Source organism: Echiichthys vipera (genome assembly GCF_963691815.1).
Source record: "Echiichthys vipera genome assembly, chromosome: 7".
NCBI lineage: Eukaryota > Metazoa > Chordata > Actinopteri > Perciformes > Trachinidae > Echiichthys > Echiichthys vipera.
In genome coordinates this window covers 24394058-24447631 of record NC_139832.1, presented here as the reverse complement: position 1 = coordinate 24447631, position 53574 = coordinate 24394058, and the positions used below count along the sequence as shown (strand labels likewise).

At 40.5% G+C, this 53574-nt stretch overlaps 2 protein-coding genes across 2 annotated transcripts; both read left to right on the top strand.

Annotated features, from left to right (window-relative positions):
- The first annotated feature begins 4142 nt into the window (after positions 1 to 4142).
- On the top strand, positions 4143 to 14866 carry meak7 (MTOR associated protein, eak-7 homolog). Its single transcript, XM_083917399.1, has 9 exons — positions 4143 to 4210; positions 4950 to 5126; positions 5650 to 5913; positions 6071 to 6215; positions 7317 to 7528; positions 9794 to 9980; positions 11262 to 11380; positions 12629 to 12808; positions 14032 to 14866. The coding sequence occupies exons 2-9, from the start codon at positions 4956 to 4958 to the stop codon at positions 14155 to 14157; spliced, it is 1404 nt and encodes a 467-aa protein (XP_083773525.1). The 5' UTR covers positions 4143 to 4210; positions 4950 to 4955; the 3' UTR covers positions 14158 to 14866.
- Positions 14867 to 19725: 4859 nt separating this feature from the next.
- plcg2 (phospholipase C, gamma 2) lies at positions 19726 to 50503 on the top strand. Its single transcript, XM_083917400.1, has 33 exons — positions 19726 to 19865; positions 27101 to 27292; positions 27871 to 28020; positions 29405 to 29498; positions 29652 to 29699; positions 29932 to 30016; positions 30280 to 30360; positions 30460 to 30503; positions 30632 to 30704; positions 32845 to 32946; positions 33879 to 33997; positions 36044 to 36129; positions 36345 to 36462; positions 36692 to 36860; positions 36968 to 37063; positions 37783 to 37869; positions 38603 to 38772; positions 38997 to 39197; positions 41094 to 41216; positions 41291 to 41471; positions 42337 to 42405; positions 42520 to 42629; positions 42880 to 42976; positions 43073 to 43145; positions 43871 to 44043; positions 44313 to 44415; positions 46416 to 46619; positions 47630 to 47769; positions 48036 to 48144; positions 48228 to 48395; positions 49189 to 49277; positions 49399 to 49565; positions 49669 to 50503. The coding sequence occupies exons 2-33, from the start codon at positions 27109 to 27111 to the stop codon at positions 49709 to 49711; spliced, it is 3756 nt and encodes a 1251-aa protein (XP_083773526.1). The 5' UTR covers positions 19726 to 19865; positions 27101 to 27108; the 3' UTR covers positions 49712 to 50503.
- The last annotated feature ends 3071 nt before the right edge of the window (positions 50504 to 53574 follow it).

The window sequence follows — 53574 nt, the reverse complement described above, 5'->3', positions numbered from 1 at the left end:
CAAGAGACACTTTCTTACTTTAAGCAACATTATCCTGAAATAACAATAGGTAAGCATGTACTCCTGTTACATGAGTGATAAATAGAAACATGTCAAAGCGGACAGGCAGCTTTTCACAGCAGGAGTAGCCTTCTTTAAGTAAATGTACTTGATTGATGCCACTTTCATATTTGTTCGTTCAGTATTACGCTATAGTTAGCTAAGCTTATTAGAAGCAGAAACAGCTAGCCTAGCTCTGTCCAAAGGTAACAAAATACCACCTGCTTGTCTTAAACTCTTCTTTGTTCAATTTGTATAAAAGCCAAAGTGTAAAATCAATAATTGGTCACTTTACAGGGGGGTTATATGCTGGCCTACTTTATGTCTATGAGTAGTTGCCTGTAAAACCCCAACATGTTGTTTTACGATTCAGTTTACAATTCAGATATACTGTGTTAATTAATTGGTTAGCTTTAGAGGTGCTGGTCGGTGTATTTTGTTTGGACATAGCCAAGCTAGCCGTTTCCCAATGTTTCCTGTCCATATGCTAAGCTAAGCTTAGTCTGGCTCAACAGATGTACAGGCTTTGTCCTTCCCTTGCTCCCTTTCGTCTATCTTTGTGTTCCTGGTATCGAAATCCCTTCACTACAGAAAACAATGACATTAACTCCCGAGCGAGCAACCTACATGCTGAAAATGGCAAGTTTCGATAAAGATTTGAATTGTGCAATAGGCCAGGCCTGCTTTGTTCTTTCAGTAAATGGTTGCAAATATATACAAAGAATAAGTTTACAACATTACTGTTTTACAAAAACAAGAACTTTCAGGCACTGCACTTGTTTAAGTTTGTTTGTCACAATGTTGGTACCTCCAGATTTTAAAAGGCTGAACAAATGTCAGATAAATTCATTTTCTGATTAATGAAGCATCTATAAGCTCCCGCCTCTACGTCATGGGTGTGCTGGGGCTTCCTCTGTAACAGATCTGTTTTACACGGTTGCACTTAACAGCCAAACTGGCGAGCTGAAGTCCTAACACCCACATGAAAGCTGTGATGACATCCTGGATTATTTCAGCAGATGAATCAGCTGCTGTCACACAGACCAGAATGAGGATGTTGTCTTCCACTTCAGCTGACAGAAAGAGATAATGTTCTTAATAAATGTCTTTGCATGTACAATATGTGTGTTTGCTTGTTTGTGTTAGGTTAAGTGTATGGTTGGTCATACCAGTATTTCCACTTGCCTTGTACAGTTGTAAATGGTCTCAGTTTAAAGGATGATTCCATATGTAGTCAGTAATTCTCCCACCATGTCATCAGAAGCCAGAACACACAAAGAAACATTTACCTACTTGTCATCTACCAAGGAACCACGTTTTTCTTTCTTTCAGGATTTCATTGATGGTGAAGCTCATCTACAGCCTGAGGTGGTACCTTATGGAAAACCTTCTTACTGAAACCCTCCAGTACACACATGCAAAGTACTCGGGCATACTACACAAATGTGCTCATTGTCTTTGTTGTTTTACTGAGACCTGTGAAACACAGTTCCCCTTGTCACAAGCCTCATATGCCCTTTATGTTAAGACCTCAACAGAATGCTTTAGGTTTGGATTGTTTTTACTGCATGTCATGCGTGTGTTTCTTTTGCAGAAGCTCTTTTAAAAAGTGAATGGAAATGTCATGTGATCGTGTTCATGATCTTTGCCTCTGGACTGAGAACACAGACAAATCCCAGAGAGTACGAGCGGCTACAATTACATGAGTCAATCCAGCGCAGAATAGCTTTTCTTGAAATGAATATGCAAAAACGCTTTGAAGTCTGGTGACAATTCAAGTCTATCAAAGTGTATGTGGGGTGTGTGGCTTTTTTTCTTTTTTGAACCTGGTATTCAAATAGTGGATTTCCTGTGCAGTCAGTCAGCAGCAAGACTTTTACCATATAGGGATGCAACTTAGTCAAAGGGAAAAGAAAAGCAGAACTAACACGACTCACTTCTCAAGTCTTGACTTGCTGACAGCTGAATCAGTATAGAAGCATGAACACAGTTCAGTTCATAGTAATCAAGCCAAGTCTGTCTTTTATTGGAACGTGTGCATATATAGTATACGAAATCTCAAATCAGTGAACCGTGTGTATCGCCTGGTTCTGTCTGTACCTGCTTGAAACACAAATGAGGAAACAGAGTAAGAGAGAATAAAGGCGCAAAGAGAAGCAGCTAAATACAGACTGCTGATTATACCTGTAGGTTTTCCAACTGATAACCCAGAGAGGCCATATTGTTTTTGTGATTGAATTTACAAATTAACCTCAACAGTCATGTACCTTTTTAAAACTCCACAGCTACAGTAGCTAAACTGTAAATTTATGTTCAGCACTTTTACTGTTACTATTATTTTTACATTTACTTTTACTGTTACTTTTCAGATACATTTCTTAGTTTCAACAGCTTGTAATAGAATAAAAAAGTGGTGTTTAAAAGTCTAATTTCTCCATCAGCTGATTTTGTTAAATCAAAATGTTATTTTAAATTTATGTTTCCTACTATTGCCAACACTGTAGGTCCCTGCATCAAAGGGTGTTTTTTCCACTTTGCGCTCTTGTTACGAGACAAACCTCTGTTAGAATTTGCCAAAAGTATAACACACTGAACCTTGCACATCTTGCATAGTGTTGATATATTTGGCCTTATATACACTGAATAGTATCAGCACAGATGTGTTTTAATTAGTTACCTATATCCTGTGTGTTTACATGACGACCTGAATTTATAAAAGAAAGAATTTAAAAGAAAAGAAAGAAGAAATGAAAGGCTTCAGTGCTTGTAGAGGTGACAAGTTACAGATAGGTATCAGCATGGTTATTACCAAATACAGTACATACAGTAGGAAGAGGGCACAACTGTATAATGTTGGTGATTTAGCACTGATATGGTAGAACTATTATATTTGGCTCACAATAGGATGTTCCTTTATGTAGGGGTAAAAAAAAAAAATCAATCTAACTACCCTCCATGCTAAATTCAAAGGATACTTGTTTGTAAAGTAAATGCACTCCAGACTTACATTCACAAAAGATTTTCTAACTCTGCGGTTCATCTTGCAGCACACACTGATTCATCATTGATATCCTGTTTACACCAGTCTGTTTACTTGGCACGGACAGATGGTTGCACGTCACCTTCATATTCTGCTGTACCAGCGTGGGTGCATCCACTGTCCTACAAGACCTCATTACAATGAGACACACCCAGCTCAGTGCACTCATAGTAAAGCTCATGCCCTTAAAAGGCACTTTTCAACTGCCTGCTGTTTCTGCAAAGGGCTCAGCCGCTCTTTGGTTACTCCGGTGCAGACTCTACTGGTGAAAGATGGAATAGGACTGAAAGTACAGTTCCTCCTAATGATACTGAATTACTAGGTTTTTGTGTTGACCTCTATGTGGTTTTTGGGCACATAGTGTTATTGTTGATGTCAATCGGGTAAGGGAACATCAGTGATGTCATCAACTGATTTGGAGTTACTATTAATTTCCTGGAAAAAATATTGATGGCTAAAGGATGGACAGTAAATGAAGGAGTGACTAACACTTCCCTACAGTATGATTCATGTGATTTTACCAGCCACGTTTTCACCTTGTCAGTCTGTGTGTGTGTGTGTGTGTGTGTGTGTGTGTGTGTGTGTCATCATAGCAAAATGTGTTCCTGGAGACACCTACTGTAGCAAGAATTAATAATATCCATTATTTACACCTTTAACTTTTAACACAAAACAATTGTTTTTAGAAATATTGTGAAGCAGCCTAACAGTGCCTGTACTTGAGTAACACAAGAGAGTAAAGTTGCAAGTTATCGCTGACTTTAATAAGCTTGTAAGTGACATGCATTTCATCTCTATGACCATGTAGTCACTGTGTGTGTCTTTATAAAGATGGATGACTGTCTAACTGCACTTTGAAGATACAGACGATATTGATTGGCAGTCAAGTTTACAAACCGTTGCAAAAAACAAAACAGAACATAACCCCACTGTGTTTCTGAACACACCCCTGCTAAACAACGGCCAATTCTCCCCGCCTCCCGACACCATGGACCAATCACAATGAAGCAGGAGAACGTTTGGCTCATTTGATTGGCTACAACAGTGGTCTCGTGGCAGACCCCGGAAGTTTACATTTGTTGCTAGAAGGCCAGTATCAGTATGGAAAGCTTAGCTGCTGTTCTTTAAAAGGTTAGCGACACATTTAGCGTTGATTTTGAAGTTCCTAACGTTAGGCTTTGAGGACATTATGAACGTTATATTTACATTACACCTAAAGCTTATTGCGTCGGGAATACAGTGAAGCGACGCTAATGTCGTGCTTTGCTACCTGGCGTTAGCTAACTTAATCATCCAAGGTCCAAAATAAGAAGTTATGTTATTGACCATGGAGACAACCGTAGGCTAGCTGTATTATCAAACACTGCTTTTAAATGAAACGTGACTTCCGATTGTTAAATGTATATGGGATAATATAATGACCCCCTGAAGGGTCCAATCATCTAAGGGGTCATGTGGAGCCCTTTTTAGGAGCCCTACATACTGAATTATTAACTAACAACCTTAATTAGGACAACAGCAGCCATGATGGTTTTGCTGGGATATTGGTGACATTTTGCAACTGGCTGATAACAACAAATTGTTCAATTCAGTTGGGACTAATATATATATGGAATATGAGCTTACTAAGTCAGCTGAGTGTCACAATATCATTCATTTAAGTCCTGACAATGTGATTGTCAATATCAGCAGCTGGCTCTGTGTTAATTAGATGTATACAGTTATGAAATATGACTACACTAAAATCAATATTGCACAAGATGCATTATGTTTTAGAGTTGATTTTGGGTTAATTGTACCCGTCTGTGTGTTCACATAATGACATAATGACTGATGTGTGTGTTCTGCCATACGCTGTGTTTGAATGCAGAGTACCATGGGAAACACAGAGAGCGTGGTGGTACAGAAGCGGATGGCCCGCTTTCGCCCTGATGAGCGGCCTGTAGTTGAGGGGGTCTTCGACAGGCTGCAGAGCGGTGCTGGGGACCCTCCAGGAGCCCCAGGGAAACCACCAGTAGGGAAGACACTTACGCTTCAGATGCTGCAGGTGTGAAAATAAATAGACTGTGTAAATAGTGCTCACAGGTGTCATTTCAACATCTGAGCATGATTGAAACTCAGCCCATTATCAGATGAAACTATTCTCAGGTAAAGACAAGATGTGTTTATTTATAAAATAGTTTCAAGTCTTCATTATGTCTGAAAATGACCAGATGAAATATGTCATGAATTCAGTATTTCATCTCCATAAAATTACTCCTTGTTATCTGATAAGTGCATGTTTACGCAGATATATATATATATATATATATATATATATATATACAATATTTGGTCCTCATTTCCCTTCGCATTTACTTTGCAGTTATTGTTCTTTCTAATTCAATGCAGTTTTACAGATTCCTTAGTAGGTATACACACTCATAAACATGGTTTGTCACTTTGACTATATGCTCTTGTTCCACTGCACAAATGTCAACATATCCAATGTATTCTATCAGTATATCTATCAGAGAAAGGTAGTTGCCAGCCTGTTATGTAAAATCAACCCTTGCTTTTGTCTGTGCCAGTCCTCAATGGGCAGCCTGGCTCCAGACTCCATGGTGAGGAGGGTCTACCAGTGCATGTGTAGTATCGACCCTGGCCTGGCAGCACCCGCAGCTTCTGGGAAGACTAGCACCTCTGCTTCCTCTGGAGTAGGTCGAGAGCAATTGATCATCTTCCTAGCAGACACCCTGCGAGGCACTGCAGAAGAACGGGCTCCTCTCGTCATGGCTATGTCCAAAGGTGGAGCAGGGCCAGAAATGGCTGTCACATGTGAGCAGGTATCCGAGGTGAGCAGAGGGGAAAATGGAGTAGGAAATAAATTCCTGTAGTATTTGTCTACTTCTCTCCTTTTTCTTTTGTCAAAACCCTCCATTCTCACTCTGATACCTCCATCCTTCTCTGCTGACACCTTAGTCTGGCTCTTTTCCCTTTCTAAATACGCAGTTCCTCCAGGACCTGATTTCTGCTGTAGTTCAGATTCTGATCCACAGAGGGCGCCTGCAGGCCTGGAAGCCAGAGAGAATGGGTGATTGCTCCCTAGGTGTCAGACTCCTGGCAGAGCATCTGTGTTCTGAACTCAAACCCTCAGGTAATTTAAAAATGAAAGGTTTTTGAACATAATTAGGGGATGTGACTCCTCTCCACCTTAAGTACTGTTAAGTTGTTTAGTCAAGAAAGATTTAAGAGTGTATTGCTCAAAACATAGCTGCCAGATTTGCTCTCCATTATTTAATGAGCACAAATGTTGTTCAAATGCAGCATGATCTCTCATGGCCTTTTGTAGGGAACAGATTCAAATCCAGACTTCTAATCTTCTTCAGGAATGTCTTACATGACAATACATCGCACTGTGAAAGTAGTGTACATCAGTAGAGAATGAAACTATCTGACAAGTCGGATCAGTTTAGGGTACCTCTTACCACCTACACAGAGGACAGATCTCCTCCAATCTACTGGGATTCACATTTCAATTCAATTCAATTTTATTTACAGGGCCAATTCATAACAAAAGTTATCTCAGGACACTTTACATAAGGAGTAGGTAAAGACCACACTCTATGACTTATTTATGATTTACATAGACTCAACGAAAACCTTCCCTATAACAGGCAGGAACATGGAACAGACCCAGCTCTGTGGAGGACGGTCATCTGTCTGCTCCGTTTGGAGAGAAAGAAGGGAGAGAGAAAGAGTGAAAAGACAGACAGATGTACAGAGAGAGACAAAGACAGACACAAAGATAGAGAAACACTTCCAGAGATCCAAGCAACCAGAAAAGTAACAGTAACTATAATAATATCTATAGTAATGTTAATATGACTTATACAGTATGTTTTAGCAGTTGATATAGTAGAATGGAAAAATTCAAAGAGCCATTACAGAATGGAAGCCTTTACCAAATCACATTAATAAAATAAATATCAGAGCCACTTTCAAGAAAACGTTAAAGGAGCACTTAATGCAGTTACGTATATAAACAAATATTAAATAATTCATCTTGCTTGTTGATTGTTTTTTGTGTGTGGTGTCTAATGGTTGATGATGGCTTTTTTGTACGTAATGTACCGTATATGATTGTTTTTAAACCATTCTGTGCCGGACTCCAGGAAGACTAGCAGACTTAAAAACTAAACTAAACTAAACCCTCTTCTCTCCCCTTCTCTCCTCTCCTCTCCTCTACTTTACTCAGATCAGGGAGGTTATGATGTTTCCTGTCTGGAGGACTGGATCTTCAGGGTCTCCCAGGTATCGTTGTATCTGGAGATGCTGGTAGCCGAGGGCCTAAATGTGTCCCTGAGTGGCCGGCCGTCCCCCACTCTGCTGCCTCCCTGCAGGGAGACACCTTGGAAAGAGCTGAGGTGTTTGCTGGACCTTCCCACCCTCATGTTTCTGGCACCACAGGTCAGTATACAGATATATTTGGCATTATTACCAGCTGTGATTGCTGGTATTGTTTTACACCTTGTGAGTCAGTATGTGCGTGTCATCATGACAAAATATGATGCTGGATGCAAGATACAGGCCCAAAACCTCACAGTTGAGTAGTTGAGTTCAAAATGACTTCATGTCCCCGGTGGTCTACAGTACTGTTTTTTTCTTACCAGAATTTCTCACTCTTTCTTTGCCTCGAGTAAATTTTTGGTGAAAGCTTGATAACAACAGTGGAACGGAATTCTTAATAAATTTTAAAAATTGGGACATTTTGATTTCTCCCCACCTGGAGAACTGTCCCCATTATTTGTGGATAGAAAATTGAAAGACATAATAACAACCAGCAGGTGTTATATACGAGCATGTGGTATATGTGTGGTGTGGCACTGCCGTCGCTGTTTTACTGATTCACAGCATTTATAAACGACATGTCAGTCATGTTCTACTGACATCTATCAATTCTTATCACCATATACTGATAATATGCCGCTTTCATAGTCATATGTTGCTGCTGTTCAACTGACATACGGTACAGCACATGATAACTGTCACTTGTGTTCTAGAGGGATAAACCACTTCCCTCCATCATTTGATGATATTTTTGACGTATTTTGGCTGCTGAGAGCTACATAAAACCTGCATGCCACTTATGTGCCACTGACAGAATTTCACCAGCAGACACCAAACTGGCAGCTTTCACCGTAACATTGCAGTGGAAGGTGCAGTTAAGGAGGTTTGATAGTGTTTGATACTGACTTGAGCCCTGCATGAATAAAGGCAGCCTGGTTATTTATTTAAATTTGTCCCACCTGCTGGCGCAGTGGGGGTGCCAAGGCGCTGTGTTGGCCAATCACATACATCCAAGTTTACTTTGTAACATTAACGTTGTATTTCTGCTGCATACTTTGTGATGTTGTAACCAAAGATTAAATAACTGCAGCTGTGTTGGATTCAAGACTTGTAAATTCAGTGTAATACAGTATATAAGTCATCCAAGTCAAAATGTAGGTAGTTTTAGATCCATTTCTAAAAGTACATTTTAAACATTTAACCTCTTTATAGCTGGGTTTAGGCAGTCAAAGTTCCCGGTTAGTTTAATATTCAAAATGTTAGCAGTGACTTGAAGCACATGACCGGGCATGGTGTCAAAACCAATATAATTCCCTAATCATTCAATTCAATTTTTTTTCATTTATTGTCCGCTTAGGGAAACTTTTCTTTTTCTTTCTGACTGACTAACTAGCAGTGAGCCACTTCAAGATTTCTTTTCTATAACACTACTGGACTAGAAAACAGCTTAATCCTCTCTTATGTAGTTCATACGCAATGATGCACTGTTGCATTTAGTTTTTTTGCATTGTGGTGTTTTGTAATTTCTGTGTATTTATTTTGCTCAAGCAAAACATTTCTCTTGTCAGTATATCCTATCATCAAACATCACTATCCTGCCGACAACACAGTGACCTCATAAACAGTAAACATTTGGCTTTGCACATAATTAATTAAGTCATAATATAAATGTTTCTCCCATGACTAACCACTTCGCCTGCGCCACTCACACCATTATTGGATGGTAAACCAGTATTACTGTTAATAGTTTTGACCTCTTCTCAAAATTCACACCAGCTGTTACTTTGTAACCTCCTAGCACACAAATCGGCCCCTATGGTTTTCTAATTGTCTTTAGTTAAATCTAGAATTGGTACATTTTTTAAACTTAAACAAAGGTCCACGCTTAATGTTTCCAGAATTTGCTTTTACATTTATAGAAGGAACCCCTTGTCACCATACTGTATATTTCACAATAATGCTACTGGCAAAGTTTGATAGTCTCAACATAGTTCAAGCTCAGTTACTTTGGCAATTAATGCTGACAAACTGGTTAAATTTCCTTTATGGAACCAAATCAAATGAAAAGTCAGACTAACCCAAATGCTGTCAAGTAATACATCTTCATGTCATGCAGGGCAGCATATGATACAGTGTCTCAGGTTCACTTTATCATATCTTTTATCATATTTAGTTTTGGCACCTTTAAAACCAAATAAATGCTGGGTAGTATGCATAATTCATAATTTTGGTTTGCAGTTGATTAATGTATTTAATTAATGACAAGGTATATGTCATGCAAAAGATCACATGAAAATATAATTATTCATTCATTCAATAATATGCCTGGGTTGAAGAATGGTATTAACACACTCTGTCATTGCACATCTGTGTTAATCTCTCCAGTTGCCAGACCGGTACAGTGCCCCCTGGAGACTTGTGTTTTCGACACAGCTGCATGGAGAGAGCTTCACCAGGATGGTGGCCAGTCTGACCAAATGTGGGCCCACTCTGCTGCTTATCAAAGACACAAAGGGACACGTTTTTGGGGGCTTCGCCTCCCACGCCTGGGAGATCAAACCTCAGTTCCAGGGTGAGAAAGAGACTAGCTCCGTCTGAGCTCACAGCACTTGAATGACTGTTGTATGACACAGAAGTCATTTGCTGTTTGATTAAAACAATCTCTAGTTTATCAGATGCCCTCAGGAATTTTATAGAGAACACATTAACATTAGCCCACATGACTTTCTCTCTCATGTTAGCAAATCATCCAGTGCTACAATGGTGAGATTTTTGAGACCAATGCCGATACAGACCTTAGAAGGGGAAAATTCCCAGATTATTAATAATGAATTTTTGATCTGGAATAAAAAAAAAACAGACCTTTTCTATGTGGATTTGGCACCTGTATAACAACAATACCTTTGCAAGGGTACCCAGGTGGATTCTTTCTTAAACAAACATCTTAATTGATGGATATTTCACATGATTATATTTTATACATACAATGTATTTCACTGTCAACCAATTCTAGAAATTAACTCTGAGAAAATAAAGAAAAAACAAATAGCTAAATAAACATTCATGTTCAGTACTAGCCAATTACTGACCCTTTAAATAAAGCGTCAATAATACGTGCTGAGGCCAGCAATGCTTTGAGCTCTAATTACAGCGTTAAATGTTTCCATGTTTTTACTAATTTTACAATGATGGGAACAACTATTGTACGACAAAACAACTAAATGTACACCCCAGCGTGCTGTGGTACCCGCTTTGGGAACTACTGCCTTAGGTATTAAGATTTATGGCTGAATGAAAATTTTAACAGCAGTTTAATGGTTTATGAAATTGTTGAGTTTGTACTGCTGCTAAAGAACTGACGTGACTGTGCAAATGACTGATGAGCTTCGTAGAACTCACTCCACGCCGGAGTGTCGTGACAAGTTTCAGAATCAACTTTATTGCCACGTATGTAATCAGATTACATTCTAGGAATCTGGTGTTGTGTGCATAACTGAAAATATGAAAACATACACAAAGAATACGCTAAATGTAGAGTTACAAACAGAAATTAGGACAATACAAATATATAGAATTAGAAGAATGAGCACGTTATAAATATAAAATGCTCATGTACATAATGTATACATATGTTTCTGACAGATTTCTTTCAGAATTTAGTCTAAATCCATTGTGCTGTGTAGAAACATTACTATCATGTTGGTGTGGACCAGACCCCAGATCAGGACTGATGTTAAAGCACTGATAAAAGGACATATTGAGGAAGTAATACTACTTGTTTGAATACTGTGGGCTGTCACTTGAATTTTCTCTTAGATCTTAATAATTTGTATATATGTGGGTGTGTGTGCAGGTGACTCCAGATGCTTCCTGTTCACTGTGTTCCCCAGACTGAGAGTTTATACAGCGACAGGATACAACCAACACTTCATGTACCTCAACCAGAATCAGCAGACCATGCCCAACGGACTGGTAAGACTGCCGTAGAGGGTAACTTCTGTTGCTTGTGGCCTGCAATTATAATAATATGTAGCCTAACTTTATTCGAGCGAGCTAGAGAATGAATGAAGAAAGGGAGCGGCGTTTGGTGAGGACAAAGCAGTGAATCAGAGGTACAGAAAGTTGTTCGTCACATTCAAACCACAAATAAAGACACAAACTCCTCTGCACAACCCTGCTGGAAGGTGTCACTTTGTCAGATTATGAGTGAATGCAGAATATCTGCAGAACAACGTTCGCAAACACCCTTGCTAGCTAACTAAGTTTCTCAATGCTAAATATGGCTGTTAGCTGTGTAAATATCTAATGTTAGCAAAAGGAAATATATAAACACATTATGCAAACATAACCTTTCATTCATCCACCTGACATTCACAGTACTTCCAAATGAGGCCACGCCCACTTGGGAGACAGGAAGTGTATAGCATTTCATTCCATTGGTGCAGCTTGTAATGCCCCATCTTTTGTTGTAGAGCCTTTTTGATAGTATACCTTTAATTCAGCCAGTCAATCAGACATCGCCTGATAAGGTAGCATCCGTATACAAGTTTTCTGATTTAGGGGACTAAATCTTTATTAAAACTGCATAACTAACGGTTCTCTGACCTTTCGTGTGGTGGATACGATACTGTGTTGTTTATTACATACGGTATTTATGGTGAAACACAAATTGGTAGAACAGTGGCCATAATAGCAAGTAAACAGGACTGAACTAATCAATATTTATTAACGACGGATCAACTGTGTCTGTGTCTAATGTTAAAGTGGCATTAGATTGTGTACAGAATCATGTCGTCATCAGGCAGCTCTGATAAACCCACTGTGTGCCACCTGTACTCACCTAAAAGAAGAGTGAATGTTGAACACAATGCAATTTGTATATTTTATGTTTTCAGCTTATTCGGCTCATTCCACCAGTGGCCAAAAAATAATAATAAAATAAATGAATGCAGCTTTAAAAAGGGGTTGGTAACATTCAGAAAATGTAAATTTTTTCTGATGTGATAGTACTTTTGGTATTATTTGTATCATCATAATGAGCTTCAATTCTAGTGTAAAAAATACTACATCTTTTGGCATCAGAGTGGTCTCATTTTAATTTAAGTTTTATTTACCAAAATATTGGTGGTTGATTTTCAGAAATATTTAGGATAGATTCTTTTTAAGTACTTTAAATACTCTTCGCTCTGTCTCTTGTGGTGTTTTTGGATGCTTTATCAGGGTATGGGTGGTCAGCAGTTCTACTTTGGCCTGTGGCTGGACAGCGACTTTGGCCGTGGTCATAGCCGCGCACGGCCCAAGTGCACCACCTACGGCAGCCCTCAGCTCTCTGAAGAGGAGGACTTCACCCTGGACTCAGTGGAAGTGTGGGCTGTCGGAAAACCCCCAGAACCAGAGGAGGTCAGAGTACTTTTGTTTTTCTTTTTGGCCTTTATTTGACAGCAGATTCAATAGAGACAGGCAGGAAACAAGGGGAGAGCGAGGGTACGGCATGCAACAGAGATCTCTGGCGGCAGTTGAACCAGGGACGTAGTGGTTCTGTGTTTTGCTAACCGTCCTGCAAATGTCAAGGATGATCCATGCTCTTTTCCAAGGAGATCTTGCTTGACATATTTCCACACAGTTACACTGGGCCTAACTCATGCACCACCCTACAGTTGCAGGCTCACAGCAGAGGTGGAGTTTGTCCACAAAGGTCACAGTAGGGTCAAGGTTACTGCTGCTGCCGTGGGGGGAGACATATGGACGAAACAGCAGGGCCATCTGCTGGGTAATGAGGAGCTCACGGGAAAGATGTGGGAATCAAAGAGGGAGGCAGACAGGTGGAGGTGGAGCTAGTGTAGCATTTTCATGCCTTTTTTTTGTCATTTTCAGTCAGTCTTTACACATTTGTTTTTTTCAGGTGTACAATTTGTCACTCACTGATATCCATATTCTGAAAAAATATAACTACCGTCCCATTCTTGTGAGTACGATATCTCACGAACCCTGGAGGGATTTCCTTTAAATTTGGCACAAACGTCATATATACTCAAGGATGAACTGATAATGTTTTGGAGGTCAATTGTCAACCTCACAAAAGGCATAACTTAAGAATTTTTACATTAATTTTTCTCAACATTTCACACAAATGTTTAATAAGATAAAATTATGAACCTACAACATTTTATATCCAAAAGGTCAAAGGTCAACTTCACTGTGACGTCATAATGTTTCTGTCCATTATTCAACACCGTAACTCTGTAACAGAAGGCGAGACGTTTGGTCGGATTGGTGATACTAATTGTAAAGTGTAGTGATTGTATACAGTAGATCTTAAATGTGTTTGTGTCCCATCCACATCCAAAAATACACTTAATACCATTTATTTCCTTCAAAGTCTTCACTACAAATATATTTAAAGTCTAGACAGTATGGATTTAAACTGCCATTTGACTGACTGTCGGAGGCATACAACCAACACAAGGTGGTAATTCAAGTTTTTTAGAAGGCAGGCAGAGGAGAACACACACATCAGGCATTTAATTACTGTACCACAAATAGAGAACCTAATTTACATTACAGCTGTTTCCTTTAGAATATGAAGAATTAAACCAATGGTTTCCGTACGTTTTGTGTTTAAGGGTGAGGAGGGGCCAAGCAAGAAGAGTGTCCTGGATGTGGATCTAGAGGTCCAGGCCATGATGGCGATGACAGGGAAGACTCTACACAGTCAAGGCCTCAGGGAGCCAGAGGAAGACCAGGACTAGTGAGGGGCAAGGTGCTCCCGGTCCACCTGGTACTGACACAAGTTGCGATTTTATCATCTGACATATCTGGATAACAATCACACCAGACTTTAAGACCTTTCTCCAGTACACAATATAGTGATGTCAGATTTCTCTCTCCCTGCCTACGAAAGACGTCTTCACAGTATAAACCAGGCTAACAGGTTATCATCCACCAAGGTCCAAAGGCAACTAAATGTGGTCTGTGTAGTCTGATCTCGCTCCTTCACACACAAGTGGAAGCTACCAGTGTGCAGGCTTCAAGCCAGCGGTGTGAAAGGGACCAATGTGTCAGGGGTGTGTTAACTCTTATTTCCACCAGTGTTTGATAGAAGCAGACCTTTTTGAGAAGAGGCAGTGGAAACAGTAGCTTCAGTCAACCAGAACACAACAAATCCACATCATATTAGGTTGAGAAAGGCAAGCACAACAAAACAGTAAGTTACACCATTGATAGTTATGAATAACAGTAAAGTAATATATGTAATTATCCTGAAGGTCTGGGTTCAAAGAAGCTAATGATCCTGTTAAGCCCATTTTAAGAGAAGCTGGGTGCCCACTAGCTCACCTGGTAAAGCAGGCGCCTCATATATAGAGTCCTCACAGAAGCAACTCTGGTTCAACTCCAACCTTCAGTCTTTGGTGAAATATTTTGTGAAAATATCAGTGAGCAAAATTAGAGAACACTTTCAGATACCTTATTGGTGTCTGGCTCCTGGTGACAATTAACTTAATTATCGGACACACCCTATTTATCTGGCAGCTCTCCTGCTTACTTGCAAGATGGCGAGCCGCTCTAAGGTGACTGAAACCCTGCGACAGCAGGTTGTCCAGATGAAGGCCAAAGGGACGACCCTCTCAGCCATCAGAGAGAGGTTGGGCGTTTCAAGTCTTTGATTTTAAGAATATTGAAACTTTACAAGGACACAGCTTAATTTAATTCCCTCAAAAAGGCCAGTCGTCCACGTAAAACGAGTGCACGAGAGGACAGGATTATGTAAACACTCTCACTAGGGAATCAGTTCAATACTGCAGCTGGAGTTGCTCGCCAGTTCAGTGCTGAACAGGGCAAAGATCTGTCTCTGCACACAGTGTCTCATTGATTAAGACTTTTTAGACTAAAAGCCCACTCTGCAGTGACCAAACGTCTCATCAGCAGAAAGAATAAAAAGGCGAGACTTGTCTTTGCTGAGGAGCATGTTGTGTGGACAGAGGAGAACTGGTCCAGAGTGACTTCAGTGATGAGAGCAAATTAAATTTATTTGGTTCTGATGGGAAACATTATGTTCGTCGTAGGACTGGGGAAAGACTGAACCCAAAGTGTGTGAAAAAGTCAGTTGAATTTGGAGGAGGAAGTGTCATGGTTTGGGGGATGTTTTCTGCAGCAGGAGTTGGGCCTCTTGTACAGCTACATGGCAGGGTGAATGCAAATGCTGATGTGAACCTCCTTCAACAATGTGCAATACTTTCACTGCAATTGTCTCCAATCAGCTGCAATTTTCCTCCAAGGCAATGTCCCCTATCACACTGCAAAACAGGTGAAGCAGTTCCTTGAAGCTAAAAATATTGAAACAATGAAATGGCCAGCCCAGAGTCCAGATCTAAACCCCATAGAGAATCTCTGGAAAATCCTTGGCAACAAGGTAATGTTTAAGAAACCCACTACAGTTACTGAACTGTGGAAGAGACTGAGTCAGAATGGACCAAGATCAAACCAGAGCAGTGTGAGAAACTAGTGATGTCCTGTGGGTGCAGATGTGCTGAAGTCATTCAAAGCTGTGGCCTCTACACTACCTATTCATTTTTTAATCCTATAGCCCGAAGAAAACACTGTTGAAATCTTCTCTTCTGTCACAATGGTTACTGTTGTCTAATTTTGCTCACTGCCTTTTTTTCACAAAATAAAAGTTTTTCGGTTAGGTGCCTTGGTTATTTAAAAAATAAAAACATGCTAGTACAGCAGTGGTATAGCCACAGCGGATATTCTATTAAATTAGGAACAATAAAAAATAACAGAATTTCAGAATAAATCAAGAATTAATATATTGTTCTCTAATTTTGATCTCCAGTGTATGTGTGTAAACATGTGATTCATGAAAAATTAGTTATTCAGGGAATTCCGCAACAACGAGAGGACAAATCCAGGACAAATGATCACTTAGGGCGTGATCACACTGTCCTCCCGGACCACGACCCGGACTTTAGGGTACTTGTCCCCCCTCCCTCTCCCCCCCGCGCCCCAGCCCCGTTTGTACTCACACTACCTGGGCCTCGGCCAATGCTTCTTGCTGTCCATACGCCTTCAAGCCGTAACACGTCACACGCATTGATCGCGTGTGTGTGGCTTTGTTTACAAATCTTTCCATAGACCTCGGAGTTTTTGTGCGTCTTGTCGACTGTTTTTGAATATTTTCATCCGACCAAATCTGCAGTAAACACAACGTGAACCTTTCACCACCATTGTTGTTGTTGTTAAATGTCCGCGCATGGTCCCTCCTTCTATTTACATGTCCGAACAGGCGGACATAACGCTACTGCCGTAGGGCTCGTGCTCGTGCTTGTACACGTGCGCACGCTCGTGCTCGTACATGTGCAAACGGCTCCGCTAAAGCCCACCTCTTTCAAGCGGGCCGCGGCGGCCCAGCTGGCCCCAGTTGAGCGCGGAGCGGGTGCGCTCACACTACTTAGGGCGTGATCACACTGTCCTCCCGGACCACGACCCGGACTTTAGGGTACTTGTCCCCCCTCCCTCTCCCCCCGCGCCCCAGCCCCGTTTGTACTCACACTACCTGGGCCTCGGCCAATGCTTCTTGCTGTCCATACGCCTTCAAGCCGTAACACGTCACACGCATTGATCGCGTGTGTGTGGCTTTGTTTACAAATCTTTCTGTAGACCTCGGAGTTTTTGTGCGTCTTGTCGACTGTTTTTGAATATTTTCATCCGACCAAATCTGCAGTAAACACAACGTGAACCTTTCACCACCATTGTTGTTGTTGTTAAATGTCCGCGCATGGTCCCTCCTTCTATTTACATGTCCGAACAGGCGGACATAACGCTACTGCCGTAGGGCTCATGCTCGTGCTCGTGCTCGTGCTCGTACACGTGCGCACGCTCGTGATCGTACATGTGCAAACGGCTCCGCTAAAGCCCACCTCTTTCAAGCGGGCCGTGGCGGCCCAGCTGGCCCCAGTTGAGCGCGGAGCGGGTGCGCTCACACTACTTAAAGGTACTAGACTTTAGCTGAAAAAACGGTTTTGGCCGCGGCCAAAAGGACAGTGTGATCACGCTCTTAAAGGTACTAGACTTTAGCTGAAAAACCGGTTTTGGCCGCGGCCAAAAGGATAGTGTGATCACGCTCTTAGTCATTGGAACCACAACTTTTAACAGTGCGGTTTGAAACATGCCTATTGTCTCTTAAAAATAATTTAAATTGTCATCGAATATAGTGTATGAAGTTGATAGGGGATTTTCTGTGTGTGTGTAGTGAATACAGTATTGCAGTGTTTGTTGTATTAAAATAAGAGGGGGCCTGGATGGTGCAACTACTTTCACATGCGTTTCTCAGTCGAAGGAACTGTGACAATTTGTTTGCCTTGATAATAAGTCAGTGTTCATTTGATCATGTCTGTCTTTGCTGTGAAAGGTTGGCATCAACATATATGACCAGATCTCCACTTTGACACCATAAATGTACCAATACACATACCTGCTCAGAGACTGAAAGGCAACTCTGTATTCATCTCCCTCCTCCTCTTCTGGTCTGCTATCATGCAAATTACTGAAGCAAGTTACTCATGCAAATCTCTTATGTAATCTTACAGCAGGTCACACAGTGACACGGTGGACATGGTTCCATAAAGAATACTTACAGGTCTTTATATGTGTGTATGGAAATTAATTTATTCTTTTATTCCCGGAAATGTGAATATATTTTGAACCTCATTATATGCTCTTGATTATACTTGTATACTTACACTTGTGTCATACAGGTGAGGACATTTCAGAGTTCTTTATCGGCTCATGACATATGATGCAGAAATATGCTGTACTCAGTAATACGATGGAAGGCCAGTGCATTGATGTCTTGCTTAACATTTTTTATTTTTTTGTTGTTGTAATAAAACAAAACAAAATGCTTGTTTCTCTTGTTTTAGTGAGAACTTCTCCTTTGCCAAGACGATGCTGACAAGTGTGGCAATGATGCTGATTTAACAGCAGGATTATTATCACTCAGGTGTGCCTCGGGCTGGTCACAACCCAGATCACATGTAAGCCACGCTGATGCAACAGTTTGCACAACCAAAGAATTTCTGCACAAATTGTTAGAAACCGTCTCAGGGAAGCTCATCTGCATGCTCACTGTCCTCCAGAGTCTTCACCTGACTGTGGTCCGTCGGTGTAACCGACTTGAGGACAAAAGCTCACCTTCGATGGTGTCTGGCACTTTGGGGAAGTGTTCTCTTCACAGATGGATCCCATGTGACCAAGAGGTGTATCTGTAGTCCCAGTTCTGAGTGACTAATAAATATCTTTTTTCAAGATAAAACTGCACATTTCAGAGTGGCCTTGTATTGTGACCAAGCCCAAGGCACACCTGCGTAATAATCCTGCTGTTTAATGATATGCCACACCTGTTGGATGGATGGATTATCTGGGCACTTAACACTTTTGCGCACACAAAAAAAAATTGTGTGAGTAAAACCAGGTCTTGAATCTTTTATTTCAACTTGTAAGAATTTGGGACAAAAACCTTTTTTTAAGCGTTTATGTTTTGGTTCAGTGTACATGACAGCGGTGAAATGTAACTAGGCAGGCTACAGTTACTTTAAGTATTGTACCTAAGTACAATTTTGAAGTACGTGTACTTTAAGTATTTCATTAATGACATATTTTCATGTAATATATATTTCAGATGGAAATATTGTTTTATATGTTTACTATAATGTATAGATTAACCTACCCAGCAGTGTGTGTCATGTTATGCTGATACAATTTTTGTTCAAAATAAGGATCAATTGAACTATAGTGGGTTATTTTTGAACTGTGGTAGTAGTCTAATTTCTTCCACCACTGATAAGAATTAAGAATATGATTCATCTTTTCCTTCCTCACGTTTTTAAATTACCCCGCGACCCCGACCCCGGGATAAGCGGTTGAAGATGAATGAATGAATGAATGGGATTGTTTCAAGTTAATGACATAATGAGTCGTGTGAGGACCCTGTGGACCACCTCGGGAGTCTTGTCAAACACACGCTGATGGATCGGCTTTAAAATGGCGCAGCTTTCTCTGCTGCGCCAGAAACAGCGGACTGTGCGCAGGTCCAACGTACAGTCAAATAACACATAAAGCTGCAAAACACTGATTCAGAAAATAAACCTGAGGGTTCATCCTGACAGGGCGCAGCGGCAGCTCAAATGCCCTCCTCCCTTCTGATGCCACTTGTTCACTGTAGTTTGCATACCGTCCTTGCTTCCGGTCCTTTTTTTTTTTTTTTTTTTTTATAACTTGGAGCCTATAATGCAAGTTAACTTTTACTTCCTTGTACACACACATAGAGGAACTGACCGTTTTGCGGCTGGCCTTTTTGTCAACACTCTACATCCTCCCCAGCTTCGTTTCATGACTTTCAAACCATGAACGGGTAGAAAAGAAGCGGAAACTTCGTGGAGCTGAAAAGAAAAGAAAGGTATAGGTCTTTTACTTTCTTTAAATCTTATTATGGGGACGTGTTAAACGGCCTGTGGTGTGACAGTTGAGTTAGGAGAGGGGAAATCCGCTTTTTGGCGGCGGCATACAGCCTGTACTGGGCTTCAGATGGTGTGTGTGTGTGTGTGTGCGTGTGTGTGTGTGTGTGTGTCCTCCGCTGTCTCAACGGCTGCATTCACCATCACCATCATATCTGCTCTCATACATTTAAAAATACATTTTGCTATTAATGTTATTATTTCGCAGTTCCTGCCTGTTAAAGTTAAGGTTTCCATCCCCACTGTGTGCACAAGATTGCTTTATTAATACTGTATCTAATTACTATAATAATAATAATTATTATTATTTGTATTAAAGATAGTGCAACTTGCTGCTGCTCATGGGGAAATCGTTGGGTAAATCATGAATAAGTCATAGAGGGTGGTCTAGTGAAGTGTCTTTTGTTATGATTTGGTACTATAAATGAAATTGAATTGAACTGTATTATTAGGCTATTATTATTCATGTTTCTTCTATTAAATCCCTTTTAAAAAGGGCTTTGTATGAAGCCAGAGTTACAGTTGGACCGAGGCCCTTTAATGGGTCCAGAACCTTGCTTGATTTTGAATCAAACTTCTCAGTTCTGGTCTATACTGCATTCAGTTGTTCATTTAGTAGGTCCACTCTGCTAAAATGCAGTCTAATACAAGTAAATCAATCATATCTTTACCAAGGTTATAATGTTGAAACTGTTTTTTCTTTAATAGAGTCTTTTGCCTCTATTGTATACTGGGTGTATACTGTATATTGTACTGTATGTTAGGGGTGTGTTTGGCACGTTTCTGGAAGTTTATTTGATTCCTCCCATTGTCTGTCTAGAATTATTTTAGAAAGGTTCTTCACCCAGAAAAACTGCCTCTGCTCCAAGTAGCAAGAGCTTTTTTCTGATAAAGCAGCTACGGTGCTATGTTGTATTGTTGACGAAACTGGGGGGAATCTGTAGTTAGGTAAAAATGAACAGGATTTATTTCTAAATGTCTACATGCCGTTGACAAACAATGATACACTTTGGATTTGGAGTTACAGTGTATGTCCACAAACAGTAGAGCGATCAAGAGTCGCAGGTTTGCTGGGCACACATTTGTGCAAAACGCCTGGCCATGGTGTGTGAGGACCAAAATATTTACCTCAAAGCCTTGTGCGGATTTTTGTGGACACAGACATGTTTAGATACTCTCAGCTTGTGTCTTTTTAACTTGGAATGAGCTTGTAGAGTTCGCCCGCAGTAAGCTGTTTGGTGATGCTGGAGGAAGTGTTACCTCTGCTTAACTTTTTCACAGGTGAACTTAGCACCGAAGCCCTGACGTTTATCGCCCTCATTAGACGCTATTAGTGCTCAATCTGATCATGTTTCTGCCCAATATTCCCTCTTTTTTTATGCTCTGTTTTGGTCTCCACCAACCTCGGAGAAATATATATGTACAGCTGCTAATTGGTTTTGTCTGTGAGGCGACGTGAGGCAATGCAACAGTCGGCCTTCGTCCATTCGTTCTTTGATATCGGGGTTGGTGTGTCTGGGCCTTTAGTGTGTCCGTTAAAAGGTTCTTTTGGTGCATGTGTGTGTGTGTGTGTGTGTGTGTGTGTGTGTGTGTGTGTGTGTGTGTGTGTGTGTGTGTGTGTGTGTGTGTGTGTGTGTGTGTGTGTGTGTGTGTGTGTGTGTGTGTGTGTGTGTGTGGGACAGAAAGAATATTCTGACACATTTGTGTAGGCCCAACTGATAGGGATTTTTTTAGACTTTTAGAACTTCCCCAGTTATCAATATGGCGGCCAATATAGGGAATTTTTGAGCTGCAACAAAAATGGAGCTTTTCCATGTGGAGACATGTGGCGCACTGATATGACTCTGCAAAGGTATTTAGAAGGCTGCTTTCCTTAGCGTATAGCTTAATCTATGACTATTTAACCTCATTATACATACAGTGTATTGCATTCAAGGGTTAAAGCAAGAATCAGTTTGTGAGCCTGAAAAGTTGGGGAGGAAATGTGAACTACTGAAGTATTATATGTATTTTAAACTGCTCTATTCCTGAAATCAGACATGGTGCCTGACATCTTTAAGCCCTGTACATATTCATACATCATGTTCAGTATCAGTACAATTTCTGATCATTTAAATGAAGAATAAACAAAAATAAAATAAATATCTAAATTACCCCAAGCATTGTTTTCTGCATTATATATTGTGTAAAAAAGGTGATACGGATATGTCTGTGATAGCCCAATATAGGTTGTTAATAATACTGTATAACAGTCTGGCTCTACATGTGTGAAAACTCTTGTACTTGCTGGACTTGATGACTAGTTACAGGTAACCAATCTCTCTTTTTGTCATTACCTTTTATTATTTTTGTATGATTAACATATAACTTTAAGCTTCATTAAAACGTTTTAATGAACTGGTTACAGCTGTTTTGATTAGTACATATTGATAATTGATAATGCGTATGGATATCTTAAACCTGTGTTAAACACAAAGCTTACTTTCCACTTTAATCTAAAACCACATGGAAAACTGGGTTTGTAGTCAGTGAACTGTGGTGAACCTAACTTTGAACTCAGCCTGCAAAATATAAAAAGTAACTTTTGGATGACTCTGTTGTCACTTGAACTACTGTTTCACTTGTTCCTCTGACCTTTTCACAATTTCATTTAATCAATATTGTAGGAAATTCTGTCTCTTGCCATGTTTGTTATTTTATTTTATGCAATTAGTCCAGTTTTGACCTGGTGTTTGTGCCATTTTATCAAAAGCAAATAAATTTAATCTCAGCTCAACCATAGTGTAACTCTTAGAGTAACCTGACAGTTTGTAGGTGTTTGTAGTTTCTGTGTATACACATGCATTCCTTCGGTGTGTATGGGTTGAGTGTCCCTGTGCGTATCTAAGGAATGAGACCGCAAACATGTTCAAATCCAGCACAGCGGATCATCACATCCTCGTTTCATATAAACACTGGTTTTCCTGAAGCGGGCGTATTTGTGCATGCGTGACTTGAAAACACATGGCTGTATTGACACAGTATTTGTGTTTTGTATTTCTTCAGCATCAGTATGAGGAAATGTGTTCGCCTAAATAAGTAATTCTGACAGGGACAGTCCCTTCACAGGGGTTAAGGTTTCAGCAGGGAAAGCAGGGGAATAATAATGAATCATTAATTTCTCTTTAAAACACTGAAGAAAACTTTTTAATTTTTATGTATCATGATTTAAAATATATATTTGTTATATTGCGTTTAATATTGAATTTAATATTTAGTTTCCACAATAAACTCAGTGATTTCACATTGATATTAAGCAAGGAATTCACCCGCACAAAGATATGCTATGCTATACCTTTTTATAATGAAAAACATCAAAGCATTTTTTCTGACTTCTTTCTGGACCTAAGGTATATATAGTGCATGTCTTTTCATACACTAGAAAACTCTCCACACTACCTTTTTATTGATATTTCATAACATAGTGTAGTTCATCAGAACTGCTGTAGCACTGTTTTGTTATATGCCTTTGGTCATTTGCAAGTTAAATCTAAGTTGTTGTAACGTACCAGGTTGACCTTCAACACCAACCTTAACTTCACAAGTATTTGCCCACGATTTTCTAACAGTTTTATCTTACTCTGCCACTGCTGCACTATATAATCCTGTTCCGTTTGAGCCAAAAGTGTCAAGGGAGGGCGAATTGTCATCCAATCAGTGACACACATTTGTGGTGAGAAGGTGGACACTGCAACTGCAGAGCTGTGCTTCTTTATTTAACTGTTTTGCCCAACTTCAATAAAAAACACCACATCCTCATGACCACCAACACCTATATTACTTCCACCCTCAAAATTATGAAACAATATACTAATACAGTGTACTGTAGGTATAAAATAAATGATTGACATAGAAAAAGAGTGACTGTATTGAAACGAAGGCAAGGGACTGATAATAATAAAATGAACCGAGGGAGAGAGAGAGCACGGTCACACTAAGATATATATCTGAGCTCGAAGATTTGCATGTGGTATTATTACTGATGTCGTATGTGACGCAAACTGGTTGACAACCCAGAGGACCGACAGCTGGAGAGGACGAACAGAAACACAGGGCTATTAAGTATATGTCTTTAATTTATGTTTTTAAAGGGGATAACCACCATTTTTCAGTACCCTTCCTTGTCAAAAAGAAGTATTATATTTTTTAATTCGGTATATTCTGTGGCCTTGAGGGGAACTTGCCAAAGTTTTTAAAAAAACATGTCACCGTAGGGAGGAGGTCGGTATGGCCGCAGTTTGTGTCCCGCGAGTCACTTTACAGACATATTTATTCTTTTCCTAACCAAGTTACTTTGTTGCCTTAACATAACCAAGTAGCTTTGTTTTAATTTTCAATGTTCCTTGTGTTTGAAACGGCGACCGTAGTGGAGCATCACAGATCGATGCACAGGGCTACCCAGTGCGTTGAGTAACAGAAGGGGATGAGTTGGGATGAGGGGGTTGGCTTGACTCATAGAAACCATAAATGTCCCTGTTAGTTTTGTTTGGTCAATCTTTATAAATTTGAGTCTTTAATATTGGATGTATGTGCTGATTTTAATGCTGAACTTATATTTACCTAAATGTTGATTAAACATGTTTCTAACACATTGAAATAACAGCTTTCTAAATTAAGTTTCTTGATCCAAATACCAAGGGTCCCAGTTCAAAATGATAAAGTTGATCAGCCTGTATTTGCTATTATCTAGATAAAGTTGAATTGGGAGAATAAGTTAGTAGTAGACTATATATTAGAGATGCAGGATCCAGTTTTTTTCGGGTCCAACCCGATAACGATACCTGGGCTGAGCGTATCGGCCGTTACCCGATACCGATCTGATCCTACTGTTGAATGAATGAAGCGTATACGTGTCCATATGAGTGAAGGCATCAGGCTTGACATAAACATTTAGCCTTGTTTGAAAAAAGGTAACAAATTAACACGGATATAAATGTACTTAATATTATTTATTAACAAATAACAAAGTGCAACAAAAATAAAAAAAATAACACTTCCATGTAAAGTGCACTGCGGGCGGCTGTGGCTTGGTGACAGAGTGGGTCGTCCTCTGTTCGAGAGATTGGTGGTTCGATCCCCATCTCCCCCCGGTCCACATGTCGAAGTGTCCTTGGGCAAGACACTGAACCCCGAATTGCTCCCCGTGCTGCGCATGGGTGTGTAAATGTGGTGTGAGTGATTAGATCAGATTAGATGGTCTGTAGATGTCCACTGCCATCAGTGTGAATGTCTGTGTGAATGGGTGAATGTGACAAACACTGTGAAGCGCCTTGAGTAGTCAGAAGACTAGAAAGGCGCTATATAAGTACAAGTCCATTTACCATTTACTGCAGACAGATATTGCAAAATGTGATATAAAACCCTGACTGTTGTTGCAAAAATAGGATTAAAGGGATAAGATTAGTGTAACTGTATTGCTGTGTATGATATTAATAAAACAAAATTGACTGGATCAGAATGCTGGATCGGCCTCATTTATTCGATATCCAACCCAGCTAATTAGTCAATATTGGAGCCGTTATCCCGGATTGGTGCACCTCTACTACATATGAGCTCGAGCTATAACAGGCTCGGATTGGCTCTGCAAGCACTTCTTTGACACTTTCAAGTGGACGTTCTGTGGAGGCAGTGTGATTTGAGGTAATGTGGTATGGTCTGAAAACAGTGAAGAAGATGAACATCAAGGATGTTGTATTTCGGCTACGTCAGCTGCAGAATATTGTTGGGTTTTGGATCATTAGTGTCTTTAAACAAGGAATTAGCATCTGGGAACTTTTGGTGGTAATTTTTCACCATTTTTTGAGATTTTATAGACCGAATAAGAAATGAAAAAGAAGTTTTCCACCAGGTCAAAGTGAGATTAGAGTTCATTAAGTTGTTGAAATACCCGCTGCACTACTGTCTGTGAACATAGTTCTTGTGGTGTCTTCGTCTTGATGTTTTCATCCATATTCTCAGTTCGTTTTCCGGCAGAACATATAAACGTTTCACAGCCCTCTGAAAAATGGATTCTGAGTTAGCTGTCTAGAAAGGAAACATCATGCGCTATTTCTGCAGTTTTGTCCCTCTGTTTAGCTGGAATGCAATTTCTTTAGTTTCACTGGCATTTACCGTAAAATAAGAGACAACTTTTATATATTGTTTAGTGACAAATGTTTACACCGCGATGTAAGAAAACAAATGTGAAAGAAATCTTCTATTCAGCTTCCAAAGGAAAGATCACTACTTAGGCTTCAGAAGAAATCAGGTGGAGAAAGGCAGGCACACACACACACACACACACACACACACACACACACACACACACACACACACACACACACACACACACACACACACACACACAAGTAGGGTCTGCAGAGTTTCATACAGAAAGGCAGTCACTTCATCAGCATACACAAAGACAGCGTCAAGATAAACTAATATTATTTTCTACTACACTGGTTTATATGTGTAAATAAATAAGTCTAATGTTAAGAATTACATTGCTATACAAAACAAATGCGCGACCACATGTGTAAGGTTAGGGGTGTAGTGCTATTGGAAAAAATATATAATTCACTGAGCTGCGCATAGGCTCTTTTTAAGTTGTAATGTTTTCTTACATGTCGACATTGTCAATGAAGGAGTTGGGGTCAAGAATCAGTCAACACACCTTAAATGTCAACGTCTTTGACCATTTCATTAGTTTTTATTGGATGTTTTGCATGACATACGCTTTAGTGATGACTGGATCTTCAAGTGTTTAAAAAGTTGTATGAATTCCAACCACATTATGCAAACTGTGATAATTCTATATCTATTGAAGCCGGTCAACTTTCAGCTCATCAACAGGCTGCACAGATGAAACAATGGCAAAGCAAATTCGCTGTGTGTTGGGATGCGTTCAGTGACTTTTTCTGTACCAGCACTCGGTGCAGGATGTTATTTTCTTCATAAAGAAAAACACATCGTATTTAATTTGCCAAGGACTTTTTCTTCTCTTAGCTGTAGTATTGAAATTTAGAACTGAGTTATCTTGACAACCTTAACCCCTTTGAAGCCGTCTAAAAGATCTTAAATCTTCCTCGATGCTTTCACTATCCTCGAGACCACTCCATAGTGTAAGCACCTCTGTGTCTCTCCTGTCCTGTCTCAGCTGCAGAGATGGCTTCTAGGGGGCAGCAGGGAGAGATGACGGAGTACAAGAAGATTCTCATCAAACGGGACATGGAGATGGGCGTGGTCATGACGGTGTTTCGTCAGAAGGTAGAGCGGCTCACCGTGCAGGTCATCATGGAGACCCGGCAGGTGGCGTGGACACGCACTGCAGACAAAACTGATGGTGCCTGTGAGTATATTGATAATGAAAAATCATCATAATCTTCATGATTTACCTCTTTTTCTAAGTCTTTGTTGTATTTTTTCAAAATAGTCTTAAAGAAGACATTGACCACAGGGAAATAATGATCACTGTGCTAGGTTTCTTAGCACTGGATAGCTGCCGTACTGCCATACTTTGGGCGGCAGTCGGCATGCAGTGTCTTTCATTTGTGATGAATAGCTCATTCCATCATGACAACAGTCATTTTGTCAAGAGATTTGTGATGTAGCAGTAAAGATACTGTCTGTAGATATTTAGGGCGTGTTTTTTTAACGCATAGACTTCCCAGCATCACATTGTGTCGAGGTGTGAGAATAACCATGCCCTAAAGCACACTATACTACACCACTATACTGGTGACAGTAAGAGCTGAAAATGTGTGAAACTGAAAAAGAACCATGTTAAATCTATTATACTGTTTACGACTTTTGTTTTGTGATCCAGACCAGAGAAAAAATGGCGATGCACAATCGTCAAATCTCTTTCAAAAAGAGATTTCTTTCAAAAACCAAACAAACACCTGAAATGTGTGTGCTGTGTTTCAGTGGACCTGTATGAGATCAGAGAGGTCCGTCCAGGCAGGAACTCTAAGGACTTTGAGCGCTTCAAAGATGGCAAGGACAAACACGATGAAAAAACCTGCTTCACAATCTTCTATGGCTCACAGTTTGTCCTCAACACACTAAGTCTGGGAGGTGAGCTCTTTATTTATGTGGGTTTTTTTAGCCCTTCTTATTATTTTTCATCAAAAGTGGATTTCTGCAGTAGCCTGGGAACTGGATGAATCTGCAAGATCCGGTTTTATTTGCTCTGGCAGATGCGTCTGATCCTCCTCCATCACGCAGATTTCCTGGTGGGGCCAATCACAACTATTTATCTTGTACGACGGCTGACGAGAGCATTAACCTAGCTTGATAATGAGGAGGGCTGTTAAGGCAAATTTAAAAAACAACCAAGATGGCTGCAGCAGATGTGGAACTTTCTGTTGAATACTTTCTGGCAAATGGCAATAACAGCAACACTCATTCACAGATATAGATGCTCCACCATCACAGCTGTAGTCCGTTTACATTTGTTCGTCACTCAGCACTGCGGCACATGTTTCCTTGCTCTGATTGGTTGTAAGTCTATCCAATTGCGTCCAGAGGCATTTTGGTCTACAGCCGTTGATAACGCCCCTTGACAATTGAAAATGTACTGCAAGGTTCCAAACTAACTTGTAACTTGTATCAATAACAGTAGTAGCATTGTTAACATCATACTGATACCCATTTCTATTTAAATAGCTATGCTGGCTGTGTCAAAAATTCAAAAATACATCTACCAACAACTCTGAAGCTGACAGACATTTACACATTTTATCTTGTGTGTTTTTCCATACATAAACAATATGTTGTTATAGGGACAATTACGAGTGTATCACTCCACCAGCACTTCTATGAAGCATCTGTTGCCATCGCACATGTTGCCAGATTCAGTCAAGTTTTGGATTTAGTCTTGCATGATGGAATAAAATCTGGCAACCCAACTGTGAGGATGTTGCATACCAAGAAATAGTTCCAGCATATCACTGCCCCTGGAACGACAAATTGTTTTTTTCTAATTTCTATTGTGTTAATGGCCCAACGGACCCAACTTAACATGTTTATTGTGTGTGTATCAGTTCAATAAAGTGTTCGCTTTATTCTGAATAGAGCGGGCTAGCCTCTAGTCCTCATGCTAAGCTAGGCTAACCAATTCCTATCTCCAACTCTGTTATTAAGCATTTTCAGCCAAATGTTGAACTATCGTCTTTAAAGATATAACATAAAACGTCAAATATGTCACGTGCAGCAGGAGAGAGTTGTGTGTCTGTCACGCTATACAACTTTATGAAACACTGCAGAACACAGAGCAAACCAATAAATATGTTAAGTTTGGTCCGTCGGGCCATTATCAGAGGCTACCTCAATGTGGAGAGGCAGGAAGCCCCGGAGCACCAAAGTCTGTGTGGACGCCACATGTGTGCCGGCTGCAGCAGTTTCCATCCATCACACCCATCTCATGGGTGTAAAACTTTCTGTTTTGCTCATTTTCCAGCTGATTCTGTCGAGGAGGCACAGAAATGGCTGACAGGACTAGAACTGCTGAGGCAAGAGACACTGGAGGCTCCGACTCCTGTTCTTATAGAGAGGTATTTACACACACACACACACACACACACACACAGACACACAGACAAACACACACACACACACACACACACACACACACACACACACACATACACACACAGAGTTATTAGTGACACCGACTCATTGATCCCTCTTTGTTCCTTTCTCACCAGTTGGCTGAGGAAGCAGATGTATTCTGTCAATCAGACCAAAACAAACAGGTACTGTATATGTATTATATATGATTTGCAGTCATACTATCCCTTTACATAAATGTTAAAATCAATATTGTGTCGTATGACTGGTGTGATATGGCTTGATTAATGTTTTTTAAACCAATCAAAATTTAATATGTAAGAAAACTGGTAGGAACTTGCTGCATTACATGGCTGCCATATAGTGACATATTGAATGTGTTAAAGATCCTTTTTTCTGTCTGTGTCCCCCTTCCAGCATCTCCTTGAAGGAGCTGAAGGCTCTGCTAGCTTTGCTCAACTACAAGGCCCCCAGCTCTCGTACTCTCAAAGACAAATTCCTGGTAGTCAGTCTTCTTCTCTTCAGGCCATGTCCTCGTCATTGTTGTGTGAAATGAACATGACTACATGATTACACATACCTGTATATACTAGAAAGCTGACATAGACAACCAGAGGACTATTAATATATTCTACACTGAAACAGCATCATTTCTATCATATCAGAGATTGTGGATGACTGATCAGACCTGATTAGGAAATGAATATTCCAACTCTCCGTAGGTGCTCTTGTCGTCTCACTGCTTTTTTTGTTCTGCTTTCACAGGAAGTGGGAGCAAAGAAAGAACGCTTGGACTTTGAGCAGTTTCATAAATTGTACAACATTATAATGTTTGAACAGAATGAGGTGAGCCTGAATTGATCACCCTGGAGCAAATATGCACTGTGTGTATGATTGTACATATGTTTTTCCAGCATTTTCATTCATATTATATTTTAAACTCAGATCCTTGATGAGTTCAAAAAGGAATCATGTGCTTTTATTCTGGGGTGAGCGCCTGTTTTACTCATCTTTGCTCAACATCTTAACTCTGATGTAAATTGAAGGCAGCTTTTAAAGACAGTTTGTAGTTTGTCCACATGGTTTGACTGAGTGTTTGCTCTTCTTCATGACACAGTAACACAGATAAACCAGATGCCTCAGCCGTTCTGCTCCACGACTTCCAACGATTCCTAATCTACCAGCAGAAGGTAACATGAGCTCATGATCAGTACACCAGCACAAGGAGCTGATGTTCTAACTTTCTGTCTTTTCTCACTTTCCTTTCCCGGTAATGTGTATTGTAACAAATAAGAGATACAATTATTTATTATTTTGTCATTAATTTAAGGCAATGTAAATGTAAAGATATAGTGGAGTAATGACATCCTGAGTAGAGAATGAAGTCACTCTCCCTCTGTGTGTGTTGTAATCTGAGTTTCTTTGTTGTTTGTTGTGATAGACAGTCTAACCAAGCGTGCATGTGGCCGGGGAAAAAAATGTTAATTCACGTATTTGGGTGAGAGCTGTGTGGAGGCAATCCCAGCCAACTTCTTTTCAGTATTTTGAGTAGAGCATCTATAATCTACAGTATGTTATCTATGTATATTTTTTTATCCATAAGTAACTTCTAAATCTAAAAAAATATTATCACTTTCCCCAAATCCCAAGAGAAACAACTTAAATCTCAAACTTAAAACGTCTTTGCAATATTCTTAATATTAAGTAATTAAAAGTTTGAGGCAGGCGTGAACATTTTTGTAAACTGAGAATGCTTTCAAAAATGGAAGTGTCAATAGATTATTTTCATCCATTATCAAAATGCAGCTGCTGAACAGAAGAGAAATGTAAAACAAATTAATATTTGCCATTTGCCTTCAAAACTGCATCAGTTCTTCTCGGTAAACTTGCACACAGTTTTTGAAAGATCTCGGCTCGTAGGTTGTTCCAAACATCTTGGGGAACTAACTACAGATCTTGTGTGGATGTAGGCTTCCTGAAATCCTTCTGTCTCTTCATGTAATCCCAGGCAGACTGGATGATGTTGAGATCAGGGCTCTGTGGGGGCCAAACCATCACTTCATCAGGACTTCTTGTTCTTCTTTACGCTGAAGATAGTTCTTAATGACAGTGGCTGTATGTTCGAGGTTGTTGTCCTGCTGCAGAATACATTTGGGGCCAATCACATGCCTCCCTGATGATACTGCTTGTTGGATAAGTTTCTGCCTGTGTTTCTCAGCATTGAGGACACCATAAATCCTGACCAAATCTCCAACTCCATTTGCAGAAATGCAGCCCCAAACTTGCATGAACCTCCACCGTGCTTCAATGTTTCCTGAAGACACTCATTATTATACATTTTTCTTCACCCCAGTTCCTATGTTTTGTGCATAGTTGATTCACTTGGCCTTGTTTCCACGTCAGAGGTTTGGCTTTTTGACCACAACTCTTCCATGAACAGCACTTCTGTCTAGACTCCTCGGGACAGTAGATGAGCGCACCTGGGTCCCACTGGTTTCTGCCAGTTCTGAGCTGATGGCATTGCTGGGCATCTTCACATTTTGAAGGGAACTAAGCTTGATGTGTCTTTCATCTGCTGCACTAAGTTTCCTTGGCTGACCACTGCAACTACGATCCTCAACGTTTCCCATTTCTTTGTTCTTCTTCAAAAGAGCTTGAGCAGCTCATCTTGAAACAGTCTGCTTTGAAATCTGTGTTTGAAGAGACTTTGCTGATGCAGTATAACTACCTTGTGTCTTGTTGCTGTGCTCAGTCTTGCCATAGTGTATGATCTGTGACATGAAACTACCTTCCACAATCTCACTTTGGTAGCCTACAACTTTTGAACAGTACTGTATGTTCTCGTAGAAAAGGTTTCTGTCATCATCATCATCAGCATCATCGCAGCAAAGAAAACTGACCTGTCATGATTTCAGAGAACGGACATAATTTAATTTATAGCCTAAATTTGCCAGTTTGAATGAATCAGAACCACCTTTATTGGCCCAGTACACATGCTAGGAATTTAACTCTCAATGTACACAACAGCTAGGAACACCGACAACAATACTAGACAAATAAAGGCAGGGCTACTATGTACAGTAAGTATGTAAAAAAATAAACATCAGATAAATATATGGGAAGAGCCCCAGTCACTAATGAATGAATGTCATCGTTCCTCTGCCCAGGAGCTGCTGATGAAATTTAGCTATCTACCTGTTCAAGGCACTAACCAATAATTCAGAGGAATTGACGTTATTACGTATATACATTTATTTAATAGTTCCACAGACGTGCATTCATTCTAACATTGGCTTTAATATCTTTTTTCCGTGACCCTTCATCTCTCAGGAAGCCTGGGCCAGCGACCTGAACCAAGTCAGAGAACTGATGACCACCTTCATCGACGACACCATGAGAAAAACCAATGATCCCGAGTTCACCGTCAGCGAGGTATTCTGCTCTGTGCCTGCAAGTGCTGTGTGTAACAGTCAGAGGCAGAAAATGCAAAGATGTAACAGGACTGTAATAGAGGTCACTGTGTGTACAGAGTGTTTTTTATCAGCATACCTGCGGTTTGGCTTAAAGTCATTTTGGCAATTTGCAATGCTTATTAAGCCTTTTCACACATGAACCTTTGGACAGTGTCAGGAGAATCAGCTGTGCAGAGCTGCTCTTTCACCCATGCAGCAAACAACAGGAGATTCTCTGTGTCAGACGCTTTCTCACTTACTGGAAATATTCAATTTGGTTTGCTGCAGTTTTCACCGCGTTGACGAAAAGTTTCTGATTGGGTCATAAACAAAAGAGTCTCTTGCTGTTCCTTGAATTTGTCTGATGACTTTGGAGACAGAATCTTGTAGCCTTTCTAGTCTTTTTCGTTGCCACTTTTGTGTAAATCACACTGCCTCTTCCCCCTCGGAGGTTTGATTTCTTCCGGTTTTCTATGAGAATTGCTTGCTGTGAATACACCGCACAATGAGCAGCTGCATTCACACATGGCGAAGGTTCTGGTGGGCAGGAAATCTATCTGAATGTGAGAGGGGCCAGACGCATCTGCCAGATCAAATAAAACATGAGTTCTGAAGATTTGTCTGGTTCCCAAGCTGTCATTTCGAGCCTCTGCATTTTATGTATCACTGAACTGAATTTGGCAATAAATGGCAGGTGAAATACATATTTGTAAGAATGCAGTTAAATGACCTAGACAAGAATTATGTGTTAGGACTAGGATGATAATTATGACAGTTTGACTTGAAAAATTGTGCCAAAAGCTTTGTTGTTGTTGTTGTGGTTGTTGTTGTTATTTGAAGTTTAATTACTAAAATGGATCACACAAATAATAAGGGACTGTGGTTAAATCTGAAGCATTTCTCCTACTCTAGTTCCTCAGTTTCCTCTTTTCCAAGGAGAACTCTGTGTGGGATGAGAAGTTCTCAGAGATTAGGAACCTGGACATGAACAACCCCCTGTGCCATTACTGGATCAGCTCCTCACACAACACGTCCGTATGACACCACACACACACACACACACGCACACACACACACAATAATAATAATAAAACTATACATTATTTAGCTAAAATGCTCCAAGGCTACGCAGTCATCTTGATGTGTTATCTGAACAGCACACCACAACAACTACATGTGGAGCCCCATACCAACAAAAACATTTAGTGATAGGAATTCATGAGATACTGATCACTCATTTACAGGGAAAACAAATAGGTAAAATGTTCAAACATGCCCTGTTATACATGTCAACAAATACTAATAACCCCTGATCTGTGTTGTTCTTTGCACCACTGATGTCAGAAAAACATTACAACTCCACATTCCAATTTTAAAATTTTCAGCTGGAACCGGTTCTTGATTCCTGAGTAAAAGCTTTATATGTTGACAAACGATTAAAGCAATTCTTACCTTTCTGGCATGTCTCACAGCGAGTCCCTCAAAAGTCCCACTTCCCCCTGACTGACCTCTGATGCTCCCCTGACACATGTGTTGAGAGAAATGCTGCGTTCGTGTGCAATGGGAACTTCAGACCTTCAACTAGGCAAAGTGCACTGGAACTCCTGTCAAAGTGAAACCTCCTACTAGCGAATTCAGGGGAGATCGACCTACCCCAAATTCGCTAGTAGAAGGTTCACTTTGACAGGCATCTTCAGACTTCAGCCCATGGCACTCAAACGCTACCCCATTGTATTTTACCCGCAGATCAGTCTGGTAACCTGCGGCAGAGAAAGTTTGGAGAAGTTTGCCCAAGCGATTTGGCCTGTCTATCACCAGCATAGGTGGTGATAGACAAATGATTTATCCAATCAGCAACCAGTATTTCCTCCTCTTCCTAAAACATCTCCAACCGAGAGTTCCCAGATGGATATGCAGAGCAAATGCAAATCATGCGAATCAATCCATCTGGCGGAGTCAGGTTACTCAAACGCAGCATTAGTGGCACAAGTGAAACAGAGCGCTGGATGACAGGCAGGAAGCTCCGTAAATCATTTGATTTGGACGGAATAAAATGATTGGTCAGACTTTTATCAGACTTCTGATTTCTGACTTTTATCAGAAATCACATCAGAAAAAGTGAGGATTGAATTTGATGAGTTTCAACACCTGGTGGATTTCTTGTACATTTTAGTGTGCCATACGCTTATTAGGAGCATTTTAAGATTACAAAAGAAAAGTGTCAAAATGCCAGAAGGGTAAGACTTGCTTTAAAACAGTGGTTAAAAAACATGATGTACTGATAAATTAACTTTCTTTTCTAAAATCCCCTTCGCTGGTGTTTATTCTCCTCCAGCAGATATACTGTAGCCGTTTGGGTCACTGATTGTGCCAGTAAGATATCTTTTATTACTTAAAATACCTGTAAACCAATCAGAGCTTTGTCGGCGGGATGAAGAACGCCTTTATTAAAAGGACACAACATTAATTTTACATAGAAAGGCCAGTTTCCTCATCAGCAGGAGTAAACAGTTCTAAAGAACAAAGAAAACAGACAAATTTATTACAAAAAGTCTACCTTAACAAATTTATGCAATGAAGTTTTAAAAAATGACTATTTAACACACAGGAAGGGTCTATTAAAATATGATACAAGTTGCATTATGGGTAATATACTATAGGATTTCCTTATTTGGAGCTCGACCTATTCTAGGAACTGAAAGTCAGGATGACTTCTTCTTTTCTGTCACCTGTGAGTCACTTTATGGAACACAACAGTAAATCGCTGAAGTGCTCCTTTAATCAACATTTCTACCTTCAGGATAGATGTAGATTAGAAAGTTGGATCCTGCAAGGAGTATTTTTCTGACCTGGCGACCCAAACATTGTTCTAATTAATTTATAAAGCAGAAGTCAGTTTTGTATGAATAAAGCCACAAGTTAAATTATAAACCTTTTATTAGAAAGTGCTACCAGCTACCCTGCTGCTTCACCAACAGGACCAAAACGTACCGTCATAGTAGAGGTAACAATACATGACCATGGTTTTAGTTCTTGTGAATCATATAATAGTCCCCTGTTTGTGTGTTCTTCAACAGCTACCTGACAGGTGATCAGCTTCGTAGTGAGTCATCCACAGAGGCCTACGTGCGCTGTCTGCGTCTGGGATGCCGCTGTGTTGAATGTCAGTATAAACCAGCCCCAGTGTGCTACACTTTAAGGGCAGATGTGTTTTAGTTCACGTTTTGGAGTTACATCAGCAGCGTTGGTCTCATTTTAGATCATTTTACAGCACAAATCAAAAAAGATTAGTGGGGGTTAAATAATAATAAATAATACATTATCTTAAATCTGTAACACCTCTTTATTTGTGGCTTGTTTGGTACTGAATCTGTGCAGTGGACTGCTGGGAAGGACCCGGGGAGCCCATCATCTACCATGGCTGGACCAGGACCACCAAGATCAAGTTTGAAGATGTGGTCAAAGCCATTAACGACCACGCTTTTGTCACATCAGAGTAAGAATCATAAAAAAAAATGCTGTTTACACACACACACACACACACACACACACACACAACTAAATATTGTCAAAGTCAAATTCGCTTAGTCCACTGAATCATGTTTTTAGCTGATTTTTACATTAATCAATTACAATGAATCCACATCTATCCATTGACATTGTCATCTCATAGCCACACATTGTGTCAAACACGTCGTCTTGATAACCGTGCTTCTCTCTCTCAGGTTCCCAGTGATCCTGTCCATAGAGGAGCATTGTCCTCTAGAGCAGCAGCGTCAGATGGCCCGTATCTTCAAAGAAGTGCTTGGAGACAAACTGCTGACTGAGCCTGTGGAGCAGATGGCTGAGCAGCTACCTTCACCTACGCAGCTGAAGGGCAAGATCATACTCAAGGTTGTGTGTGTGTGTGTGTGTGTGTGGGTGTGTTATATAACAACTCCAAAATTATTTATTTTATCATCATTACTTATGGCTGTGCTTCGTCTTATGTCCTTGTGCAGCACAAGAAGCTCAGTGTGGAGGGAGGAGGAATCAGTAGAGACTTCAGGAAGGGGCAGAAACAGGGAGATCTGGAGATCTGGGACCCTGTGGATCAGGTACTGTCAGAGGGGTCAAATGGGTATAGCAAGGCAGCTGAGACGCCTAACATAGGGACGATCTTTGCTGACCTGTTCAACATCTCACATCTGGGGCCTGTCTGTTTTTGATCAAGCTGGTTATCAACTAACTTAGTCAACTCCTGTTTGGCTCCGAGTATGTTCACATCAAAGTGGTGACGATGTAGTGTTCATCAGGATCAGGCGGTATACATTTTTTTTGCACTGAAAACAGTCTGGCTGTTAAAGCTGCAGTCGGCAAGTCTGGCAGATCGAGTTGAATTTGAATGTTTACAACTCTCACGCCCCTCCCCCTGTACCACTGAGCTCTTCCGCTCTCTCCCATCAAGTTCTAGTCAGTGCACGTGCACCATATTCCTTTTGAACGCGCTGTGTCTTCTCTCATCAATAAACGGCATTGTCTACACGCTACATGGAGGTAGGCTGGCTAACTTTCTCATAGATAGCAACTGCTAAATTCTAGTCGCATTGTATTTTTTTCCACTGTAGTAGCAGAAGTGGATCCAGTGTTATACCTTTGTATCACATGTTCATTTGTAATGTGAAACTATGAGCGTATTCTTCTTATGAATGTGTGTATCATTGCTAGGATTTCCTCGTTGATACAGAGAACTTATTTATATTTCAACTCAAATTTCAGGTGAGCAGCTTGTTTGCATATGAAGTTAAACATGTAAATTTCCATTTCTCCTTTTCAGCGGTGGAACAAGCACTACTGTGTGATCTCTGATGACAAGCTGTACTATGCAGAGGAGTATGAGGAGGAGGAAGAAGATCCCAAGAAGGTAAAAGACAGTCATCTGCATTGCTTTTAATTTAGAATCAACACAGTGGTAAAATTAGGGCTAGTTAAACTTAGTTTAGGCTTAGGTTTAGTTAATCAGGAGTCAGTCAGAGCTGTCAATCATGATGTTTTACCTCGTTTTTATAGCATCAAAAAATTACACCTGAATATGCATCAGCTTGATAAGAACTACATAAAATGACAGAAACCATCCCTGGGGAAAAAAAACAAACAATTTGACTTGTAGTTTTACTTTTTAGTTTGGCCCGTGTCCCATCTGTTAAAGTTGTAATCCATAAGATTTGAAATACGTTGTGTCTAGCGACCTCTTTGGCGGTAAAATGTAATTGCACATGAGCTTGTTCTTTCAGAGCCCTACATCCTGTCACGCAGCATCACTAACATGGTGGCTTATTTACATCTAGCAAGGGAATGTTGCCACAGACACAGATTGTAATACTCAAAGGCAAGTAGAAGTGCTTTCATTAGTGGGTCATATGATCAGTCACCATTGTTTTAACCCACTGTTTAATAGACAGTAACTTAAAAGACAATTAAATAGATGAAAATCTTACAGAGTACAACTTTAACATTTGCAGGTTTATGACCTATACTGCAGCCAGCCACCAGGGGGTGATCGATATGTTTTGGCTTCATTTTTTGGGAACCGTCAAGCCGTCCAACTTTATATACAGTCTGCGGTTAAAAGCCTTTTTTTGTCTTGTCTTTCTCAGTACCAGGATATGCACTGTTCACAGTCATGGTTTCACGGTCGCATGAAGGAAGGCAGGCTGATGGCCGAGCGACTCATCCAGGATTACTGTGCAGAGACTGGGGGACGAGATGGCACCTTCTTGGTTCGACAGAGTGACACCTATGTCACAGACTTCACCCTCTCTTTCTGGTATTACATCCCATTTCTTGATCTCATGGCCAGTCCAACCAAAAACTTGGGTACTGTAGTTTTTTGTGTCCCGTTGTAGGGGCCACCTCTCCCAAAGGTCTGATGTAGAGATTCCATATTTTAAAATCTATTTGCTTTTATTGCTTTTAGGTTATATAAATGGTTTAATATCTTTTAATCCATTGTGTGTATCTGTAAGCACGTGTCTTGTGCATGTATTTCAGGCGCGGTGGGAGGGTCCAGCACTGCCGTATTCGCTCTGGCTCAGAGGGGACATATACTTACTACTACCTGACGCCAAACCTGCACTTTCCCTGTGTGTACTCCCTGATCCAGCACTACAGAGAAAACCCGCTGCGCTGCCAAGACTTTGAACTGCGCCTCACTGACGCTGTACCACAGCCCAACCCACATCTACAAGAGGGGTTTGTCATACAACATAAATCTGATATATCACAGGGCACTGGGTATAAATGCTCAAAAACATTATACAATGCAAGTTAGCGATTAAATATGATACCTTGATATCATATGCCGGAGGCAGGCGTGGCCGCAGTATGTTTTCAGGTTGTCCGGGCATATGTCTGTCCCATTCCTATGAACACAATATCTCAGGAAGGCCTTGAGGGAATACAATGATGAAGTGCTGACATTTAACATCAAAAAGGTCAAAGGTCATAATGTTTCTGTCTATTATTCAACTTCACAGATACTGAACTGGTGACAATGACCCTGAAACTGTGCTGATTGTTTAGATTTTCTCTGTTGCCGGGTTGAAGATGCCAAAAAAGACATAAAAAAATACACTTAATACCATTCATTAAATTCCTTCAAAGTCTTCACTACAGTACATATACAATATGTGTGTGTATTATGCATGGACTGTATAAAAAATGGTCATAGCCTCTCTGTCGATGCCTGGTCTCTCAGCTTGATCCAATCGTACTCGCCTACGGGAGCCACCATCTTGTATGACTTTGACTCCGCCTCATTTCCTCTTACCAAAAAAGGGCATTAATGTGACGTTGAGGGGAGGGAGATACTTCCATCTGGCTGACGTTTACCTACGGGAAGAAGTGAGGGTCAGAGGCTAGCTGTCACTCCAATAAAATAAAAACTAGCCTGGTACAAACAAATTCACCACCCTTAGTGTTATCATGGAGATATGACCTAAACGTACAGACTATAGTGTTTTTTAGGTACCGGGCCTTAAATAAAACGGCCTGTTTAACATGGGGGTTAATGAGAAACTGAATATGGTACTTCCGTACTGAATCAAACAGGAAGTCGCTTGGTATTATATCAGTCTGGACTGTTTGGATGTAAATGAATTGTAATTGTAGTTGTAAACTGCATTTATTGCACTAAGGGAAAAAAAACTTTTTTTTCGCTGTTAAACCCACAGCCAAATAAAATTTATATTTATAATTATAAATATGTGATTCGATCAGTTAGTCTCTTTGTATCCAGCACTGAGATATTGTAGGCTGGAGATGTGCTAAAGTTTAGTGTAGCATACCAACATGTCTTTCAACATCTTTAAACCGGTTTTACTTAGATGTATCATGTTCACTAATAATGTTGTCACATACATCTGCAAATTCATCTGTAATTTTGGTCATGATAGAGTTATTACAATGGAAACGACTTTAAGAAGCTGTTGTCAAGAAATACCTTACCTTTTAACGAGCTAAGTAAGTAACATAATGGCACTTGATCTTGTTTATTTTCTGTTAATCAGAATACATCACATGAAAATAGTACAGTTACAGAGAGGTCCTGATTACACCTGTGGCCCTGCTGCTGTTCCACCAGCTTCTGTATCTGAATCTCTCACTGAGCATTTCTTCCACCCGTTTCTCTCAAAACAATAAAACATAGTCTTGGGAATCACCATGTGTGTTCTAAGATAAATGATGATAAACTACAGTACCAATATATAACTTGAAACATCAGTCATTTGACCAAAGTTTGACATGACAATTAATGTGTTGGCACAACAAAAATAAGTACAGCTCCGATGAAACGGTGCCAGCACAGCACCACTACTTCTCTGTTTTTTCTAATGTAATTTAAAACGTATTTGTTGTGTTCTCTGCTGTCTATAAACATCTATACCATTTAGTCATCTCTGACCTAAGCAGGCCTCGACCCTGCTCTCATACAGCCACAGAAGCACAGTAACTATTTCCCCTCTCTCAGTTAGATTTGAATATGCTTTACTGGCATAAAAGAAAAAACTGGCAGAAATACGGCAGACATATGGCTGTATTTTTTTTCCATTGTGTAAATATCCTTGTGTGTGTGTGTGTGTTGTGCAGGTGGTTCTACAGTAACCTGAGCAGAGGTCAGGCAGAGGATTACCTGCTGAGGATTCCTAGAGACGGAGCTTTCCTCATCCGACAGAGGGAAGGAGAACTAGACTCCTTTGCCATCACATTTAGGTGCAACGCAACTTAAGACTTCATTTCTCTTTGCCGGATTTTGAGCGTGTGTATTAATCATCTCTCTCTTTCAGAGGTGATGGTAAAGTGAAACACTGTCGGATCCAGAAGGAAGGCAACATGTACCTGCTGGGCACCACAACAGAGTTCGAGAGCCTCGTGGAGCTGGTCAACTACTTCAGGAAGAAGCCACTGTATCGCAAGATCAAGTTACGTTACCCGGTCACCCCAAAGCTGGTGGATCAGTTTAGCACAGTGAGTTTGAGACATAGTAGAACAAATTAAATCTATATATTGTAATGCTAAAGGTAATGCCTCAGTATTTATTCATTTAGAGAAGAGACAAAGCTGTGGTGAATGAGAACACCTTTGATGTGATGGCTCTTCCTTTAAGTGTAATGTTATCTTACTATTATCTTTATAGAATCATCTTATGTTTTTTTTATAACACTGATTATGATGTTGACATGCTAATGTTTATCATAAACCAAACTGTGGGAAATTTTTTTTGGCCTGATGGAAAAGTGGGGGATTATCAAAGTTATTAAACTTCATCATGAACCAAACATCATGGAGACATTTCAGTCTTAATCAAAAATATCAACCTGCTGATGCTCAAACAGAGTTAGGGGATCACCAAAATCTTGAGGATTTGTGATCTTGGAACCATGAATGTCTGTGTGAATGGTTGTGCCAATCAGTTTAAGATAATTCACCTGACCTGCTGGTGGAGCTACATGAAGAGTCAGGGGATTACTAACGTCATTAAGACTCATCCTCTGGGGACCAAGAATGTCTGTATAAAGTTTTATGGCAAATAGTTATTGAGATGTTTGAATCTGAATGACTGGTAGTGTCATCCATAGGACCTCACTGATAGTGTGGCTAATAACTGATATACGTATATCTATATATTTACATAACAACAACATATGCCTTCCAATGTCTTCAAAGTGTTGTATTTACATGTTGTATCTCTAGAAAATGAATCAGCAATGCATCCTAAAGTCACCTTTTTTTTCACTCAGGCTATTATCAGTTCAATATACTTTATGTTTCCAAACCCAATAACATGGTATCTTCTCTGGCTGGTATCTAACAGTGTTTTGTTCTCACACAGGAGAAAGACTGTGCCTCTCTGTATGAGATGAAGACGTACGTGGAACCCAATGAGATTGAGCCCTCACTGGTGTGTACACACCACTATACTCTTTCAGCTTTGGTCTGTCTGTTGTCTTGTGTGGTTTCCTTTGATAAAGACATTCATAGTTGCGTGTGTTTGACACGTGTGTTTCTCCTTTAGCCAGCAAGTACAGTTAGAGCTGTATACAACTACCAGGCTGAAAGGCCAGATGAGCTCACCTTCCGTAAAGGAGATTTGATACACAATGTATCAAAGGAAAGCAATGGATGGTGAGTCTGCACAAACACCAGAGCAGCAACAGGCTGTGTCAGTGAGCGGTTATGGGTCTTTGCCATATCTTAGGAGTTAGTCACTTTATTTCCCTGCATAATGCATGTTCATCATTCTGCAATTTCCCAATAAAGTGTTGCTATTCTATTCTATTCTATTATATTATATCCGTATGTACTATCATGGTCAGCCGCAAACACACAAGAACAAAAATGACTGTTCACATTGTCCTCATTCTACTCACTACAGGTGGAAAGGTGACTATGGTGGCAAGTTGCAACAGTTCTTCCCATCTAACTATGTAGAGGAAGTGTCCAACAACACCATGCCTGAGACCAAAGGAGAGGTGAAGGTTAGAGTTTAGGTCACAGTTCAATTGGAGGTCAGTCAACATAGTGATTGACTGAAAATATCTGTGTGTTTGTGATGTGTATTTAAACAGGACATGGAAGACAACCCACTAGGTGAACTGTGTAAGGGTGTTGTGGACATCTCCAAGTGCAACATCCAAAACTGTGAGTTATTTAAGCGTCTGATGCATGCTTTACCTTCACATGACTACATTGACATTGGTTTTCCTAGTAATTAAACAACTAAACAAACTAATTAGCATGGCAAACAGCAATTATAATACTGCAGCTATGTGTCAATTAAACCAAAGTAATAGATAGATCTGACCATTTTATTTTACGCATGCCTTGTAAGTTTTAATCCAGTATTCATGACCCTTTAAAATAAGAAGCACAAATATCTTCCTTTCTGCCTTTTGCCGGCACATTGCTTCATTTCCTTCAGCACACTACTACCTCAAACAGTAGAATAGTGTGAAACCAGTGGTAGGAGTGTCATCCCTGTGCTTGTGCATGTTCTTGTGAGTTTCCCTTTTTGATTGCATTTTGTGTGCATGCACCTGTAACCTAGTCACAAGTTGAACCAGTGGTAGAGAGTTGATCCCCAAATTGTAGTTCCTTGATAGAAAGTTAGGGGTTATCCAATTACTGTGAATGATCTCTTTGTAGTCATTTTAGGCTATGGCCACATTAAAGTATTAGGTCTTTGCATTTGGAGCTGTAATCACAAATGTGAATTCCTATGGTGTAATCTGTAAAATACCAACTGCATTCCAAATTTAGAATGGGATTTGAATTTGCATTGTCTATATAAAAATGTATATACGGGAGTTGTGCATCCCTGTTCACCCTCCCTCAATGTGTCTCTTATCCTCCCTCCTTGTTTCCAGTGAAGAATGGTAAAAACGGGAAGCCCAACGTGTTGACCCTGCAGGACATGGAGCAGGACAGTCTGCAGTTTGACCTGGCAGCAGGCTCTCTGGAGGAGCTGTTTGAATGGTACCAAGTGGCCTGGGACATAACTCAGAGAGAGATGAGCAAGCAGTATAAGCGGGAACAAGAGGTTAGTATTTCACGGTAGATGATAATTATGTAGAGGGGACCTGTAAACCATATTGTAACGCAAGACTTTATGAAGTCTGGTATTCATGAAAACTTTCTATGTCGATCAGCTCATATTGAGGTTCAGCATGTTGGCAGTCCACGCAGACTAAGCAGTATATGATTGAAACAGACTAGATACTGTACTATAACCACAATGGGCTGTTTTACTGGTGGTCTGTCAGCATCACTGTGCAAACAGGAAGTTGCTGTTTTTCTGCCCAATATCAGATCAAACAGCAGGAGGAAGTGGAGAAGAAGGCAGAGGTTGCCATGGAGATGTCGGACCTGGTGGTCTACTGTCAGCCACGCAGCAAGGAGAAGGACCGCTTTGGTAAATGCATGTGCAGTAGATGCACTTACTGAACACAAAGAGCCGTGAACACAAGCAATGATGACGATGATGTGACAAACTTTTCCACAGCTTCACAGGGGATATATGCTCTAATGCAAACAGTCTATACAACAGTGCATGACATGATTTTAAAATATGATGTGGTCTACTCAGCGTAGTGTTATGCCTTAGTAAAATGGATGATATATTATTTAATTTGCTAAGTTTTAGATTATAAAACAATTCAAAACTTCATTTATCTATCTATCTCTCATTGTAACCTCTAAGATAACCTTCCTAAAATAATATTATACATATACAGTATGTGCATTAGAGTTAGTAACATTAGAATTGGCTGAATTATGTCTGAATATCTAACAATTGAGCAGCGTTGTAATGGAAACACTCTAAATTGAAGCTAATATTGTGACACTTATTATTAGGTTTTCTATATTTAGTTTCTATAGACAAAAACTTTTGGAAAGATTCGCACCTTACAATCTGTGTAATTAGCATTTGTCTTAACACTTTATCTGAGTTTATTTTGTTCACATAATGAAAGCAGTATAATTTAGATCTGAAAAACATTTGTAACAGTAGGAGTCATTAAAGCTATGACGTGGAGGAGATCGGAGGACAAAAAAGACGAAAGTCTCAGCCAGTGACCTCATTTTAGATCAATCATCAGTATGGCTTTAAAGGAAGAATAGTCTTACAGAAAATGTCTTTGAAATTTGGTAGGAGACATTTTTCCATTTAAGATGAGTTAAATACAACAAGACAGGATAGATACATTCAAAATTAATTCTGTTGTGGTACTGGTTAATTGTGCTATATGCTGTGCCCTGTCAACGCTACATTTTTTATGATTAAATTCAGTCAAACTTGTTCTGACAAATAAATACAAATTTTAAAAAGCACTCATGATTTTTGTAAATTGAATATATTATTACTCTGTTGTCAAAATGGCATTACGTTTGGTGAAGAGGACTTGTGTAGAAGTCGAAACTCAAAGTTTAGGACTTGGGACTTGACCCCTGTCAGTCTTGACTTGGGACTTGAGAGCAAAGACTTGAGACTTAGTTGTGATTTGCAAAAGAATGACTTGGTCCCACTGCTGCTGCTCTTATACCACAAAGTTCTTCAGCAAACAGGAAGTGACCAAAGGGAAAGCTCTAAAGACTAGACAGCTTCCTGTGACACCAATCTAAATTTGGAAATGCACTGAATTTTACAGTACCTCCATCCATACCACAACAGTCTTCATCAAGTGACTCTGTTGCTCTAGTATGGTTCTTAGATATGTAGTGGTTATTTGTGCACCTTTCTATATAGCATTAGTAAAATCTAAATGGATCTGAACCTACCAAGAAAAATGAGGAAACAATCTAAATGTTTGCTTTTTGGAAGACAGATCATCTATCTTGCCCTGCAGTGGCTTTGCCCAGGAGAGCTTGAATGATCTGAGGAATCATTGCCTATTTTAAATGTGTTCCTCAAAAACGTTTGGCTTTCCAGAATAATTGTGAATTTAGATTATATTAGTAGCTGTTAATGACACACACACAACGCAAGTTAGTGAATGCACTGTTCGCTGTCTTTATCTCTCTTCACTGTGACTTTAAGAAGGTGCGTTCACGCATTGAGATTTGACCTGTAGTCACATAAATTAGTCATTTTAGTTTGTTTTGGAGTCACACACTAACATAGAGCCACTATTTTCAACCCCTCTGGCATGAGAAACTGAATTACCTGTTCAAGAAAGAACATGGTTTCAATATTAAGTTGTGTGTTAATGTAAGAGTGCAGGCAAGTATAGAGGGTCCTCCGGGCAGTCTCCCAATAAATTGTGTTTTGTTAGGTTTTGAAACTTAGAAGGTTTAACAAAGTTTTTTTTATCTGCATCCACAAACTTAACACAGTCCTCAGAAGCAAGCAATATTCATGAAGTGTCCATGTTAACCTGTTTCTCTCAAATGCTCTTTTCTTTCTCTGTACAGACAGCTACAACTACAAAGAGATTCGCTCCTTCGTGGAGAACAAGATGCCAGGAAAGAGCCACACCAAGGACTTCCTGCAGTACAACCGCAAGGCTCTGAGTCGTATCTACCCAAAAGGCCAGCGTGTGGAGTCCTCCAACTACGACCCTTACCCGCTGTGGGCCATTGGCTGTCACATGGTGGCTCTCAACTACCAGACAGCAGGTACAGTAGTTTGGCTGGACTGAGCTTGTGGAGAGGACAACTGTAGAGGAAAATGTTGGGGTCCATACTATACTTAGTATCTTGTACTCTTGTTAGGAGATTGGTCACACTAGCCCCATATGTAACCTTGTACTCTCTGTGACTCGATAAGACATCAGCGCAAAAATTGCACCCGTAACCAGTGACGATGGCACTTCCAGTTAGAGCTGCAGACCCTGATTTTCTACATTTTAAATTATTTTCATTATGACTAAACTGTTGAGCCCTTCTTTGCTCTCCAGTTCTGGTATAATTGATGCTATTAAAGCATCTACGCTAACCTCTTCAGGAGCTGCCCTTGTTGTTTTGAAAGAAAAGTTACCTTTCCATGTCGTTATCACCCCATGCTCCCCCCTCAACTGCCAGTAGCTCCTCGCAGGCTCACTGGACAAGTTACTTTGGCGCAGAAGAAGAAATAAATAGAACGCGCTGTCCTACATGCTAGAAGATTTTCTGCGCTGTGTGTGTGTGTGTGTGTGCGTTTGCGTGTGCGTGTGTGTGTGTGCGTGTGTGTGTGTGCGCGCGTGTTAGTGCGCGTGTGTGTGCGCGTGTGTGTGCGCGTGTGTGTGTGACAAACAGCTGAAATGGCAGGAACCATCATAACAAAAATGCAACAACTGTGGACTGAGGAGTGAATGAGTGAATTCAATCTCTTACATTGTCTTTGTCCTCACTGTCGACAAGCTCTTACACATGAGGACTACATTTTGTGTCACACAGATCGATAGAGAAGAGGGACAACTAGTGGACAGATGAGGAATGGCAGGGTCTAGAAAAGGGGAGAAAGGCGCAGAGCAGACAGCACTTGCTGGTGATTTATATGGATCGATGTAATCAGCTGTAGCTTCAGCTGTCCTTAAAATAGTGTCTCACTTCTGTTTTTACATTTATTTCAATACTGGCTTCCTAAAGGCAATGACGATTAGGTAGTGCAAAGGTTCATATAATGTGTACTTTATGTGTCCACCCAGATAAATACACCCAGTTGAACAGTGCCCTCTTCAGTCTGAATGGACATACAGGTTACGTGCTGCAGCCAGAGTTCATGCGCTTGGATAACTACGACCCTCACCAGGAGAAGAAGAAGGTCAAGTACAACATCGCAGTTAGGGTACGTCTGAACTCTGTACACAAAAAAACACATATTTAATAATAACTAGCTAACACACACACCGCCCTGAGGTCACTTTAGAATATGTTCAAGTTCAGGACCAAATATAATATTGTGAGTCAACCTGTGTCATCATGTTAGAGGTGCATGATGCAGACTGCCTGATCTTTATTTTGTAATGAAGGAAGTGGATGAATAGCAGCATACTGACATTTTGCTTGTTGGTCTGGAGATAACTTCATAACCGCAGTTGTGTCTGTCTGCAGGTGATTGCTGCCAGACACCTTCCTAAGCCCGGCCGCAGCATTGCAAGTCCTTTCGTGGAGATTGAGCTGTGTGGGCACACAGAAGAGAAGTTCAAAACCATCGTCTATCGTAAGGAAAGGGACGGGGGGTGGGACTGAAGTGAGACATTATTTGAGATCGTCTAAACAATGCTGTCGTTCTGTCGGCTGCAGGCGATAACGGTCTGAACCCTGTGTGGAAATCCCCGGCCGACTGTGTAGTCTTCAGCGTGTACGAGCCTGAACTCACCTACCTGCGCTTTGTGGTCAACGAGGAGGACATGTTCTCAGACCCCAACTTCCTGGCTCAGGCCACATTTCCTGTCAAAGGCATCCGCTCAGGTGAGAACACAGACGCACAGCACAGAGGGCCAGAGCTGTTGAACGGCTGCACACGAAGCTCATTATAAAGCAAAAATATTATTTGACCCATTATGTGTTCCCTAGTAGCAGGATTTCTGTACACTTTACTTACTTTCTTACTTTTGAGAATCCGTATACAGTGTTCACTAACAAAACCACACCACTGTGTAGTATTAAAGCCGTTTTATCTGGAATAATCAGAGGATGATCTTATGGCTTCATCATCTCTCTGAGTTCAAGTTCAGGTCCCTCTCGTCGTACGGTGATGGTGCGAGCTGCTCAGCCTCCGGCAGATCCAGCAAATCGCCACAGCGTTGTTTGGTGGTGCGAGTGTCACTTAAGTGGCCCTTTTCTGTGAGGTCCTGTTGTGTTCTTCAACCCCCTAACATAGACTTTATATTTCACAATTATTGTTTTTCGTCAGATAGTCGTTATGATCTTGACATGTACGACCGCGCTTGAAGGCAGCTTCATTTTACTGGAGAAAGAGCAAAAGAAAAGAGCCGGAGGGACTGAGCAACTGTGCTGGAGCTTGTTCGGGAAAAGAAACAAATTGAACTGAACCTTAGTTAAAATAACTTCATTCTGATGATTTAATTGAATAAATAAATTCTCCTGGGAAATGTGAACAACTGCATATCATGTAGTATCTCCTTCAGCTATTTTCCAAAGAAAACAATAGTGTTTTGAAATAACTTGATATATCTTTCCTTGGTTTCACTACAGTTAGAAAATTCATCTGTGGAACCGTGTGTGTGTTTTGTTTCAACAGGTTACCGCTCTGTACCTCTGAAGAACGGCTACAATGAAAACTTAGAGTTAGCCTCTCTGCTGGTCTACATCAATGTGCAACAAGCAGAGGTGAGCAAACACACACACACACACGCACACACACACCACATCAATGCTGATGCACATCTGCAGTTTGAGGTCAGGGTGGAGATATTTCTGTGAATGCGATCACATTACTGCAGTCTTTCAGAAAGCAGAGGAGGAGCTGTACTCGTCTTCCAGCCAGCTGAGGAAGAAGCAGGCGGATGTCAACAGCGAACCCTTTCTGTACGACACACACACCAACATTCAGCGCTCTGCCCCCCCTGGCCAACACAACCCCCTTGTGAGAGAGGGCAGCAAAAGCGAGAACCACAGGTTAGCCTTGAACTCACCTGGTGTGGGGGATAATTAGTAGGTTAAATGAAATGAGATGTAATAAGTGCCAAATTATTTCTGCTGTACTTTCATTGTGCCCCAGGACAAAAGAAAAGAAGATAAACAACAGTAAGTTCTACTCGTGAAGACTCACAGAGCCCACATCTCGTCTGCCTGTGGTGGGGACACGCCGACTACACACCTAACATCACCTCTATCTGCAGTGCTAGTGCTTACTGAAGGAATCGTGATCCGTGCAGACAAGAGTTTTCCAGTTGTGACATGTTAGAATTTTTAATTTTCGCACCAAAAATAGTTTTCTATTTATTTAAAAAAAAAACACTGGGTTTTCAATATTTTCTCAAACATGGAAATATTGGAACATGTTTATGTACTTCTCGGGGGATGGTGGGTTCTTGCCCTAAAAGCCCCCTGGGAAATGAAGGAAACAAAAACACCTTGACGTAAAGTAGAACTGTGTGAGGCAGGTTGAGAGAAGGGGCGGTGAGATGTGAAGTCGTAACATTCCCTCTGACGGGTCCCGACACACAGGCCAGCGTAGTGCTCAACAATTCTGCGTTCAGTCTGTATTCAAACTGCATCATGTTAGAGGTGGACGACACTGATACTTAGATGATATTTATTTTCAATTGAAGAGGAGATTCAGCGGACTGTTGTTCTGTCGGGGGAGCTTATGCAGTGTGGCATATGAGCCGTACGACATGGAAAAGCTGTTTTTGCTGTGTAGTTTCACCAGTGTGACATTATTTCCTCTGCGTGCTAATGTGTTGTATCTTGAAAGTGAAGTCAGATTAATGAAAAGTAGTGCATTGAGAACATTTCATGTATTTAATTGGAAGCAAGATGATGTATATAGCTTTGCTATAATTCCACTGGGGCCTTGAATTGAGTGAATAAAGTATGCTTGGTTAACTATCTCCTCGGTCTCTGTTTCTTTCTCATTTTGTATTAACTTTAATATTGAGCATGTATTCACGCTGTTAACATTAAGATGTGATAGTTTAGCAGCCTGTCCAAAATGTTGGCAATAGAGGCAAGATGCCATTATAATATTTTCTGGCATTTCACTCTATTTTCAGCTGTACTCAGCGTCTGTGTGGTGAAACTTTAAACCACTTTTGTGCACCTGCCCTGCAAAGAAAACACAAGGGGAGCGAGTCTCCTTTTGGAATAAATCCAAACCCAGTGATGAAACACTGAGGATCCGTATTTCCATATCTCTGTCAAGTAAGCTGACAGTGTAAATAATACATTACAGTAACTGCACACTGGTTGTTCTTCTGTATATTACAAGATGAATTTACATAAATTGACATGTTTTTTATGTCCATGATGAATATACCTGAGACATCTGGACTTGTCAGGGCAAAACATTAGGTGGGATTAATATCACTGATTATATGAGTTTTTAATTTACAGGAGGAAACAGCGCCTAATGAACCAATAGACAGGCAGGTGTAAATTAATAAAATTGTCCTTTATATCGTAAGTAAATTAAGATGACCGACACTTCCTCTGCGGATAAGTCATGGTGATGTAAGCAACACACCAACAGAATTTTCAGCTTGTTTCCTTTAAGAAGTCACCCTGACTGTCATAATGAGACTTCAACTGTCTTGGCATTGTGTCGTGCTCACACATTAAAAAAAATGTTTTACATGCACCAGACACCTTAAATTGCTAATAAGGGATTCATCACAAATGTCAAATGAACGTACCCTAAATCACTTCCCCAATCAATTTTACTGTCATTTTAAAGTAAGGTGCATTTAAGTGCTAAGATATATCTGGCTACTTTGCCAGGTATTCATTTGTTGTACTGTACCTTGTGCCATGACAATAAAACTGATCAGGATTCAGTAAAAGATTCATATGGCGTATTTTAAGCGGTTCTTGTTTTGTAGCGATGTCTGACAATTGTACTTTCTCCAGTATGAGCTCCATAAAGACTCTGCAGAATTCAACTATTAAAAAAATGAAACTTTTGTGAGCCCTGAATCTAATAATATACTCAAAATATGTAATGGTCTATCTCGGGCCATAAGAGTGATTATTTATTGGTGTCTTAATGCCAAATACTTTATATGAATACAGGACTGAGTAGTTTTTAGCACATCATTAGTAAAAACATAAAATGTAGCTACATAGCATCAATGCTAATGGCTTGACAACATTTAGCACTTCAAGTGGCTTACCACTTATCTTAAATTAAAAAAATATATATAATAACATCTTAGAAATAATTTAGGTGACAGGACTGAAAGTTAATATTGACCGTCTCAGTTATAAAGTATGCCTACTTTTACACAATATCACAAAAACAAAGAGCAAACAGAGAAACGCTTCGTTCTTCCCCAAGAAATGACTACCTTATGATACACAACACACCCGTTCTGTTGCTGCAGTGCAGCTTACGTCCTTTAGGTGTCACCGTGTCTCCATCACGCCTGTAGTCATGATGGCGGCGCGCTCTTCGGATCAGGAGATCGCAAGTTCGAGTCCTGCTTCGGTCATTGTCCCCGTGTGATGACTGTATTCTGCCTGAATGTTTCCTTTCACAGAAATGTTACAAATGTCTTATCGACATAGACCTGACTTGACCGCTGTGCGACAAGGGGAGTGTTAGTGTTGGATTACTAAAGCACGCGATTCCTCTTTACCTTGAAACATTTCCAAGCCTCCCTGATGTGGATGTGACTATGACGGCCGCACTGTCGGTCTTATTTCACGGCAACACCTGGTTCATTTCCTCCAAATGGAAGCGCATTCCGCTTTGCTTTACACACCTACGACCATGGAACCAACAAGTATTTTCCTCCTGCCTGTAAATGCATTGTGTTTGTCTGTACTGTATCAGGTGTGATGGACTGTTCTGGTTTAATCCTCTTGTGTTTTGTCCTGGTTTGGGTGACGACCGGGAGAGGGCGCAGTCACCAGGCGCACTGAAGGAGACGTTTATTATCAGAAACGGATTTGTCTTGCACAGAACGTTTGGCTATTATTAATATAAAATCAATAGGGATGTCGGCGGTTTGGGGATATTGTTTCCAACTTGCTATAATTAAATCACATGAAACATCTCAAGCAAACCTCAACAACCTAATTGGAGAAGTTTGCTCTCTCATAAAGGCCATGTATTATATGAAATAGACTATGATTTTATGTTCACATCCCCAGAGGAAGTCTCCGTGCTCAAAGGTGCAGATTTGCTGTCATTTTTAGGCTCTTCATCATTTCTCATTGTGTGTCTTTGATTTCAGACACCCCCTCCTCCTCACTTTGCACCTTGTTTCCTCCTGATCATCACTCTGCTCTCCTTTGACTTCTGATCCGTCAAGGTGAGAGGTCAACAGCTACTCATCACTTTCCCATGCCTCAGGCACCTTTATGGCCTTGTTGTACCCTTCAGTGCCCTTTCTTTCCTCACCCTGGTTCTGTTTACTCACATTTGTCCTGTGTTTCAGAATGTGACTGGCAGGCAGCATTCTTCTTCTTCACCTCCCTCTTCTCCCTGAAGATTAAATGTCTGGTGAGACGCAATGCTTGTGTGCATACTCTGCATATGCAGTAGAGGCACATCTATAGTCGTTGGCACTTGGAGCACAAAGGGTTTCAGTGACATCATCGGCCTTGTGAGAGGTTAAATACCTGGATCTCCACACCAGTTAGTTGGACCAGTCCCAGTCTGGTCAGATGCGTACATGAACTGATGAAGCCTCTTGGATGAGAGGTGAAACGTCTTCCTAGACAAACAACCAAGTCCAGTTGCTTTTGACTGAAATTGCTTTGGGGATCTCATAGTTCCTCTTAAATGCATCATCTGTGTGTCTTCTCCAGTCACTTGTGGTAGCTAGAGTTTTACTCCAAGTGGCTTATCTCTATGGTTACCTATGCTGCAGCGCAGTGGGAGAGGATGGCCGACCTGCAGGCACCAGCTCTTTCACAGGACATCACCTTCTGCAGTGTGTGACTGACTGACTGCAGCGTT

Excerpts from the sequence above, each read along its gene's own strand:
- plcg2 (XM_083917400.1), top strand. The coding sequence starts at position 27,109 with ATGGCTTCTAGGGGGCAGCAGGGAGAGATGACGGAGTACAAGAAGATT. Across the intron at positions 41,472-42,336 it reads TGGTGGATCAGTTTAGCACA|GAGAAAGACTGTGCCTCTCT; the intron begins GTGAGTTTGAGA and ends GTTCTCACACAG. Across the intron at positions 49,566-49,668 it reads AGCAAAAGCGAGAACCACAG|GACAAAAGAAAAGAAGATAA; the intron begins GTTAGCCTTGAA and ends ATTGTGCCCCAG.
- meak7 (XM_083917399.1), top strand. The coding sequence starts at position 4,956 with ATGGGAAACACAGAGAGCGTGGTGGTACAGAAGCGGATGGCCCGCTTT. Across the intron at positions 9,981-11,261 it reads GATCAAACCTCAGTTCCAGG|GTGACTCCAGATGCTTCCTG; the intron begins GTGAGAAAGAGA and ends GTGTGTGTGCAG. Across the intron at positions 11,381-12,628 it reads AGACCATGCCCAACGGACTG|GGTATGGGTGGTCAGCAGTT; the intron begins GTAAGACTGCCG and ends ATGCTTTATCAG.